Raw genomic sequence first — 72,089 nt, forward strand, 5'->3', positions numbered from 1 at the left:
TGGGGTCTGGGGTGAGTCTATGGGGAGTCCATAGGGACCACTGGGGGTCCTTGGTGGTCAGTGTGGGTCCATATGGGGAGTGGTAGGAGGGATCAGAGTCCAGATCTAGACTCTGCCTGAACCTCCTGCAAGCCTTTCATCCCCTCTCTCCCTCTCCAACCCAGGGCCTCAGTTTTCCCACAAGGAGCTTAAGCAAGAGGATCCTGTCCTTATTCTAGGATTCTAGTTTCCCATAGGAGACAGAACCATTAGCAGGTGGCTGTATTATGTTTAGATGTCTCAGACTTGTCCGGGACTGTAGGAGTGCGTGGGGGCAGTGGGAGTGTGTTCAGGGCTACGGGGCTCCATGGCTTTGGGAAGGGGCTCAGGGCAGACAGTGTCCAGGCAGACAGTTCAGGCTGCCTGCAGCTGAACTGACCATCTACCTCTTCATATCCTACCTGCCTGGCTTTTAACTGCTCAGGAAATTAAACACTGTCCATTTGAAAAATTAGAGATAAAACCAGAAGAGAGAAAATCAAAAGATCTGAGATGAGCCAATTCCTCCTCATGCGAGACTTGGCTCCAAGGGTCCTGGGAGTGAAGACAAAAGAGAAACTTGAGACCACCACTCCCCACGCTCTAGCACGTGTGCAGAGCACCCGGCAATCTTGTGGAAATGTGGATTGTGATTCGGGAGACCTGCGCAGGTGTGTGAGGGTGGAACCACACTTTGAGAAGTGACTTTGGACAATCTGGTGCTCAGAGCCTGCAAAAAGAAGCCAGAAAAGCCACAGGCAGAGATGAGCTTTGCACTGGAGATTAAGCAGCTCAAATCCATGCCCTGGACCACCAGGCACTCAGGCCCAAAGGACTGATTTTCACAAAAGTTTGGGGCTCAGACAGTGCAAAGCCAAATGGAAAGATGCCACCCAGGAGGGATCATAGTCCAGGTCTAGACTGCCTGAGCCTCCTGTAAGCTTTTCACCCTCTCTCTCCCTCTCCCACCCAGGGCCTCGGTTTTCCCACGAGGAGCTTAGGCAAGAGGCTCCTGTTACTATTCTAGGATTCTAGTTTCCCTTAAGAGATAGAACCATTAGCAGGTGACTCTATTATGTTTAGATGTCTCAGACTTGGTGTGAATTGGGACTCCTGTCCCAAATTACCTTCCTCGCCTCCAGCCAAGTTGCCCGAAATGCTATCATTAGTGCATCATTCCTTTGAGGACAAATAGGCTTATCACAAAATGTCACTGCACACAGGGAGGTGGCAAGCCCAGGCTTCTCCGAGTAGACCACCTTCTCTCACAGCCGGGTAGGGGATGAGTGAGGCTGCCTGGGGAGACAGGGCTGGCTTCAGAGGCACACAGTGACTTGTCCCCTAGGCTGTCTCCATGAGCAGAGCACACAGGAAGGCTCAGGTGAGCTCTGATGTGCAAAGATAAAGGTGTCCAGCTCCTTCGTGGCCCAGAGACAATGTTGCTTTTCTAGGCAAACCCAAGTCTGAGAGAAGCCAAGCCTTGGGAAGGTGGTCTCAGCTGCAGCATCCGGGAGTCCCATAGACTCTGGGCATGCGTTTTCCAAACAGTGTCCTCTTGTCCCTAGGCAGAGGTTGTTCTTTCTCGGCAGCTGTTCCAAGAGTGCTATCCTGGGGCTTCCTAACCACTCCAGACCCTCTGTCCAGCCACCAGGTGCAGAGAGGGTACTGGGAATAGGAGACACCCACCTTGTACTCATGAGGGGCCTTGACTGGGTCCCTGGACTAGGAGAGCTCCCTTCCTTCCTGGGCATCCCCAGAGGGCTGTTGGGTCGATGTTCAACATGGAGCAGAGAGCTCCAGAGATGCTCCCAGGAATTAGGTATCTCTGGAAGCCAGAGCCTGGAAAGCCCCCTCTAGAACGCACGGACCAGGTGTCCCTTTTTGTCTATTTAATTTATTTTATTTTATTTTTGACTTTTAAGTTCAGGGGTACATGTGCAGGTTTGCTACATAGGTGAACTTGTGTTGTGGGGGTTTGTTGTACGGATTATTTTGTCACCCAGATATTAAGCCTAGTACCCATTAGTTGTTTTTCCTGATTCTCTCTCTCCTCCCACACCCCACCCTTCAATAAGCTCCAGTGTGTGTTGTTCCCCTCTATGTGTCCACATGTTCTCATCATTTAGCTTCCGCTTATAAGTGAGAACATGCAGTGTTTGGTTTTCTGTTCCTGTGTTACTTTGCTACAGATAATGGCCTCCAGTTCTATCCATGTCCCTGCAAAGGACATGATCTCATTCTTTTTATGACTGCATAGCTTTCCATGGTGTATATGTACCACATTTTCTTTATCCAGTCTACCATGGATGGGTATTTAGGTTGATTCCATGTTGTGGCTATTGGACCAAAGGTTTCTAAGTGGGAAACCCGGGGCCTCAAAGGGCTGCTGGATGAACTAGAAGGGGGATTGTGAGCCCACAACAGTGACACGAAATATGTGCACCTATGCATTTCCATCCTCGTGACATTCTCAAAAAGGCTTTTGATGCTAAAACATCAAACAATAAATAAAACAGGAAAAAACACCCTTCATTTGCAGACTTGCCTAGGGTTCAAGGGGTAAGGCTCTTTGGAATATTTTTCTCCAAACCAGCTTCACTCCTAAGGCTCTTTTTTGACATGTAATGTCTCAGAAGAGAAAAGGCAAATCAATTTCTTCCTGGGAAACTCAGGCTTCCTGAGTGAGCAATCAAATCCCTACGCACTGAGCTAGCCCTCGCATTCTAGCTGCTGGGCCCTGTCCAAACCTTGGTGAAGAGGGCACCTGGGACTCCTTCCCATTGGGAAGGTCTGGTCCAGCTTTCTAGGTGGCCAGCCAGGCCACAGAATACCTTTCTTTGCCGCTGCTGCATCTATCCCGTGGTTCAACAGTTTCCTTGTGTTACAAGTCCTAGGGCGGCCCTCTGCCCCCCACGCACCGTGCCGGCATGGTCTGGATGCTTGCACACACCGTGCACATCATTTCTGCCCTGTGCTGAGCTGTGCAGAGAGCCGGAGGGGAACAATATATTACCACGTTCTTTGCCTAACAATTGGTAACACATGACACTTGTATTTGCCCCAAGATAATGTACAAATATGTTTTACAGGGTTTCCTAATGATAATTATGATATTTCATTCTTCTTGCCCTTCTAATAATGATAACAGTCTAGCATTATTTTTTTTTTAACTGTTCTCAGCGAGTGTGACATTCAGTTCAGAGAATCGAATGTCAGCAAGAAATCCATATGCACTCCCTGAAGCTGGGAGAAGCCCCTTCCATTTATTTTTAGGTTGCAGGAGAATGAAGTGATCTCACCTTATTCTTTTTTTTTCCCCCTTAGAAAGGTGTTTGGCATTCAGCGCCTCTCTGATGTTTATGAAGTCTGGTCTGAGGTGTAGGCATTCTAGGTCTTTTCGAAAGCTGTCCTAATGAGAAGGTGGGGGCTTGATCAACATTGGGTGGGGGCCATGGAGGGAGAGAGTTCCTCCCTTAGAAGAAAGGTTTCTTTCAAAGTGGGCTTTGTATATTGAATGAGGAATGGCTTGGGCCCCTTAGCAAAAGACCCAACTAATTAGTAGGTAAAGCAGCCACTTCAAGGCTCCTTGTAGACACTAGGTAGAAACACCTAATTTTTTTTCCCAGCTACTTCACTGTTCTTCAGGGTGCATTTGACATGCCAATGTGTTTTTTCATCCTTGTCCTCCACCATTAGGGAGCGTTATCTTCAGGGTTAAATACCCAACAAATAGCATATATATATATACACTATTATTATAATAATAGTGTGGGTATACATATACATATATATATATATATACATATACACACACTATTATTAACCAGTAGCAGTTCTAGGCATGCTGAAAACTACACTTGAGCTGTTCACCAGAAACTATGCATAAGAAATGAAGATTGATCAAAACCTAGAAAAAGAAAATAGAGAGTCAGCAATGATAAAATTAATATGATAGAGGCTTAAGATAGGATAGCATTTGTTGCCTCTCTCCTCTAAGTTCTTTGTTTCAAACTGATGCTTCATTGTTCAAATTATCTAAGCTATTTTGACTTATTGGGGTTTTTTTCCCTCTTTTTCTTTTCTTTTTTCTTTTTTTTTTTTTTTTTTTTTGTAGTGGCCAAACGACCAAAAGTGTCCTATTTTTGGCCAAGAAGTGGTGAGATTCTAGCACGCACTAAGCCCTTTATGGCTGGCTGGCTGACAGAGCAGGAAATGGTGGCGGCCATAGGTAGGACATTACACTGAAGCCAGGCCTGGGATCCGATTATTTAGGGAGGCAAGTATTTTTGTTGATGAGCGAAATGAAATCCTCTGACAGCAAAATCAATCTTCTGCAGAGACCCCAGAGCATTGATCCTGGTGCACATTGACAGGCTCAGGCTGTTTAGCCATTTGGAATGACCACAAAAAATGAGCAAGTTGTTAAGAGTTTTAGAGTTTTGGTATTTATTGGCAACCAGTGCACTCATATGATTAATCACACATTCGAAATGTGTGTGCCGTGGAAATTGACTGCAACGCAGCAGAAACAAAGTTTTCAGTTATCCTCGTATAATAAATTGAAGCTATATCCCTAAGCAGAATTGTCTTCAAGATTCCAATTTGCCTTGTTAAAAGTGTTGTTTATACAGTAGTTAGCAAAAACGCAAGTAATTACGTGCAGAATTCATTCTAAGCAATTCTTTATTTTCCCCCATTCTGTATTGGTTTTCCGTCTTCATTACCCAGTATTTTGGTCCATCTCAGCAGAAACCTGACTGGTGAGATGGCGGCCAGGACGGGGGCCTTGGTGGCTTTGGCCATGCGCAGAGTGCATCTGGTCACAGGCATCAGTGTGTGGGACTTGAACAGGCGGGGCTCCAAGACTCCAGCTCCAGGGCCGTGTTGACAGGGACAAGGCAGGAACGGCTTCGGTGCTATATTTCATTTCATAAAACAATATTTACTTCTGGAGAAGACGCCTCTTTATTTATTTATTTCGTTCGTTTTGAGCAGGAGCACGTTTTGGTATACACGTCGCGGTGGAGCAAGCCACATCTGTTTTGGTTGCGCAACCAGCAGGACTTCATTTCATAAATATCATCCGAGTCAAGAATACAGCTTTTGGAATGCAAATTATGTTTAAGTGAGTAAACATTGCAGCGACTGTGTACCCCCCTAAACCCCCCCAGCATAGGAGGGGATAGGGCAGCAGGCAGTGGGTGCAGGCTGTTTGCAGAGACCCCCAGTCAGGGTCCCTGTGGAGGGTGGGCAGCCTGGAAGGGCTCCCGCTGGGGAGGGGAGAGAATGAGCGCAGTGCCTAGAGGGGAAGCCCACTCCGCAAAGCCCTGCTTCCCAGAGGCTCCTGCTTGCTCTCCCCGGAACAGAGACCTCATCCATATCTATCAGGAGAGGCCTAATTATAGAGCTCGGAGATTTTAATGGCACAGGGAAATTTAAATGCGGTGGAAAATATGAATATTCCTAAGCCAGCAGTCAAAATACGAAATGATTGGCTTCCGAATCAATGAATTATAATTTCACAGTGTATTCTCCAAGGTGGAGTCTCTCTCCCTTCCCAGGAAGAGTTTTGTGCAGGCAGACGTGTTTTAATAAACTGTACTTCAGTATTTTGTTCAGCAGAACCTTACCTCCCTCCAACCCCGGATGCTGCAGCCTTCGTCAGTGCTCGGTCCCCCCAAACAGATTGCAGGGGACAACAGAAACAATCACAGCATCCTGGGGGCCACCAGGGGGCCAGTACCTGACAGGCACGCTTGAGTCGCAGCCCTGGCTTCCGGGGTGCCTGCAGGAAGCGTATCAGGGTGTCAAAAGTAGGGGACCAGGATATTTGTCTAAAACAATCTGGCTCCTGCTCATGCACCCAAACCCCCCATCTCAAAGCCACAATGCCTTTGTAACTGAAGCCTTTTCCAGCTGGAGCAGCCAGTGGGTCCCCCACGCGGGACACGCCCTTCTCAGCCTCAGGCACTGAGTGACTCCCTTCCTCCGGCTCCTATATCTTTACCTGTGGAGGAGTTAAGGATGTGCCCCAGCTGCTGTCCATGCAACCCTCAAACTGGAGAGTCATGCCATAAATCCTGTTTTATTTTATGGACAAATAAATGCTGAGGTAAAATATTCCAGGATCGTCGCTTGAACACTTGCCATAGCAGCGGTACTGTAATAACCACCGTGACATTAATTTACTGCATTGTGCCGTGGGAAGAAGGAAGAAGGAGGGAGAGGGGCATTAAAAGAGAAAAATGACTTTCCTTCGAATTTATTGGGATTGGCCTCCCTCATTTTCAGCCATCATTGGTTGATTAGGCCCTGATGACTGTGTGGACAATCGTGCCGGAATAGTTGGCGGAGAGACGCCCTAAAGGTACTCTGTTAATTGAGATGATGTTCATCTTGTACTTACTGAACATAACTGCAGACCGTGGAATTGGTGGTTAGTGTGGTGGAACCAAGCAGGGGGGCCGGGCTGTGGCCAGAGGCCGCGGGCTGGGGTGGGAGCACCTGCTGCTCCCCGCTCCCCACCAGACCACGGCATCCACCCAGAGCCCTGGTCACTCCATCTCTATTCTGAGCACTGCCGATGAACCTGTCAAGAGAGGATAAAGCAAGCTTCCCTTTTATCCCAGGAGCGCTCCTGAGCTGCTGCTGCACAGAGACCACCAGGAAGATCCCCCCATAATCGCCGGCTTTGAGGACTGACTGCAGTCTGAAGGGTGTCATTCCGAGACCCGCAAGCCGGAGCTGAGACCAGGCTCCTCTTCTTCCCAGGCCTCCGGGGCTTGCCAGCCTCGATGCTGTGGATAGTCATTCCTAACGGGAATACAGAAGGAACTTCCATCCGCATCAATGGCTAGGGCTTGTCCACAAGGAGATCCCAGCCGGGGCAGAGCGAAGCCCTCTCCACCCTGGGATGGAGACCCAGTTTCGTGTCCACAAGCTCCATTGGCAGCGGCCTTGGCCGCGTATCCCGAGCGAGGAGGGCAGCTCCACTTCGCGATCTTTCCTTAAACATTTTCAGAGGCCCACACTCGCTGTCTGTCCCCAGGGCTAGAGAATTGCCTGCTAAAGGTATTTAGGAAAGAAAATGGAATCTGACATGTTTGAGTGATTTAGTAAGGGCCACATACCTTCCGAGGTGCTTGACATCCATTATCCCACTTAATCTCCTCCTACCCTATTTATCGTCATTTAGGGTCAGGGAATCGAAGCTCAGAGAAATGAGCCGGCCCAGTGCCCCATGGCCTGCAGGAGCCTGGAACAGGGAAGTAAGTAGGCAGGGGAGGTCTCTGCTTCCTGAGAGACAGTGGCTGCAGAAGCTCTAGGATCAGACTCCCTGAGCTGGAATCTGGCTGTGCTTCTCTCTTGCTCTGTGATCTTGGACATTGCTTCCTGTCTCTCAGCCTCTATTTAATCGTTTCTAAAACAAAAATAAGTACACAAGACCATGATGTGGGCTCGGTATTTGTGAGTAATTTTGATTGCTGTAGTCGTTGTGGTTAAGGGACCATCAGCAGTTATCCTTCTTGGAATCCCGGTACCTAGGAGGGGGAAGGAGCACAAGATTGCTCCAGCCTCAGTCATGTGAAAAGGGAGTGCCTCCCACACTCTCCCCACAGCCCACCACGCCTGTCATGTCTAGACAACCAGACAGATGCTCGGGCCTGAAGGGTGACAAATCCACTCACAAGATACAGCTTGCTAAGTGGCAGTGGCCTTTTATTCTCTGACATCTTTCCAGACCCTTGAAGGGATTAGAACTGGATTAGTTTGAGATGAGCCTGGCTCTGCCGTTATCACCTGTTTATAGGATAATGACATTATCTAGTTTGGCCCTTAAGGGCCTCCATACGTAGGAGTTTTGTTCTCTTTGATCTGGAGGGTCGCAGACAACATATCTTTAAATCTAAACAAACTCACTGAAGCCCAAGATAAGTGTTCAAAATACCCAGTGGGAAGAAAGGAGCCTCTCTTTTCCCTTCTTGCCCAATGCAAACAGCAATTTTAAAATTGTGTGCACTCACACGATTTTAAAACCTAAAACTCATCCTGCCACTTTGGACCCTAGCTTCCTTGCGTCTCCTTTCACGTGTGCACAGAATTCTGAAGTTTGTAGAGCTTTTTCAACCCATCTCAACTTATATGGTGAGCACAGCCGTCTGTGAGCAGAGCAGGGTGAGCTCAATACACATGATACAGGCTGGGACACAAAACACAAGGCTCAGGGAAGACAAGGAGTTTGGCAACCCTCATGTCTTTTTAAAGAGAGGAGCTGTGGTTAAACCCAGCTCATCTGGAAAAACCCAGCACTCATTTCACTGCCTGAAGCCATCTATGACCCGACCTCTCTGCCCAGACAGCTTTCCTTAAAGAGGATCCTCATTACCCTTCACAGAAAACATCTGTTTAGACAGATGTTCCAGGAGGTCCTTGGCCCAAGTCCACTTTCTTGTCCCAAGGCTTCCCTAACGTCCATCATCCCTGTTTAAAAATTATTTTTATTGAAGTATAATTTACATGCAATATAGGCAATCTGCTTTAAGTGTACTGACCTTTTGTTAAGTTTTGGAAAATGTTTACCGTTGTGGAAATGATGCAGGACAGGAAAGACCCAAAACTAGGGCTTAGCCTGGGAAGTTTCTTGGTTTTGCCCAGGAAAGAATTCAAGGGGGAGCCGGTGGTATTAGACAGCAGCTTCTATTGAAAAGGCCATGCACAGCAGCAGAGGGACTGCTCCTTGCAAAGCAGGGCCACCCTACAGACTGTGTGCCTGGACATGCAGCTCAGAGGCACCTCTGCAGACATATTTATACCCACTTTTAATTATATGCAAATTAAGTGGCAGATTATGCAGAAATTTCTAGGAAAAGGGTGGCAACTTCCAGGTCACTGGGTCATTGCCATGGAAAGGGGCAGGGTGTTGCCATGGAGTGTGGCCATGGCAATGGCAAACTGACATGGCACAATGGTAGGCATGTCTCAAGGAAAGCTGCTTCCACTCCACCCCTGTTTCAGCTAGTTCTCAATTTGGTCCAGTGTTCAAGCCCAACCTTTGGAGTCGAGTCCCACCTCCTACCTCAGAACCACCACCATAATCAGGATTTAGAATGCATCACCCCAAAATGTTTCTTCATGTCCCTGGCCCCTTGCTTTCAATCTCCTACAGCTCCTAGTGAGTATTGATAGTTCAGTCACTATAGTTTTTCTTTTTCTAGAAATTTGCCTAAGTGGAATTATATAATATGTACCAGCTTCTTTCTTATATCTGGCTTCTTTTACTTGGCATGCTGTTTTTGAGAGTTAGGCATTTTGTTGTGTGTTTGATTAGTTTGATTTTTGTAGTGTGTTTGATTTGCTGTGTGTTTTTCTTTATATTGCAGAGTAGTATTCCACTGTATGTATATACCATAAAATGATTTATCGATGCTCCAGTTTTAGACATGCAGGTAGTTTCCAGCTTAAGACCATTCTGAATAACACTGCTATGGACATTTAGGTACAAGTTTTTGTGTTACTATGTTCTCATTTATCTTGGACAAATATCTAGGAGTGAGATTTTGGCCCATATGATAAATAGATATTTACATTATAAGAAACTTTCTATTTTTTAAAGTGGCTATATTCCTGCCAGTAATGTTTAACATTCCAATTGCTCCACATCCTCACCAACACTTGGTATTATCAGTCTTTCTAATTTTACCATTCTTGTGTATGTATAGTAGTGTCTTGTTGTGGTAGTATTTGCATTTCCTTAGAAACTAATGATGTTGAGCATTTGTTCATGTCCTTAATTGACATTCATAATATTTTCTTTGGTGAAAGGCCAGTTCAAATCTTTTGCCCATTTAGATTGATTATCTTCTTATATTTGAGTTGTGCCAGTTCCTTATATATTCTGGGTGTATCTCCTTTTTCAGATATTTCTAGCAAATATATTCTCATAGTTTGTGGCTTGTCTTTTCATTTTCTTAGATATGTCTTTCAAAGACTAAAAGTTCTAATTTTGATAAGTCATTTATTCATTTTTTCTTTTATGGTTTGTGTTTTTTGTGTCTTATGTAAGCAATTTTTACTTAGGCCAAGATCACAGGGTTTTCTTTTCTATTTTCCTCTAGAAGTGTTAATTTTTATGTATAATGTGAGCTAAGAAATGAGGTTTATATTTTCCATGTGCATATATTGTTATTTCAGCATGTTACACCTCTCAATGTATATAAGTCTTTTCTATTTTATCTCAGTAATAATTTGTAGTTTTCAGAATATGCCTCTCACATTGTTTATTTTATTCCTATTATTTTTCATACTATTATAAAAGGTATTTTAAAACTTTGCTTTATAAAAATTTGTTGTACATTTTTATTTTTATTCCTTTTTTAATTTTTAATTTGTGGGTACATAGTAGGTGTGTTTATTTATGGAGTACATGAGATATTTTGATATAGGCATGCAGTTCGTAATAATCACGTCACAGAAAATGGGGTATCCATTCCCTCAAGTATTTATCCTTTGTGTTACAAACAACCCACTTATACTCTTTTAGTTATTTTTAAATGTAGAATCAAATTATTATTTACTGTAGTCACACTGTTGTGCTATCAAATGCTAGGTCTTTTTCATTGTTTCTGACTACTTTTTTACACATTAATGATCCCCACTCTCCCATGTTGTATATTTTTATGTCTAGACCATATATTCTGTTACATTGCTAAATCGACTTATTAATTCTATCTTATTTTATAGATTTCTTGGATTTCCTCCATAGATTATCATATTATCTGTATGTCTTTTATTTGTTTTTCTTGACTTACTGTCCTATATGGGACCTCCACTTTAAATTTTAATCAAAGTGGTGAAAGCAGACTTCCTTGCCTTTTTCCCAGTTGTAGGGGAAGATTTAATCTTTCATCATTAAATAGGAACTTAGCTGTAGGTTTGTCACAGATACTCTTAATCTAGTTGAAGAAGTTCTCTATATTCTTAGTTTGCTAACAGTTTTTATTCATGAATTGCTGCTCAATTTTGTCCAATGCTTTTTCAGTATCTATGATTGCAATTAGTTCCTGCTATGCTATTTAAAATCTTGCAAGAAAAACCTCAGTGCTTATGGAAAAATTGGGGTGACAGGCACCACACTAAAAAACTTTATCAGTGACACACACAAGAAAAGAAAAGATGAGAACCTAATAAAAATGGTACCACTGTTTTCCACATATTACTACATAGCTGATTTCAGCTCAGTGCAGTTTTTTGCATTCATCTAGTTTTCCTTGATAGCAAAATTGTGCATAAGCAAACACAAAATTCAAATTGTTCTTAACATGTGAATTGCATTGAAACAAATTCACATTTCAAAACAAGTGTTACAGCAGAATTTATTGTAAAAGTTTGTGTTTTTTAGTTTATTAATAAGGTAAATTGCAATGATTAACTTTTGAATGTTAAACTAGTCTGCCATTCGTTGGATAAGCCCATTTAGTCATGATATATTATTATATTTGTATTTTTCTGGATTTAATTTGTTAAAATTTGTTAGGGGTTTTTGGATGAATATTTATAAGGCGTGTTAACGTGTAGTTCTGTTTTATAGTAATGTCTTCTTGTTATTTTCATATCAGATTAAGGCTGGCTGTGTAAAATGATTGAGGATATATTTCTTCTCCTATAGTTTCTGGAGCGTTTGCATAGAACTGGTATTCTTTATTCTATAAATAAACAGTAGAATTCATCATTCAAGTAAACTAGGCCTGAGATTTTCTTTGTCAAAAGTTTTCAAATGATGAATTCCATTTCTTTAATAGATAAAAGCCTATTCCGGTTATTTGCTCCTTCTTAAGTATGCTTCGATAATTTGTATCTCTCAAGAAATTTGACAATTTCTTACAAGTTATTGAATTTACTGACACAAAGTTATTTCTCAGATCTCCTTATTATCCTTTCAAAGTCTGTGGGATATGTAGTGATGTCTGTTCTTTAACTCCTAATATTGGTAATTGCTGTGTTCCTTTTTCCCCTTCTTTTTTATTATTTAGTCTTTTTAAATTTTCTTCATTTATTGATACTTTGAAGAACCAAATTTTGTTTTCATAGATTTACTCAATTATCTGTTTTCTATTTTATTAATGTCCAGTCTTTATAATGTTCTTTCTTTCTGCTCACTTTGGGTTTCAGTTGCTCTTCGTTTTCTAGTTTCTTCAAGTAAAAATTCAATCATTGAGTTTAGTTTTTTCTTCTTTTCTAATGTAAGCTTTTAAATATAACAAATTTCCTTAATTATCACTTTATCTACAACCCACACATTTTGATATTTTAAAATTCAGTTCATACTATTTCCAGGCCATAATGTTGTTTTATTTTTCCTGTGATTTATTTTTTCACTCATGGATTTTTAGAAGTATGTTTTTAAATTTCAAATGTTTGTGGTTTTTCCAGATACCTTTCTGTTATTGATTTCTAGGTTATTTCCAGTATGGTCAGAGAATATACTTCTTATTTTTCAATTTTTTAAAAATTTATTTAAACTTATTTTATGACCTAGAATATGAGCTACCTTAGTGAATGACCCATATAGACTTGAAAAAATGTGCATTCTACTCTTTTAGGATTTTCTCTAAATGTCCCTAAATGTCACTCAGTTTTGGTTGATTGACAGTGGTGTTCTGGGGAATGTTTAACTGAATATCTGGAAAGAAAAAGTCCTGATAGGTAGTATTTGATACCTTCTGTGAATATGCATTCTTATCAATGCTGATTTTAAGCTAACAATGTGCTGTCACCACATTGTGCTGTCACAAATGAAATTGCTTTCACTAGCCAGTGCAAGCTAGTTCTAGCACACCACAGTGATTGTGGTATTCAAATCTTCTGTATCTTTGTTGCTTTTTGTCTGTATATTCTTTCAGTTACTGAGAGATGAATGTTGCAATCTTGAACAATGATCACTGATTTTTCCATTTCTCTTTTCAGTTCTTTCAGTTTTTGTTTTAATGTAATTTAAAGCTTTATGAAGTGTACATGCATTTAGCATTTACGTGTGTTATAACTTCTTGATAAATTGATCCCTTTATCCTTATGAAATGTACTTCATTATCACTGGTAACTTTCTTTTCTTTGAAATATTTTTCTCTGATACTAATATAGCTACCCCCACCTTACCTTTGATTAGTGTTTATATATTGTAGAATTTTTCATTCTTTTACTTAAAATTTTTTGAATAATTTTGGATTTACAGAGGAATGCAAAGATAGTACTGAGATTCTCTGCATAACTGTCACTCATCTGTCCCTAATGTTAACATCTTAAACAACTATGGCAGATTTGTCAACATTAAGAAATTAACATTGGTGCATTATTAGGAACTAAAGCACATTTTTTACCTGGATTTCCCCAGGTTTGCTACTAGTTTCCTTTCATGTTCCAGGAGTCTATCCAAGAGTCCACATTTGTATTTCGTTATCGTGTCACCTTAGTCTCCTCTGGTCCACGAAGATTTCTCAGTATTTTTATTGTTTGTCATTGCCTTTATGCATCTAAAATGTACTAGCCAGGTATTTTGTAGACTGTTTCTCAATTCGGGTTTGTCTGACATATTCTCATGTTTATCCTAGGATTATAGAATGTGAAGTGTCCTCATTACATCTTTTAGGGGCGGAAATGATAAAAATGACACTATTACTGATGTTAACTTTGATCATTTGATTAAGTCTGCCAGGTCTCTTCACTGTAAAGTTACTATTTTTTTTTCCATACTGTATTCATTGAAAGTGAGTCACCAAGTTCCCAGAATTAAAGAATTAAGTTATACTTCCTAGAGGGGGGAGAGTATTTATATGTAAAGTTATAGAGTTATAGGTATGTGTGTGTATACACATACACATACACACACACACCTATAATTTTATATTTAGATATACATATATAAATATATATACTGTACATGTATATACACATAATGTTTATTGTATAAAATTATTCAAACATTTGTCCCTTTTCCCAACCCCTTGCTTATTTGTAATTTCTTTCTCTAACAGTGAGAAACTTGGCTTCCTTTATTTATAAATTACTAATTTTTATATGTAAAGTAGTTTTATAATTGCTAAATATATCCCTGTGAGAAACACATTTACCACCTAAGGTACTGTGTTTATATATAGTTTTTTTGTTGTTGTTTTTATTTAGGTCAGCCCCTTTTTTTCTTCATCCCAGTGGTGATATTTTGTCATATTTGTAATACAGTTAGATTCATTTGTCAAGGTCTACATTCCATCCTGGGATCTTTCAATATCCTGGTTGACTTCTTAAAGAATATCACATACTGTAAAGTTTTCTTTGTAGTGTACAGTTATGTTGATTTTGAGATAAAAAAGCAGTACCATCTATCTACCACCCAAGAACCATACAGAATAGCTTCATCCATTCTAAACATTTTCTCCTCTTTCTTGTTATAGTCAATGCCTCCCCACTCCCTAACCCCTGGCAATCCCTGATACGTTTTCTGTACCCATAATTTTGTCTTTTCTATAATATTATATAAATAGAATCAGAAAATAAGTAAACTTTGTGTCTGACTTCTTTCATTTAGCAAAATGCACTTAAGATTTATTCATTTTGTGTAAATCAATAGCCCATTTCTTTTTATTGCTGAGTAGGGTTATTCCATTGGATAGCTATACTGCAGTTTGTTTATTCACTTATCTGTTGAAGAACATGTCGGCATTCTTTTTCTTTTGTCCTCTCTGTGCCCTGTATTTAAAGTGCATTTCTTTTAGACAAGTCGTGTTTTTATATCCAAGCTGACTTTTTTAATCAAAATATTTAGACCATTTACATTTAGTGTAATTTTTAATATGATTAAGTTTATCATCTTGCTATTTGTTTTTTAATTTTCCCATTTGTTCTTTTTTTCTGTCTTCTTTTGGATTAGTTATTTTTTAACTACATTTTATTTCCACTACCATTTTGTATTTTAGTTTTCTAAAGTTTACAACATGTATTTTTTAACTTACCAATTTACTTTCAAATATCATGCCACTTAACATACTTTATAAGAATCTTAGAAGAGTATACTTGCATATCTTTCCTTACAGTTTGCAATTGTTCTTATATGTTTAATTACTTTTATTATTAACTTTTAATGTGAAGTTCCAAACTAAGAAAATGGCCTCTAACCATAAAGAACAGGATCAAATCCTGGCTTTCTTACTCACTCACTATGTAATCTTAGGCAAATCACTTTACATGTTTGTTCCTCAGTGTCATGGTAAAGTTGTCTGTAAAATAACAAGCTTGATATGAAGAAAAAGTAAAATAAGCCATGACATGCATGCCACACCATAGCTGGCACACATGAAGCAAAGGGACACAGTATCCCTTCTAGGCCAAACACCAGAAAAAGTTTGTCGGGAGTGGAGAGCTAAAAGTGAACAGTTTCCCATCTCTGAGCACACTCATTGCTTGCTACTCATAGTCTGGCCCTCTGTGACACCAGGAAACAACAGCAGATGCCAAAATGAACCACAGCAGCAAACTAAGGGTGCCCATCTGTGTCAACACCAACAGACATAACTGATTCTATTCCAAGAAGGAAATTAAACTAAAAATCAGTTGTACTTTATGTGAGCTCCCCAAATCACAAAGACTCAGTTACTAAGGAAACTTGCTTCTGCAAACTTCAAGTGTTGAACTTAAGTGGTGAGTGGTTTTGTCTGCAGACACCATGTAGGATGCCTGCTGGAGATTGGGGGCTTCAGAGCTACCTTATTTTCTTACTTCCTGGGCCAGCTGGCTGCCTCTTCTCCTGAGCTGCTAGCTTTCTTCTGGAGGGATGGATAGGCTAACGCACTTGTGAAGTAAGCTCTGGGTTCAGACACACCTGGGTGTAAATCATGGCCCATAATTCATTAATCATAACCCTGCGGAAGCCACTTAGCCCCACCAACCCTCAGTTTCCTAATCTATAAAATGGGAATAAAAATGAAACTTAATGAGATAATGCATTTTAGCTAAGAAGAGTAGTGGGATAATATTCTAAAATATTAGCCAATCTTCCCTGCTCTTCCTCTCTTTCATTTATCCCTCAGTTCATTTTGTTTCTATCTCTTAGGCCCTGGGCAGAATACAGCAGCAGAAAGCAGGCAAAGAAAGGAGTCTTTTCTCACTGTAGATTTCCAGAAGCCTAGGCCCTAGGGCAGGGGCAAGTCTCAGAGGACAGATTCAGGAGAGAGAGAGATGATGAAGGGCCAGGAGTGTGGGCTGTCAGATTGGAAACCAGTCTGAGTTAAATCTGGGAGGAATGAAGGAAGGGAAACAGAAGGGTGAGGGCTTTGTTTCCAGGCCAAGTGCAAAGAGGCAGCACAGCCCCAATCAGTTTTGTGGGATCCACCAAATGGCTGTAGAAGGAAAGGGAGAGAAGAAAGGGCCCAATTGCCTGGGCCAGCCTCTGAGTTACACTGGCTGGGTAGTATGTCCATGCACACAGGCTCCAGGTCAGAGGGAAGCCCAGGATGAGGCAGGACCCACACAGTGGCCCCTCCACACCCAGGAGTTCAGAATGCCAAGCTTGATGGAGCTTGTGGGCAGGACCAAAACCTCCTTGGAGGTGACCTGCATGGACAAACCTCCAAGGGCCAGAAGAAGGGTGCACAATTTAGCAAAGAGATGTCATCAGAGAAGGGAGGGTGGGATGTGAAAATTTCTCTCTGCTCTTCTCCCTCTACAACTGCATTTTGCTGAATTTGTGCAGGTTAAATAAGCTTATTTCACAATGTGACTTGACAGTAATAATAACACAATCATGACACACAACCAAGGTTTCAGTTTTTGGCAGGGATTTAAGCTGTCCAGAGCTTTGTTGTGATCATGGGTGCATTTAACATTCCCGACAATCTGCCAGGCACCAGGGCCTGGCTATGAGGGAAGGAACTCCTACAATTCAGAGTCCCTCTCCTTCACTCAGCATCCTCACCAGACCTCGTGGAAGGAAGAAATCCTCTTTAAAAGCAGTGATATTCATGCTTCAGCATTTACTGAGCACCTGCTGTATATTGGGACCAGGAAGAGACCCTGCCCTCATGAGGCTGTCAGTCCAGAGCAGTAGATGTACATTAATCAGTTAAAGGCGAAAGTACCCTCACAGTGACTAGTTTCTAATGAGCAAACAGAACTTGTGGAAGGCTGGCTTCCCCCCATGGCCTCTTATAAGTGTTTAAAATAAATCAATCAATCAGTTAATTAGTAGCTGTTCACTGAGTCCAGCCTGGTAGTCCAGGGCTCCCCTGGCCCAAGTGGTCTCTATGGAAGGTGCAGACACAGAGGCCCCATGCAGATGCCGTAACAGATGTGAGAGCATTTGGCAAACAAGAAACTTCCATCAGACATGACAATTTCTGCTATGATGCTTATTGTTATTACTGCAGTCATTGTTGCTATCACCGTCATTAATACAAGCAGTGCTTGTTTGAAGGAGACGGCCTGATTGGAAAACAGGACCAGGGTTGCACTCAGGATCAGGGTGTCTGCAGGGAGCAATGAGCTCAGGACGGAGCCGCAGCCTTCACTTGATTTCTCGCCGTTCCTGGGTCTCTTCTTACCACATCCACCATGTCTCTGGGCCCTTTACCGCTCACTAATTATATTTTCATTACATCCACTTACCCCTTTTACAGAACCAAGTGTGTTTTTTTTGTTAGTTTTTTGTGCTGAGACAGGATCTTACTCTGTCGCCCAGGCTGGAGTGCAGTGGCACCATCATAGCTCACTGCAGCCTCGAATTCCTGGGCTCAAGCGATCTTCCAGCCTCAGCCTCCCAAAGCACTGGGATTACAGGCCTGAGGTACCATGCTGGACCTGTGTCGTTAAAAGAAACATTCTACAATTATCACCAATGGGAAGCCGCTATTATTAGACATAGATAGGAAACAACAGTTCAATAAATACAATGATTAAACATTATTTGTAAATTGTAGCTAAATTTAGCCCCATGCCCCAGCTCTGAGGTAGGTATCACTTAACAGAAAGCCTCAGGATGGAATGAAAAATGTAGAGGGGTAATTTTCTCATCATGGAATCCACGTCATTTGCTACTTTGTGCCTCAGCTTTAAGTCTCTGGCCAGCCATTTTCTCCTGTTGTGTGCAAGTTGATCTAAAAATCCCCACCCAGGCCCCATCCCACATTCCTGCTTCCTGCCCTCAGGGCACCTTGCTTGGCTGCTGTTGAATCAGCCTTCTCTCCTTTCTGTTTTTTTTTAATTAAAATAGAATTTGTTTATTTTTATTGATATATAATAATTGTACATATTTATGAGGTACTTGTGATACTCTAATACAGGCATACAATGTGTAATGATCAAATCAGGGTAATTAGCATAACCATCACCTTGAATCTTTATCATTTCTTTGTGTTAGGAACATTGCTAATCTTTTCTCCTAGCTATTTTGAAATACACAATATATTCTTGTTAACAACAGTCACCCTACTGTGCTATCAAATGCTAGAACTTATTTCTTCTAACCGTATGTTTGTACCCATTTACCGACCTCTCTTCATTGCCCTGCCCACAGCCTCTGGTAACTATCATTCTACCCTCTACTGCCATGCAATCAACTTTTTAGCTCCCACATGTGAGTGAGAACATGTGATATTTGTCTTTCTGTACCTGGCTTATTTCACTCAACATAATGACCTCCAGTTCCATCCATGTTGCAGCAAAGGACAGAATTTCATTATTTTTACTGGCTGAATAGTATTCCTTTACCCATTCATTCATGAGCGGACACTTAGGTTGATTTCATGTTTTTGCAATTGTGAATAGTGCTGCAGTGAATATGGGGGTGTAGGTATCCCTTTGCCATACTCATATTCTTTCCTTTGGATAGATACCGAGTAGAATGATTTTATCTCCTTTAGTGCCTTACCCCTGTTCCATAGAGTCACCTCCCAAATAGGCCACCTCCACATAACCCTGGGCTCCAGCTCTGCTTTCAGGAAAATGTAGGATAAAGCATGGTATCTTTCTAGCCCCTAAAACTGCCTTGTGAACCCCAAAGACATGAGTCCTATAACACCATCTCCATTACCTGTTAACTGTGAAACCTGGAACAGGTCAGTTAGTGTTTCTGAGCCTGCTTGCTTGCATGAAATACTGGTAACTGTGCTTACCTTACAAATTAATAGGTGGACTAAATGAGCCGACAGCATACAGCAACAGTTTTAGGAAAAGGCAGTGGTTAGGCTGGGCATGGTGGTTCATGCCTGTAATCCCAGCACTTTGGGAGGCTGAGGCGGGTGTATCACGTGAGGTCAGGAGTTCGAGATCAACCTGACCAACATTGAGATCCCATCTCTACTAAAAATATGAAAATTAGCCGGTCGTGGTGGTGCATGCCTGAGGTTCCAGCTACTCAGGAGACTGAGGCATGAGAATTGCTTGAACTCAGGAGGCAGAGGTTGCAGTGAGCAGAGATCACACCACTGCACGCCAGCCTAAAGGCCTGAAGGACAGCGCAAGACTCTATCTCAGAAAAACAAAACAAAACAAAACAAAAAAACAGTGGCACACTCAAGGAGCCCACCCAGGTGCCTGGAGACTGGCTTTTGGCCTGCAGGTGGTGGTGAGGCAGTGCAAGTGTGACAGCTGCTGACAATGAGATACTACCTGTTTTTGCAGAACACACAGATCTATAGGCCAGTGTCAGCCATGGGCCGGTGCTCACCTGGCGTTTGTTGTGGTGCTGGCCCAGCTGTCCGCATTGTTGGGGATGTTAGAGTGGCCCCTTCTGGGTGGAAAGTGGAGGTCCGGGAGGTATCTAGGTAGCTGTCCTCTGTCTGATAAAGGATCCTTGGGGCTGTCTGTCTGGCCACTCCGGAAACCACCGGCCATTGCAGCTACTAGCTCAGCCCTGATGGGGAGCCCCGCAGATTGGGCTTGAGTCCTTCCACTTACTCTTCTCTTTCTCTGCCTCATCTATTACCACTCCCTGCTGGCCTCCTCTCCTACCTGCAGCCCCTCCTGTGCATCCAGCTGGAGGTCTGGCCACACCAACAGCTGACCTGGTTCCCTAGACTTTCCAGCCCATGTCTTGGACATGCAGTTCCCACCCTCTGCTTCTCTGCAAATTCATCGTCTTCCTTCTGAGACTCCTGTCCCTCAGATCTCCTGCAGAGACCTCATCTTGCCATCTGATGACTCTGGGATGCACCTCCCCCCTCAGCCTGTGGATTCCTAGAGGGCAGCACCTAGTCTCTGTTAACTGCCCCCTCAAGCCCAGATGCTGTGAACAGGAGTCAGCGTTGGCTGTGTACCTGGCTGCCTCTCTGCCCCCCGCCCTCGACTACCTCGTCCCACTCTGCCCTGGGGGTGGCTTCAGATGAGTGAAGCTCAGCTCTGGACACATTGGAACAGTTGCTGTTCCCCAACTGTGTCAGACCCATTGCTGCCCTTTGCACATTCATTAGCTCTAATAATTACTGCAGGTCCTCACACACTTGTCATTCAGGTCTCAGTTCACATGTCACCTCTTTAGAGAACTTCCCCAACTACCCATTGTAAGGTTCCACTCCCTCCGTCTGAAATGATCTGATGTGTTTTCTTAGTAATGCACGCTCTGCCTCCACTCTAGAGCATGAGGACTAAAATCCTGCTTATCCTGTTCCCCCTCTACCCCCAGGTTGCTGGCACAGGGCCTGGCCCATAGGAAGTATCTACATGTATTGAATGAATGAATGAATGAATGAATGAATGAATATATAAACCAATCAATGAAAAAACAAACCAATCCTACCAAAAGCCTCAAGACAGACACGGGTGGGAGGACTGGGTAGGCATTACCATCTCCAGTAACAGATGAGGCACTAGAGTCAAAGAGGGCTCCCCAGTGAGAGTGACAGCCTGGAGCCAGCAACACTGCTGTTTTTCCCCTGGGCTCCTTCTCTGACCCACCTCTACCCACCAGTGAACCCCCGCTGGACATCTGGAAAGGGCATCTTCTCCATCCCTGACATCACTTTGGTCAGAACTGCGCTGGCCTCACTTTCTGATTCATAATTCAGCACCAGCAGCTCACTGCTCCAGTCAGGGGTGAAGCCTCCCATTCATTCAAGATGTTTCAGAATGCCTGCTGCATTACCCCAGAGGCAGCACAGGGCTTGGTACAAAGGTGGATGCATCACAGGCCCTGCATCCCCGGTATTGATTTCTATATGTATATCCTGCCTATTAGACTGCCAGAATTTATCAGGCAGAGACCAGGTCATTATTTCAGAATTTCTTTCTATTTTCCCCTTTCCCTAAAATCTGAAGGTGGGGTGCTTCTGGAAAAACAATGCAGGATTATAGGTAGACTTTTCTATAAAATAAACATGATGGCATGAAAGTACTAAAGGAACCAAGATGACATCTTGGTTCTAAAATTATTTTTAGAAAATAATTCATTCAAGAATTGATAAATAGCCCTAGTGTGATAGAGTGTTTGGGGGTGTTTTTTGTTTGTTTGTTGGGGGGCAGTTATTATAAATTGTCTTTTATTTTAAAAAATAGTGTCATATACTATATTATAATTAGATAGCAATTTTTACAGTTTTATTGAAATATAAAGGATACACAAAAAACAGCACATTTAAAAAATTTTTTACTTTAAGTTCTGGGATACACGTGCTGAATGTGCAGGTTTGTTACATGGGTATACATGTGCCATGGTGGTTTGCTGCACCTATCAACCCGTCATCTAGGTTTTAAGCCCCGCATGCATTAGGAAATTGTCCTAATGCTCTCCCTCCTCTTTCCCTCAACCTCCTGACAGGCCCCTGTGTGTGATGTTTCCCTCTCTGTGTCCATGTTTAATGTGTACAATTTGATGAGTTTGAAATATGCAAACACCTGTGATACCATCCCCAAAATCAAGGTAGTAGGTACACTTAACATCTCCTGGAGTTGCCATGATGCTTTTTTCTTTATGGTAAGAACTCTTTGCTTGTTTGTTTGTTTTGAGACAGAATCTCGCTCTGTTGCCCAGGTTGGAGCACAGTGGCGTGATCTCAACTCACTGCAGCCTCTGTCTCCTAGACTCAAGCTATCCTCCCACTCCAGCTTCCTGATTAGCTGGGACTACAGGCATGAGCCCCCATGCCCAGCTAATTTTTTTTGTAGTTTTTGTAGAGACGGTGTCTCACCAAGTTGCCCAAGCTGGTCTCAAACTCCTGGGGTCAAATGATTCACCCGCCCTGGTCTCCCACAGTGCTGGGATTACAACATGAGCTACTGTGCCTGACCTGTGATAAGAATCCTTAACATGAATGAGATCCACCCTCTTAACAAATTTTGAGTGAACAACATTGTTAACCATAGGCACTATGTTCTACAGCAAATCTCTATAATGCTCATCTAGCATAACCAAAATTTTATACCCACTGATTTTTTTAAATATGGTGAATAGACAACTATTTTCTCTTTACTCCAAACCCAGAGCTTCTAAGTTGGGGTTCTTAACCTTGGGATTGAACCTGACCTGCAATCTATGCTGGGATCCACAAAAATGCTTTTTTGTTTGTTTGTTTGTTTTTGTTTTTTTGTTTTGTTTTGTTTTTGTTTTGAGACAGGGTCTCACTCTATGGCCCAGGCTGGAGTGCGGTGGCACGATCTCAGCTCACTGCAACCTCTGCCTCTCGGGTTCAAGTGATTCTCCTGCCTCAGCTTCCAGAATAGCTGGGATTCTAGGCACGCATCACCACTCCAGGCTAATTTTTGTATTTTTAGTAGAGACAGGGTTTCACCATGTTGGCCAGTCTGGTCTCGAATTCCTGACCTCAAGTGATCTGGCTGCCTTGGCCTCCCAAAGTGCTGGGATTACAAGTGAGAGCCACCGTGCCCTGTCCGAAAAATGCTCTTTCTATTGCTGCTTGGTGGGTAATAATACTGCTTTCCAAAGAGCTCTACAGTTTTCAACAAGTCCCCTCCTGGCTGTGGCATGAGAGGTGCTTCCTGAGGGAGAGAGAATGCATGTGATGAGCGGATCACACTACAGTGTGTGACTTGCTCACTGATTCCAGCATTCGGTTTGGGCTAAACTGTGTTCTTTCCATTATCTTGGTTTAAAAATATAGGGTTTTTTTTCATTTTTTTAAAAATCAGGATTTTATACATACCTGGAAAATTAGGAAGTGGGGCCACACTGGGCCTATAGTTCTCCAACCAGAGCTGAGCCATGCTCTCCCCAGCAGATGGGCTCCTAGATCCTGTCTGCTCTGGTCCTCACCTGGCCTGCTTTGCTCTTTAGGCCTCTTTGTCTGTGACCCTGGTTGATAAGAACCATGCTTCCCAACATTCCCCCCTAAATACCCTAGACCACAGATCACCCCTCCACAATCAAGCAACTCTGGGAATAGTCAAGGTTCCTGCATAAGCACATTATTTTGAAGGCTTAGGTTTCATCTTGTAAAAAATGTGTGTTCCATTTTATTATATAACAGGGCTATGTATATTTTAATTAAAATTTATATGTTTTTCTTCCCAATGTATGGACTAAAAGTGTCCCTCCAGGAAGATGTGCCAGGCTGTTCTGAGGCTCTGAGTGTTCCAAAGGTGTTAGCTCAGGGTGCCTTCTCTCCAGTTTGAAAAATACAGTCTCTCCCAGTATTGTTGCTCATCATGTCTTTAGTTCCTTTTTAAAATCTTCCAAGTTCTTAACTTTTGGGCACTTTTTATAATCAGAAATTAAATGCCCTTAATTTGGGGGAGTTGATCTGGCCCTCAGAGCTACAAGCCCCTGTGGGCTGGCCCCAGTGCTTGTGTGGGGAAGGGGCCAGGCCCCATGTCCACATGCGGCCTGGCTGGCTCGTGCGTGGAGCTCCTGAGCATCACACACTCAGCTTGCATAGCGCTGCCCTCGGAAACTTTTGCGGGTTATGGCTTATGAAGGGTTCCGGAGAGTTCAGACACAAATCGATAGCATGCATTACAAGAGAGCGTGAGCTAACAAAGGTGCTGGTAGGCCATGCATCTTAAAACAGCTTCTTGGGGACTTTAATTGTCGGGATGTTCAGGAGAAGAATATGACCTTACGGGGCATTTTCCAGAATAGAATAGTCTATATATTAAAAGGCAGCAAATGATTCATAACTGGTTAGCGGCGGGGCCTATGGGTCCATGTTTCCCATGTGAATTTTTTTTTCTGCATTGCAAACTCTTACATTAAATTGTGATAAATGAAGAGTGGGGGCTACTCATACAAATCAATGACTCTAGTGTGTGTGTCATTAGCCTGAGAGATGCAGGCAGCGGTCAGTCCCATAAATCATGTGATGATCTGCTGTCTGCAACACGATGCAAGCAAGCAGGCACATTAGGGAGGTTAAGGAATGAAATTAATCTGTGCATTTTCCTCTCCCCCTGCCTCCTTCCCCATCACCTGGTCATACGGAAAGAATTAAAATCACATGATCCGAACTAAACCAGCTCCAGAACAGTAAATTGGTTAAGTTTGACTTCACCTTCCAACTCCGAGTTAATTATGTATTAGGGGATTAATTTATTCACAGACACTGGGAAGGGAAATGGAGAATGGGAGAAACCTGCCAGGGCCTCTCATCCAGATGCCAAAGTTATTAATTGCTCTGGCTGTGCCACAGGCTACCTGGACAGACCCTGGGGTGGGGGGCTATGGGATCGGCCATGGATATGGCGGGGTCTGTCCTGCTCTGAGGATCAGCCAGCTTGGGTTGCAGAAGAGGCCCCAGTCTGTGCTCCACAGGGATGCTTGTGATGCTTGGTTGCTGGAGTATCTTGGAAGCCTACGCTAGAAGGAGCCTTTCCCCAGGGTGTGTAGCCAGATTACACTTCAGATGGTAACTGATACCTCTTCCAAGGCCACTCGCCTTGCCTGGAACTCCTCCAGTGAGAGGCAGCTCTCCATTTGCGAAACTACCCATTTTACACATGCAACTCTGATTTGCACAACTCAAGGGTCTTACTCCACCCCCTTGGGATCATATGGAATACCAGGACTACGTCTCCCACACATACATGATGCCCTCTGTTCACCCGAGGACAGGGAGCATGTTCTCCTCAAACGTCCTCCGGGGTGCCTCTCCAATGGCAGCCTTTGGAGGCCTCTTGCCTTTGTGGTCTTCCTGGGAGGTCAGTCTTGATCTCTCTTCTGTGGTGCGGTCCCAGCCAAGTGAGAACAGCTGCAGGTGCAGCAGTACCCAGGGGCTCCTGGAGATGAGACCTGGCGCAGATAGGGGAGCTCCTTTCTCAGTGCCGCTACCTGGTGGTGATTGGGCATCAGATCCAGCAGGAAACCCCAGGAAACTCCTGCATATTTAAGGGTCATGTTTGACCACACCAGAAACAGCCTCTCAAAAGAGTCCAAACGCTAGCATCATCTGCATGGAGCCATGCAAGAGAAATTGTTAGGTATATTTGTCCATTTGTTGTTAAGACAGAAGGATGCTGAATGGATTTGACACAGACCCTTTGCTTATAAAAACTCACAACAACCAACATGAATGGTAGCATTAATGCTCTGTGGGTGAACAGCACTTCACAATGTTCTAAATGCGTTCCCATGTGTATGGGATATTGTTTAATCTTCCCAGCAGTCCATGAGTTGGGTCCAGTGATTCCCATTTGACTCCCTAAGGAAACTGAGGCTCTGAGAGTTTAAAAGACTTGGCTGAGTTCACATGCCTGGGAAGTGGCTCAGCCACCATAAGATTCAGTTGCAGGAAGGATGGGACCATCTAGGGTCTTTCTTCCTATCAAATCTACACATGGAAAGTTCTTAGAGTCCAAGCACCCATGACCATCTCTAGAGGCTCTATGCAGCTCCCAGATCTGTGTGCTGTGCTCCAATAGGGTTACAAAAACAAGTTGAGCTAACATCTAAAAATTAAAAGCTTTCATAGGAAGAAGGGATTTTGGCTTCTCTTGAAAACTTGGAATCTGGCCATTGGGCTGACATTTCACTGTGGTGATACTGGGTTCATGATGAGTGATGGCTCCACTCAAAGGGGTCTGAGCTCTCACAGGCTCAAGAGACACGTTTTGGGCAGTACACACACTGAGACACTGACCCCCCAAATCCTCACTCTGCACAATGACCTAATGGCCCTCCTCTCACTCTCCCATAACCCAGTCTTACTGGTGCCCCCACCTTCTGGGGAACCCACACATCTCTGTCCTGCCCATACACTTTCTCTCTCTGTCCAAGCCCTTCTTGGCTTCAAGTCAAGCTCTGGTCATTTCACTAGCTCCTCTGCCAGCCTTCTCCTTCCTAAGCTCCAAAAGGATTTTTCAGCTGGTTGATGCAGGTGAGCACGCCAGAGCCAGATGCACCCTGGAGACATCTAAATCCAACCTTCTTGTCTGTAGTAATGAAATTAAGGTGAGACAGGTTGCCTGACCTTCTATGTCACCAACCCCATTCCCAGACCCTCTCCTGGCCCCAAGAAGCCACCCTGATCATGTTGCTATCTGAATGTTCACCTTGGTTGCTCTTTTGGGGAAAAAATACCAAAAACACAGAGAAAAGGGAAATATCGAAATCCGCAGCATTCAGAATTAACCAAAAATCAAAATTTGCCATATTTGTTGCAGAAGTTTAAAAAAAAATCAAGAAATTCTGAGTTCCATCCAGGAAGCTGGCTTCATTATACTCTCAAGATCTCCACACATCTCTTCCTGATCCCCTTCCATTCTCTTCTTCCAGAAGGAAGCATTATTGTGACTTTTCCTCCAAATCCTTCTAATCTATGTTTACACACACACACACACACACATGCACACACGTTTTTAAATTACATTTTTTTTTGGTTATATGCATGTGTTTAGATCTACATAAAACACTTCTGCTTTTTTCCATCACCATTGCATTTTTCAGGTTGTTATGGTTTGGCTGTGTCCCCCCACTCCAAATCTTATCTTGAATTGCAGTTCCTGTAATCCCCACATGTCATGGGTGAGACCTGGTGGGAGGTAATTGAATCATGGGGGCGGGTTTTTCCTGTCCTATTCTCATGATAGTAAGTCTCACGAGATCTGATGGTTTTATAAAGGGGAGTTCCCCTGCACACACTGTCTTGCCTGCCACCATGTAAGATGTGCCTTTGCTCCTCCTTCTTCCACCATGATTGTGAGGCCTCCCCAGCCACGTGGAACTGTTAGTCCATTAAACCTCTTTCCTTTATAAATTACCCAGCCTCAGGTACATCTTTATTGGCAGCATGAAAATGAACTAATACAGAGGTCGACTCCCACCCTCACCTGTAAATCCAGCCTGGCCAAATCCCATCCTCTGAGGGATGTAGGATTTTGTTTCCCAGATCCCCTTTATAATTACTTAATTAATATTTTTTAGACAGAGTCTCACTCTGTTGCCCAGGCTGGAGTGCAATGGCATGATCTCGGCTCACTGTAACCTCCGCCTCCCAGATTCAAGCGATTCTTCCACCTCAGCCTCCCGAAGAGCTGGGACTACAGGCATGCACAACCACGCCCAGCTAATTTTTGTATTTTTAGTAGAGGCAGGGTTCACCATATTGGCCAGGCTGGTCTCGAACTCCTGACCTCGTGATCCACTCACCTTGGCCTCCCAAAGTTCTGGGATTACAGGCATGAGCCACCGTGCCCGGCCCCCTGATCCCTTTTTGATGGGCATATGCATTGTGGATTTTTTACTATCACCAATGAAGCTGGAACAAAACTCTGCATCTTTTCTGGGGTTTGCTAATGAGGTCTGCCTAGAGTTTTATTTACTCTCTAAATGTGTCATGGGTCCCTCTCCCCAGTGGGACTGAGACCTTCTGGGGGACCCTAGGGACCACATGTGAAGATACCCAGCACAGCCCCCAGTTGGTCCCTCAGTATTTTCCCTGGCATGTGTAGTCGCATCTCTCCCTTAGCTCTCCACTGAGGCTGCACGTGCTGGTCACACAGCCCTCCAGCTGGCTATGTCCCCACATGTAAGCCCCAGGGAGCCCCAGCCCACGGCCTGTGCGTCTCAGGCCCATTAAACCTCTCACTTTGTATTTCCTAATTCCTTTAAGAAATCCCAAACCTGTCTCCTTGGATAGAAATAAAATAAATGTAATATCTATTGCTATCGCTTAAACACAAATTATAGTATTTTTTATTAAATACTCTCTTGTCAAATGCTTGACATTCCTCATAATAGATAAAAAAACAACTAAAACTAGTTATTTTCTGTTACCTTAGAGGCTTGCAAAGTAGTTTGTATTGTATTTACTTGTTATGTTCTGCTTGTCGCATTTCATTATAAGCACGTGAATTATTTTCCCTACTAAATTAAAAGGCAATATCCCCGCCCCCAGCTACCCTTGAGCTTGTATAAAAGGTGAAGATCTGGAGCTATGGGCTCTGGGAAGCCACCTGGTGATCAGGGTTACAGATCCTCTGCCAGCTCACAGTCCTCCTCTGGCATAGGCTGGCCCAGCCCCCGTGCTTGGTAATGGGGTCAGGGGAACCACCCCAATAAACTTTGTGGTGGGGAAAGGCTACATGTATCATTGCTCTAGCCTTACACTCTTTTCTTCCCACTGTTTCTTATCGTCATCATAGCATCCCTATAAGGCAGCAGGTTGGGACTACTGTACCCATTTTACAGATGAGGCAACAATCCTGAAAGGAACTTTTGAGTTATGGTCAGGCTTAGGGCTAGAGCCCTGCAGATTCCATCGCTTCCACCAGCACTGTTGCCACACACATGTGCCAACTGGAGGTTACCGTGCACTAGGCACTTGGGGAATCTTTTCACGTGCAATGCCTTCTTTGATCCTAACATTAGTTCCTTGAGGTAGAAGTATTGTTATCTCTCTTTTATAGTGTTTATGAAACTGCAGCTCATGGAGGACAAAGAAGTGCCTCTGGTTGTATAAGTTTCACATGCAAGAGCAGAGGTTGGAGCCAGGTCTGTCTGACTTTAGAGCCCAGTTCAGAAGCAGTGAGAAGAAACATCTTCAGCTCTTTGGGGTCACCATCTCTTTTAAGAATGGGACGAAATCTGTGCCCTGACCCCCTTCCCTCAGGGAGTGCCTATTTCTCACATCACTGGCATTTTACCTATCATTTTGTGAGCTGCTGGGACTAGCTGGGGCTCATGTCTGGACCCACACAAGTCCTGTGATCCAGGTCAGAAACTCCCTCATGAGAGCTTGGAATCAGATGCTTTTGTTGTGTACACAGCCTAAATCAATTGCAACCTCACCAAATGCTCTGTCTCCTGCCCTCCTTTCCTGCATAAGCTCTTTCTGGTAGCTTAGATTTTCCAGACTCAGAATTTGGAATGGGTTCCAGTGGAACTTGGGAGAGTGGAGTTTCTTACAGTGCTGGGGTTTGACCTATTTTTCTCTGAGCCCATGGGGACTTGGAGAGTAATGAGCCTGTGCACCCCTGTCAGATCCTCCTGCTCTTTCAGTGCTACCCTCCCTCCCGTCATGGCACTTCTTTGAAAGAGGAGTTGATACCTGAGTAGTAATTCATGGTGCAGATGCACCGCGTTTTCCTTACCCACTCATCCACTGAGGAGCAGTTAGGTTGGGTCCACATCTTTGCCATCGTGAATTGCGCTGCAATCAACATACACCTCCAGGTGTCTTATTTATAAAATGATTGCTTTTCCTTTCGGTAGACGCCCAGTATGGGATGGCTGGATCAAATGGTAACTCTACTTTTAGTTCTTTGAGAAATCTCCATACTGTTTTCCCATAGAAGCTGTACTAGTTTACATTCCCATCAGCAGTGTCTGAGCGATTCCTTTTCACCACATCCACCCACACATCTTTTTTTTTTTCCTTTTAAAACATGGCCATTCTGACTAGGGTAAAGTGTTATCTCATTATGGTTCTAACTTGCATTTCCCTGATGACTAGCAATGTTGAACATGTTTTCATCTTTGTTGCCATTTGTATGTCATCTTTTGAGAAATGTCTACTCATGTCGTTCACTCACTTCATAATGGAATTATTTGTTTTTCTCTTGCTGATTTGTTTGAACTCCTTGTTGATTCTAGATATTGATCCTTTGTTGGGTGTACAGTTCCTTCAGATCACCTGCAAGCCTGGCAGGTTCTCCAGCCAAGAGCCCAGACAGGCTTGGTACCTGGCAGAAAGTCATGAAAGCTCAGTTTTCACATCTGTAAAATGCAGAACCCTTTCCGGGTACTTCCATGTCAATGAGAGAACTCTGACTCCTTTATTTCTAAGGACCACATACCTTACTATTTCTCCTCTCCCTACACATTTAGACAGTGGGCCTCTGGTTTGAACTGTTCTTGCTGCTTAATCTTACAGAGAACATTCTCAGGATTCCCCCTATCTTGATGTGTCTCTCTGCATCAGCCACTCCATCACCTGAAAGCTTTGTAGTAACACAGCACCTCTCAGCTGAGGCTTGCTTCCCAGCATGCACTGATAACACTCGGCCACGCAGGGAGAGAGGAGCTGATAAGTCCACATGCACATCAGAAAATGATGCCTTTTAAATGCAACAGCCACCTTATTCTGGAGTTAAATCACAGCACTGAAAAATATCTACAGGTACCTATGGAGGAGGAAGATAAAAGAAAAAATACCTTTTCTTGGATGGAAAATAAGAAGCCAAGAAGAATAAGGTTTTCATGCATGGATTATGTCAAGGTCCCACGATTGCCACCAAGACCACCATGATGGAAGCATCTTCTTCATTGGCCAATGGACATCAGTGCAAGGATGGTCGTGCATGGAAAAGAGGAGGCAGAAGGGCGGGAGGGACCTGGTCAGCCTTCAGAGTGAGCAGACTCTAAACTGGACTTCTGCCTGGCCCATCAGATCATACTGCTCATGCAGTCTGTTTGGGTTTTGTTTCCTCTGGGGACCTCTTTCACTCCCACAAATATCCTACAACCCTTGAGTAGGAATTAAAACCTATCAGAGATCGAAATAGAATTGGTTATGGTAAAAGGGAGCTGAAACAGTCAGAAAGGGAGGAGAAGGGAAGAAAGATTAAGGCAGACAAGGGAACCTGTGGAGAGAGTGAGAGCTAGAGACAGAAGGAGAGAAGAGGCAGGGCCGTGGAAACAGACACACCATCTCTCCAAGTCCTTCTCAAAGACACTGGAAGAGTTCTGGAAACCGAACAGGTATGGTACACGGCAAGTAGTGGAATGGAGAGCTCAGCCCATTTTCTGGATTTTTAGGGCTCCAGATCACACATCCTGGAATTTCTCATGTTGTTCTCCTTATCTTTATTACCCATCCCCGACCTAGATTTTCAGCCTGCAAAGGCACTCTTGCTTTCATCAAAACCAGAATTCCCACTGTGTTTTTGTCAAGCACCTTTGCCTTCCTCCTGGGATTCTCATCTGCCTTTTGTTTCAATTCTGTATCTGTCTGCCCTGTCTTCTTCTTCTTCTTCTTCTTCCTCCTCTTCTTCTTCTTCTTCTTCTTCTTCTTCTTCTTCTTCTTCTTCTTCTTCTTCTTCTTCTTCTTCCTTCTTCTTCTTCTTCTTCTTCTTCTTCTTCTTCTTCTTCTTCTTCTTCTCCTCCTTCTCCTTCTCCTTCTCCTTCTCCTTCTCCTTCTCCTTCTCCTTCTCCTTCTCCTTCTCCTTCTCCTTCTCCTTCTCCTTCTCCTTCTTCTTCTTCTTCTTCTTCTTCTTCTTCTTTTTTTGTCTCACTCTGTCACATAGGCCAGAGTACAGTGGCATGATTTCAGCTCACTGCAACCTCCGCTTCCTGGGTTCAAACAATCCTCGTGCCTCAGCTTCCCAAGTAGCTGGGATTATAGGCATGCGCCACCATGCCCAGCTAATTTTTTTATTTTTGGTAGAGATGGGGTTTCACCATGTTGGTCAGGCTGGTCTCCAACTCCTGGCCTCAAGTGATCCACCTCCCTCGGCCTCCCATACTGCTGGAATTACAGGTGTGAGCCACTGCACCCGACCAACCCTGTCTTCTTCTTTAGGTCAGAATTATCTTGTTGCCTTCACAGACCACAGCTGGTCGGCTGCTTCTTCCACCACTCTCATGCAACTCAACTCAGTCCATCGTCTCCACCCCATACAAGGAACCCCAGTTGGCCAGCAAGGTCTCCCTGACAGGGGAAGGGTTTCTCTAAGCTCAGAGGGGTTGACAAAGTGGAAACTGCCCACTCTGGAGGTGGCTTCTTCTCCCCAAGGCCAGCACAGAATTCTCCTGGGCTGTGGCATTCTCTTGGAGAGCATCTTGATGCAGATGAAGGGTGCTATATAAATCAATGGATCATAAGTCTGTTGGACAGCACTTATATAGGTAAATGCATGTATGTTATTCACTCAGTGAACCTTCCTAAAAAAGATAATGTGCTCAATATCTCACCGTGCTGACATATTTCAACTCAATTGATAATGGGTCAGGATTGAGCAAGGCTTACAGAGTGAATTACCTTTTAGCCATCCCTTCCAGTTTAGGGTTGCAGTCACCAACAAAATCAATGTCGAAGGATTCTTGTTGTCTCAGGCAATACCAACAGTGACTCCTAATGAAATAAACCATTGAAACCTTTTAATCAGACCACCTGCCTAAAAGGAGGAAGCCATCCAGCGGAGGCTGGGGCTCTAGGGATCTATTTTCCCCTTACCGGTCAACGCATGAGTGATTCTTTAATTGTAGTAATGATGTGCTTACCCTGGACCCAGACACTTGGGCAGCAAGAGGCAGCAATTCTCTGGGGCAGAGGGTTGGCGTGACCTCAGCTGGGGCTGCACAGGTCCCCGAGCAGGGCTGCATCACCAGGGGCCATGCAAATGCCTCCAGGTTAGGGGCCTGTTTGACTCCCAGACATGTGATAAATCTAAATCTCTATTGAAAGAAAGCCCTGCAATAAATGAGCCCTGCTATACATCTGAATTCTAGGGTCACTGTTACAAAAATAGGAGCTGGCTGCAAATGTGACCATCAATGGGCTTCTGCCTCTACCCCTTGCTCTTCCCTCCTCCCTGACCTGCAAATTTCTGAAAAATTAGCTAACATCACCTTAAATATATTTAAACATTAGGAAGCCAAAGGGAGTCCAAAAACACCAGAATTGACCTAGAAGCTCTCTGCAAGGCTCTCTTTTGTGTCCACTGATTCACTCTGAGGCACATTTATGGTTTCCTTCTTCTTTATGGATCATTCCTGGATTTTCTTTGGAAATTCTTCTTTTCCTCATGCTCCTGTCTGAGTGTACTCTTCTCTTAGCTCCGTGGTGGACCTAGGATTCAGGTCTGTATTAGTCTGTTTTGCATTGCTATAAAAAAAATCTGAGGCTGGGTAGTTTACAAAGAAAAGAGGTTTATTCGGCTCATGGTTCTGCAGGCTGTACAAGCATGGCACCATGAATTTTTTATGGAGAGGCCTCTAGAAGCTTTTACTCATGGCAGAAGGTGGAGGGGGCAGGCATGTCACATGGCAAGAGGGAGCAAAAGACATGCCAGGTTCTTTTAAATAACCAGCTCCCACGTGAACTAATAGAGTGAGGACTCACTCATTACCATGGGGAGGGCACCAAGCCATTGATGAGGGATCCACGCCCATGACCCAAATATCTCCCATCAGGCCCCACCTCCAACACTGGGGATCACATTTCAGCATGAGATGAAGAGGGGACAAAACATTCTAATGATATCAAGGTCTAACTTAGTCAGTAGTTGATTCCCTAATGAATCTCATCCTGTCAACCAGAGTGTCAACTCAGGACTTCTAATGGGGTGACTAACAGAGAAAGGCCTGGTTCTCTCTTTCCAATCAGACATGGACCTGTGGAGTGTGTTTCTGGTTGGTCATTAGCTGGTGAAAAGCCCATCTGAAAATGTGACCCACACCAAGGAAGTTGAGATAAGAGGCTAAGGCAGTGATTCCAAGCCTCAGGATTCCTACCTGAAGTTCTGACCCCCAAGCAAGATCTTCTTGGATTATTTGGTTTGTGAGCCAAGAAGTTCCCTCTTCACTCTGGCCACTTAGGCTTCTTAGGCTTGGTTTTATCTCCCTCCTTGTCCTCTTCCTCCCTCCTCCTCCTTCTCTTTCTCCTTCATCTCTTCTTCTTCTTCTTCCTCCTCCCTCCTCCTTCTTCTCTTTCTCCTTCATCTCTTCTTCTTCTTCCTCCTCCTCCTTCTTCTTCCTCTTCTTCTCTTTCTTTTTCTCCTACTTTTCCTCTCTCTCTCACTCTCTCTCTTTCTCTCTCTCTCTGTTGTCACAGGCAATCAAAGAATCCTAATGGATTTCGCCCACCTACAAGGAAAAACCCATGAGCATTGGGAAATAAGGCTTCTTTACATCTGAGGAAGAAGCCCTTCCTGGGAATCCACTGAGGAAGGGCTCCTGTGCTCCTGTGACCACAGCACCAATCCATGAGGCTACTGGTTTTGAGTACTAATCAATAAATTTACAAAGAGCCTTTTTAAAAGCCCTAAGAAAGAATCGAGGGCACAGATGGGAAGGGAACTGCCTTTCTTGGAAAACAAATTAAAAGAAGAGCCACTATCTGTCTAGCTGGTCATACTCAGAGGCACATGATCCCTTGAAGTCCCATTTTTCTGATTGATGATGATGGCTACAGAGAGGAGCTCCTGCTATGGATAACTTTGTTGAATCCCCAGTGTGTCTAGAATGGCCAAGAATGAGTCTCTCAGCAGCCAACACCCCTTAACACTTCCCATGAAAGATCTTTCGGGTCCCTAGAAAAGATCCGTTCATACTCTGGATAGCTGGATCAGTGGAGATGACAAATAAGGTGATCAGGCATGCCAGTAAGTTGGAAGAAACCAAAGTCAAACCAACAGAGTATGAGTTCTCCTTTCCCTTGGGTCTATGTGGAAGCTTCCTAGATGTCTGAGCACCCAGACCCCAATAACTTCCTCTCACCCCCAGCCCTCTTTTGGGGCCAGTGCCATGGGACCAGTTAGTGCAATGGAGGTCCAGCATTCTGCAGGATCCTTGAGTAGGAAGCTGGTGGAGCACCCACCGCCCTTTGTCTACCACGGTGATGAATGGTTGTTGACACGGCTAAACAAAGGTATTATTAGTAGATTACATCTGAGAGGCTGGACTCATGCAGAAACAGGGCAGCAAGAGCCCTGGGCCCTGCTCAGCCCCCAATTAGTCCACAAAAGCCTAAACCACCAGGTCAGGGATAAAAGTGAATAAATGTTTCTAAATTCTTATCTTAAACACACTTAAGCTTAAAGCTATTTAACTGGAGCTTTAAAAGCATGTGAGCTTCCTGGAGCCCAGCTACCTGCCTCATTCTCTTGCTCTTATTTTTGCTTTTATCCTTTTAGTCTTGAAGAAGCCTAATTAGAAGCTTGAACAGGGCTCTCTCTCCCTGCCCTTAAATCAGTAATTGGCTTCAGTGCAGAGACTGTCAGGAAATTAACACATCACAACATGACAGCTGTTAATTTTTTCTCCTTATTTGTCATATGAATCACCGCTGATTTGCCGGAGTGCATAACAAATTAGTGGGCTGTAATCAGCGGCCTCTCTTCTGTGAGCTGCACCTTCCCTTTTTTTTTCCCTTTTTCCCCCCTCTCTCTTTTTCTCTCTCCCCCTACAGTCCATTACTTCACTGCCTCAGCAGAGATGACTGCTCCTAGGTGTGTCATTGTCAATAAATCAGAATAAGCAAATGCTAAAAGCGCAAGAAGCTCTTTAAACTTTGATGAAGGCTTTTAGTTACATTTTTAAACTTACACTCATAACTTGAATCTTTTTTTTTTTAAATTGTCACTCCCTGGTAGTGATAGACTGTCAGGTTTCCAGTCATTTCCTCATCCAACGTGCCAGGGAAGGTGGAACTCCAAGTGTCATTTGCACAAGTTCTGGCTGACGGAGGAGGTGGAAGAGGTGTTAAGGAAGGCAGGGGAAGGGAGAGATATCAGAGATTCCAACAGGGTCAGACCAAGGCACTTTCCCTTTTGAGTGAGAGATTTAGGGGAGGCCAGGTATGGTGGCTCATGCCAGTAATCCCAGCAATTTGGAGGCCGAGGTGGGTGGATCACTTGAGGTCAGGAATTCGAGACCAGCCTGGCCAACATAGTGAAACCCCATCTCTATAAAGAAATACAAAAATTAGCCGGGCATGGTGGCATGCACCTGTTGTAGTGCCAGCTACCCAGGGAGGCTGAGGTGGGAGAATCATTTGAACCTGGGGTCAAAGGTTGCAGTGAGTCAAGATTGCACCACTGCACTCCATTCTGGGCAACAGAGTGAGACCCTGTCTCAAAAAAAAAAAAAAGAGAGAGAGATTTAGGGGAGAGAGGAAAACAGGAGGAAGAATGGGAGGTGTACACACAGGGTGGGAGGAAGGGACATGGATTCTGGAATCTCATCCTCCTCAACCTTTCCAACTTGATTTATTGTCCACTATATCTGGGTCATTTGAGGAGTGTGGGCCTTTGTTTGAACGCCTTTGTAGGGACAGCCAGGACTACCAAACAGAGTCATGGGTTCTCAGACTTTATTTCTCATTCAACCTTGCAGAAGACATATTGGTGGGCCTTAAACTCAATACTTATCACCTCCTGAAAGGAGGGAGCATAGGAAGGATGGTAGCACTGGAAGGCTTCACCATGTGGGTTTCAGTCGTAGCCTCTAAGATTTGCCAAACAAATCTGTGTTCTCTGCATCCATACTGTGGATGCAGAAGGGGAAGGCACTTCTTCCTTCTTCCTTCTCAGCCTGGACCTATTGTACTGACAAGCCCATGTCTTCCTAACCTGGCGCCAGTAGGGAGTTGGTGGTGGCTTCATATTGGGGCACCGCCTCTCAGGGACCTATCAGCATGTTCTCTTGGCTATTACAGACTGATGTTGAACCTAGGGGTGAGAGTATTTCAGGGGTGAATTTCTTCTTTCCTTTCATTTACTACCCATCCATGCATCCATCCATGCATTCATCCATCCACCAATTCATCCCTTCATTCATGCACCAATTTATCCATCAACTCATATACCCATTCATCCACCCACCCACCTATCCATCCATCCACCTACCCATCCACCCATCCATCCACTCATTCATCCATCCATTTACCCATCCATCCATCCATCCATCCATCCATCCATCCATCTCCATCATCAGTGCACTTTGCATGCAGCAGCATGGCATGAGCCCAGTGCATGAACGGGAGGTCAGACGGAGAGTGTGGGAAATGCTATCTATCTCAAGATAAGCCCCTCTCAAGGTACTCCAGGATGTCCCCATGGACATAAGCCATATTAGCCATAAGCAGGTGGGTTATTCTATGTATCCATATTAGTCTTAAGTCACCCTTTTCCCAAGAGTTACTCTAATGACTTTCTTGCACTAAATTCTAATTTGCTACTTGAGAGTTGAGTTTGGTTCAGTTTATCGAGTACATTAGCAGGACTATTATGCACTAGATACTAGTTTAGGAGCAAAAAATCCAATAAATTAGGGTCTATGCCCTTGAAAATTATATAGGTTTTAGAAAAGCTGTCATAATTTTAAAACTATGTTTTATTCATTTGTTTTTCAATTCTCAACACCCAGGATGTGGAATGTATGCCCTGCAGGCTGGTCTCTTTCCTGAGAGCTGAGATGTCCTGTCCTAAGGTACACAAAATAGTCTTCGAAACATCAGCCATTTTAATAGATAGAGCCATGAGGTCTTGCTCATGTGAAAGCCACTGAAATGTTTTGGAAACATAATAATTGTCTTTTTTTTGCTTGTGATAATTTACGTATGTTCAATGTATTTAAATACAGTTTAATATGCTGCATCTTATAAAAATCACTGCTGAGAAAGTTTCTCTCTAATGTCATTTTTGTAAGCTCCAAGAAAGGGTTTTTGAGCAAAATACCAATTTTACAATTACTCCGTTGAATCCTAATTTAAGAAAAGAATCATTTATTCATTATGTGAGGTGGAATGAATTTTCCAGGAGAGACTAAGATTGACAGTAATGAAGTAGGAGCTTCACAGAAGAAGCGGTAGTGGGAGTTTTGAAATTCTGGGACCAGCGCCAGGCCCACCATAGGTATGGACACCTGGCTGGTCCTGAGGGCCCCCACAAGAGTGGGGCATATCAGGTTAGATGCCTCTGAAGACAATAAGGATGGATTCAATAAGTGTTTCCAACACTTGGCAGAATCCAGTGGACCAATGAATCCTGCCACCTGCTGGCTGGCCCTTGAGGGGAAGGGCGCTCCTCCTCTACTCAGTAGTATCTCTCCAGCACAAGCTGACTTCACTATCCTCCCATTCCTGCTGTCTTTGACCTGTAGTCATCTTCTATTCCTATGTTATACAGAGCTTACTTTTCTCTGAGCACATCCTTTGTACTCCTCTCCCTTCTAAATGGCTGTATGGAAGCCATGTTTCTTGATAAACAAACCTTCTTAAATACACCTTATATCTTCAACGTCCATGCTATAGTGAATGCTGTGGTCTTGGTAATACACTTTAGGAAGAAACTTTCCCTGCAGCCCTCGAGGGTGACATGTCAGGATCAGGAGTTTGTGTCTTCTTTGTATTCCAAGACTTTTGAGAACTATTTCTACTTCTGCCTCTGCACCTTTTAGATTAGCACCATCTGGCTCTGCTACCCTCTACTTCTTGTGATCCCCAGCATTTACCACTCTCCTGGGCACTTTTGCCATTCACCAGGAATCATGAGAACTGGGTCAACATCCTTCTCTACCACCAAATATTGTCATTATGAAGGGTGAACTCAGCTTTAACAAGGATGATCTGTAGCCCATCACTGTTGTGTTACAGATGACTGATCCACTTGCCCATCTCAGTGACCTCACCCTACTTTAGCCAGCCAGCCAGGTGCTGGACCATCTGCGCTCCTAGGTGCACCATACCTTCTCCCCAAAACTACAACTCTCTCAAATCTTAAATGCTAGAACCATCTCATTCTCAGGTCCAATGTCTTATCCTAGCTCTCTTAAAGATTTCCTCATTTTTGTACATTTGCTTCTATTTTTCTGAGACTTCTGGGTCTTGGATGCTGATATGGTTTGTATTCCCACCCAAATTTTGACCTGTCATCCCAAGATGTCAAGGGAGGGACCTGGAGGGAGGTAATTGGATCATGTGGGAGGTTTCTCCCATGCTGTTCTCATGATAGTGAGGGAGATCTCACAAGATCGGATGGTTTTACAGGGGGCTCTTCCCTCTTCACTTGCTTGCTCTCTCTCTTGCTGCTTTGTGAAGAAGGTGCCTTGTTTCCCCTTCAGCTTCTGCCGTGATTGTAAGCTTCCTGAAGCCTCCCCAGCCATATGGAACTGTGAGTCGATTAAGCCTCTTGTATTAGTCTGTTCTCACGCTGCTATAAGGACATACCTGAGACTGGGAAATTTATAAAGGAAAGAGGTTTAATTGACTCACAGTTCTGCAGGGCTTGGGGGGCCTCAGGAAACTTACAATAATGGCAGAAGGGGAAGCAAACATGTCCTTCCTCACATGGTGGCAGCAAGGAGAAGTGCAGAGTGAAGAGAGTGAAGATGGTTATAAAACCATCAGATCTCATGAGAACTCACCCACTATCACAAGAACAGCATGGAGGTAACTGCCCCCATGATTCAATTACCTCCCATTGGATCCCTCTCATGACACGTGGGGATTATGGGAACTACAGTTCAAGATGAGATTTGGGTAGAAACACAGCCAAACCCTATCACCTCTTCCCTTTATAAATTACTCAGTCTTAGGTATTTCTTTATAGCAGTGTGAAAACGAACTAATACAGATGCCTTCTGAGCATCTTCTGAGATTCTGAATAGAATCTTCTGAGCATTCTATTTTCCTTCTGAGCAGTGCCTTCTCCCTTTGTTTCTCCATCTCATCTCCATGGTCTTTTTTTTCAACCATTCTCATGCCACTGAGTCTCCTCTATGACACTCCTCCTTTGCTTGTTTATGCCTCACCCAGGCAAATTCTTATTCTTGAAGCAATCTCTTCATTCTCCGCCTCTATTTTCACTCTGAGTTGGCAAGGACCACTGGAGAAACATCACGCAAACTTTGCAAAGCTTGCAAACTGGAGGCACCACAAACACAAGTTCTTTAGGTGCTGATGAGTCTTCTGCACTGATGAGCACTCCTGCAAGGTTTCTCTCCAGGACAGTAAATCCTCTGAGTGGTTATTCCAAAACTCCTTAATGGTTTTCCAGTCCCTTACTGCCACCTCCCTCCCTCACCCTTCTCCTTCTCTCCCCTCTTGGTGGGAATTCTGTCCCCATGTTGGAAGTAGGTCTCCTACCCCCACCTCCCTCCCTCATCCTCCTCCTTCTCTCCCCTCTCACAGCAGAAAGCCCATACCCTAGTGTTGGAGATAGGGCATCTCAATTTCCCTCTGCTCCAGTCTTCCCATTCCTGCCCCCTGAGCACCATGGCTGGATGGATTTATTCCTTCATACACACACACACACACACACACACACACACATTACCCAGGCTGGAGTGCAGTGGCGCGATCTCAGCTCACTGCTAAGTCTACCTCCTGGGTTCAAGCCATTGTCCTGCCTCAGCCTCCCAAGTAGCTGGGATTACAGGAATGCACCACCACACCCAGTTGATTTTTGTGTTTTTAGTAGAAACGAAGTTTCACCATGTTGCCCAGGCTGGTCTTGAACTCCCATCCTCAGATGATCCACCCGTCTGGGCCTCCCAAAGTGCTGGGATTACAAGCGTGAACCACTATGCCCACATCTCGTCTAGATTTTATCATTTCCCACTCTTTATCTCTCTTTGCTTATTCCTTCCAACAATTAAGCATACTTAAACATCATCCACTTTTATGAAGAAAGATATCTCCTACAGCCCTAAGGACCTGTTTGTCCTCACAACCAGTAAGTTTCTAAAGAGTTATCATCTCTTGCTGGACCCACTTCTCATAGATCTATTCCCTCTTTAACATACTACTGTTTGACTTTGGAGCCCTCCATCTCTCACCAAGATTGCTTAAATGCTTGCAGACAGATAACACTTTTCACTTTTTAGCTAACGTGTTTTATTTTTCCGCAAACATGAGGGCATAACTACCTCTTGAAAATTTGACTTACGAGACACCACAGCCTCCCTGGGTTCTTTCTTTGCTGCCTTTCTGGCCATTCCTTTTTGGGCTCCTTCGGAGACTTCTCATGATCTCCTCTCTCTCTCTCTCTTTCTCTCTCTCTCTCTCTCTCCATACAATATGTCATTTCCTTGGGGTTTTATCGTATTTTTTCTCTTTACCCTACATACTCTGTAGGCAAGCTTGGCCTCTCCTTTGGGGCTTCAAATATGACTTTAAGCCTAAACTTTCTGGGCATCTACTCTTGGATATCTCATGAGTATCTCCAAAGCGAACCTGCCGTCTCTCTCCCCGTCATCAATGGACTTCGGTTCTTTTCTAGGGATGAATGACAAGAGGTCATCCTGGGTTTCTTCCTCTCCAATACAGTCACTGTCTAATCAATCACCGAATTATATTGATTTCCCCCATCTGTCCATTCTTGCCGTTCCCACTGCCATGACCCTGATCCACCACCACTACTTTCTCTTATTTGATTAATACAACAGCTTCCATCTTGCCAGCCTTCACTATACCCAACATATTCCACACTGCAGCCAGCATCCTTTTTCTCAATGCAATTGTATTTATTTATTTTGAAATAGAGTATTGCTCTGTTGCCCAGGCTAGAGTGCAGTAGTGCAATCATGGCTCACTGCAGGCTTGACCTCCTAGGCTCAAGCAATTCTCCCACCTCAGCCTTCTGAGTAGCTAGGACTACAGGTGTGCCCCACCATACCTGGATAATTTTTTAAATTTTTTGTAAAGACAGGGTCTTGCTATGTTGCCCAGGCTGGTCTTGAACTCCATGGCTCAAGCGAAATTTGACCTTGTTGCCTGCAGGCTGAGACACTGCTGCAGACTGCCCTCATCCTTGACGTGGTTTACAAGAACCTTTATGATGAGACGTCAGCCTAGGGTGGGTCCTCATTTGCCCACCCACATCACAAGTTCCAATCCAGAAACACTGAATTCATTCAGTTTCCTGAAGTTCTGATTTTTCTCTTCTCTCTAGGCCTTTGTCCATGGTATTTTCTCTACCTAGAACACCGCTGTCTACCCATTTACTCCTCAGGTTTAAGCTCCACTGTTGCTTCCTCTGTGTAGCCCTCCCTAATGTCTGTCCCCACCTCCCAATCTCCCAACCCAGAGATTGGGGCCTGGGTTTCTGTTACTAGCAACACAGCCGGATGTGGCAGCTCACATCACGTGGCCTTGATGACATGTCTGTGCCACATCAGGCCCCACTCTGAGAAGACAGTACTCTGTGTTGGGGTAGAAGCTCCGTTGTGTTCATTGCTGGAGCCCTGCCAAGCACCACGCCTTGCCCAAATAGTTTCTCTGGAGGTGTCAGTCGAGTTGGTCAGATGCCTTAGTCATCGGTATCCACAGGGACAGACCTGAAGGTGCCTTTTCATATCCTTGCCTGCAAGTCAGTCTGTGTCTTAGACTCTAAAGTTTGGAATTAAATTTATTATCTACATATCTTTTGGATTTTATCTAATTTTCTAAGACAGCTGGGTCAATGAAAGTATCTTTATATCCCCAAATAAAAACTTACAAGCACTTAGATTCCGCATGAATCAAGGTAGCTGGTGATTTCAATCTCCTAGCAGATGCTTGGCCCTGCAATAGGCCCAGCTGGGCTGTGCCCTAGGGCTACCGCCCCTCGCACATGTTGGAACCCACCCCTGGTATTCTGGAGAAGCCCTCTCAGCTAGAATTATTTTCAGTTCAGCAGTTCCTGAAACCCTAGAGCCTGTAGAGGGAAAAACAAATGATTTCCAGTCCAGGGCAAAGTGAGGCTGCATGGAAAAAGAGAGAAAGTCAGTTGTTGGACGGCATCAAAAGTCAGCCTGTTCTATTAGGCAAAAATAAACAGAGGCAGGCAGAAACCAAACAAGACAAAAATGTTCATTAGCTGCGCCAACCCAGGCCACCCACTTCGTTGAACTGACCACATCACTTCAAGATTCCCTACACACGGCCCCACCCTTCCCTGCTCTCCCCAGGGGTAGACAAGGCATCAGAGTGGAAAGGAAGAGACCAGCTTAAACCAGAATAACCTCCATCCCCCACTTCCAAAGCTGCCCAGAGATGGGCTTTGGCAGCAGATCCAACAAGACGTCAGTCGTGGGGGAGTTCCCTGCCTGGCTGCCTCGGTTTCTCCTTGATAGCACAGACTCATTGTTATCCGTTTATGGAAATGAGCCTAAAACAGGGGTCAGAACAGATCAGTATCTGTGGGGAAGGGCAGCATTCTTTGGAGAGGCGTATTCAGGATTCATTATCTCTTTATAATTAAAAACAAACTATGTTTTCCCATTAAACTTTACAGAAAGTTAAGTCCAATTAAAGCATCTGGCCTCCTTAGGGAGTGCGGAGATAGCGTCCTCATTAGCTCCTGCAGCAACTCTTGGGGTTGGGGGAGGAAGGGCATGGAGATTTTACTTTATTTGTTTGTTCACTGAGTTTTTTCCTCACTCCACCGTCATGTGAAGGTGGGGATCTGCACATTTTGCTCACCACTGTATTCTCGACTCCTAGAACAGAGCCTGGCACGTGTCGGACAACTGTGGAGGGAACTGATGAGTGAAAGAGAGAATAGAGAAATAAATGAATCAGCATAAGCCCCACAGGGACAAAGACTGTAACTGGAGCACCCTTTCATCCCCACTGCTGGACACAGGGTGGGGAACACTAAATGTGCGCTACGCATTGTTTATCGAAACAGGCTCTACATCAAAATAAAAAACAAAACAAAAAAACAGGAAGCTTTTCTGGATCAAGGCTAGCGTTTTACAGTTGAGATATGGAAGCCCAAGGAAGAAGGGAAATTTGAGATTTGCTTGTAGCCTCTGAGCTGGTCAGCTGGGAAGCTCTGGCCAAGGTGGGGTTGTTGAGCCCCAGGTAAAAGCCCCACCCAGCCCCTCTTCTTGCTGTCTGCAACAGGGCAGCCACACTCTGTGCTCACCAGGGAGTCTTATCTGGAGTTCAAGTCCCAAGACCTGACCTTCGGGGCCTCCCAATAAAAGGGCAGAGATCTTTCCTCATGAATACGCTGGGCCCTTGCGGCTCCCTCAACTCTCAGCAGCCGCCACAGATCCATTCTCCTCTCTGGCCCCAAGAGCACACCTGCTTGCAGGTTTCTGGATAGGGCTAAAATGAAACCAGGACAGGTGTCAGGTGAAGGGCCGAGGTCTAGGCCTAAGGGGTGCTGCTTTGCCCAGAAAGGCCCAGATGAGCCAGCCTTGATTTGCAGCACTTAGAAGAGCCCCTGTGGCTTTTGGCAACTCAGGACAATAGGTGAACTCCCAGGAAAGTCACTCTCCTTCCAGGCCCAGCCCAAATGCTACCTCCTCCAGAAGGCTTTGCTGCCTCCAGCACTGGTGTGATGTACCCCTGCTTGGTGGGAGTCCCCGCCTCTGGGTCTCCAGTCACTTCTCAGTGGCCTCCCTCTCAGCTTGTTCATCTGTCGTTGCATAGGACCGTGTGCGTCAACACCAGGACAATGTTTCTGGTCTTCTTTGAACCTTCTGTGTCCAGCACAGTGCCTGACCCCCAGCAGGTACTCAGGAAATACTTCTGACAAGTAGAAAAGGCCTCTCTGCATCTTTAGAACCAGAGAAGCCAAAAGAAACTGAAAAGATGCTCTATAAGAGGCTCAGGGGTTACAGGAGGAAAGGCTGTGAAGGAAAAGGATGCAACCCAGGCCAACAAGCTGAGATCTCTGGCCGTCCTGTCGCCTTTCTTGGCCTCAGGGCCACGAGGCTGCTGGATGCAGTGGGACTGACCCCTGCTGTCCACCCTAGGACAGTCAGATCACATGATCCATATTAGATAAAAAAAAAGCAAATATACACCTTTGTTTAAGATGCCACATGCCTGATCAAAGTAAAGGCTGTTTGCTCAACCACTTGTTAAACTCAGGAATAGCAGACTTGCTCATCTGAACCCAAGCTTGCAGACAGGACGGGAGAGCAGAACTCAGGCCCGAGGTCTTTCCCCGGAGAAAAGTCAGGGCTGGAATGCTTGCCAGGACAGCTTGGAAGGTGGAAGGCGGCGGCAGCACCTGTCCTCAGTGTGTGTGTGTGCTTTTTCTCACCTCTCTTCCCTTCCCCAGTCTCTCCTCTCTTTGGAGGTTATTTGTGGGGCACATAGGCTGGGTTTCCTGGGAAGTAGACTCTTGGGAAGGAGATTAGTGTGCAGGAGTTTGCTAATGAGTACTCCTGAGATCCCATCTATGGCAAGGAAGGAAACAGGCCTGAGCAGAGGATAAAGTCAGGCTGCCATGAAATCTCGGCCGAACGCTGCAGCCAGTCCTGCAGAGAGTCCTGAAGATGGGATGAGCCTTCAGAGCTGCCCAGCTCAAGGGAGAGAGTGCCGAGTGTGCCTCTACATACCCTGTCCCCATCAATCAACACTGGGCACCATTGCCTGGGACAGAGGTAGAGCTTGGGCAAGGCAGTGGTCTTCAGCCAAGGCAATCCTGAAAGGGGCTGGCTGCTGCGGGCTGTCTGTCAGGGGCTCTCCCAGCAGAGAGGAGAATGAGTTCTGAAACAAGGTCTATGCAGCCCCTCCCAGCGGCCACCACATGGGGGTTGACAGTGAAGGTGATCGGAGTGGCATCAGCCATGGTAGCCAGAGAGCTGTTCAGCTTGATGGGGAAAGGGAGTAAGGAATGAAGACCGCAACCCATGTGAATTCTTCTAATCATGCCTTCTCTAACCCCCAGCACATTAATCTTGCCTGGCTTAGGAGGGAGTCAAGTGTCAAATTTAAGGCTATTCTACTTTTTTTTCTTCTAATTCTATTTCCATAGGTTATTGGGGAACAGGTGGTATTTGGTTACCTGAGTAAGTTCTTTAATAGTGATCTGTGCACCCATCACCCAAGCAGTATACACTGCACTCAATTTGTAGTCTTTTATCCTTTACCCCCATCCCACCCTTTCTCCCTGAGTCCCCAAAGTCCACTGTGTCATTTTTATGCCTTTGCATCCTTATATCTTAGCTTCCACTTATGAGTGAGAACATACGATGTTGGTTTTCCATTCCTGAGTTACTTTACTTAGAATACTAGTCTCCAATCTCATCCAGGTTCCTGCGAATGCCATTAGTTCATTCCTTTTATGGCTGAGTAGTATTCCATTGTACATATATACCACAGTTTAGTTTCTTTATCCACAAGTTCATTGTTGGGCATTTGTGTTGGTTCTACATTTTGCAATTGAGAATTGTGCTGGTGTAAACAAACATGTGTGTGCAAGTATCTTTTTCATATAATGACTTCTTTTCCTCTGGGATTGCTGGATGAAATGGCAGTTCTACTTTTAGTTCTTTAAGAATCTCCACACTATTTTCCACAGCGGCTGTACTAGTTTACATTCCCACCAGCAGTGTAGAAGTGTTCCCTGTTCACCACATCCATGCCAACATCTATTATTTCTTGGTGTTTTGGTTATGGCCATTCTTGCAGGAGTAAGGTGATATCACATTGTGGTTTTGATTTACATTTCCTTGATCATTAGTGAGTTCAGTGAGGTTAGCATTTTTTTCTTTTTTATTTGGCCAGTATATATTCTACTTGAACGACCCGCATTCTATAAACTCAGACATCCAACCCGGAAGCCCTTCTTCTTCATTGATCAGAAGGGGAGGAGAGGCCTGGAGAGGGGAAAGGAATGGCTCCCGGCCATGCAGCATATGGAGCCAGGAGTAGAGCCACTGATGCTGTCTCCCAGTCTAGGGTTGAGCCAAGAGCACCTTTTTGGCCTATGCCTTACAGGTGACCATCTTTCTCTCCCATCAACACTGCACCGTAGACCCAACCTTGTGAAATTTTTGCACTTTCACAAAACCCAGTTCAAATCAATGAGGCTTTCATGAGTTCTTATTGACTGCTCAGTAGTGTCCTCAGGCTACAAGGAGGCAAGAAAGAGAGGAGTCAAGGTGCTGCCTTTGGTCCAGGAAACAATAACCATGGCCAGAAAGCAACCAGGAGTGGTGGCTCACGCCTGTAATCCCAGCACTTTGGGAAGCCTAGGAGGGTGGATCACTTGAGGTCAGGAGTTCGAGACCAGCCTGGCTAACATGATGAAACCCCATCTCTACTAAAAATACAAGAAATTAGTCAGGTGGGGTGGTGCGTGCCTGTAATCCCCGCTACTCGGGAGGCTGAGGCAGGAGGATTGCTTGAACCCAGGAGGTAGAGGTTGCAATGAGCTGAGATCCCACCACTGCACTCCAGCCTGGGCAACAGAGTGAGAGTTGGTCCAAAACAAAACAAAACAAAACAAACAAAAGGCATGGCTAGAGAGCAAAGGGAGAGCACAGCCAGGCAGGCCGGAAGCAAACACCCTGCGAGCATATTCCAACCCAAGGGGCAGGTGTACACTGCTCAGGGTGGGCCAGGAGAGAGGCTGTGGAGGAGGCTTGGGAATGACTTTCTGTCCTGGCAGTAGAGTAAGGATGTCAAGAAAGATGTATGGGAGGACAAAGGCATTGCCTAGGGTGGGTGGTCCAGGCAGGGCACCCCTGCACCTCTTAGCAGAACTTGAGGTGAGCCAGGAAGTCACATTGCAGAAGGACAGAATTGTGTCTGATGGTCACTGTGGCAGGCCCCCGTCCTACCTGGGAAAAGGCCACTCTCTTTGGAGTTCAGTCAATGAGTGGTCACACTGGAGAACAGCAATCCTTGATGCTCTGGTGGCATCCAGAGTTCTGCAGAGGACCTGCCATGGTCGGGGGTTGTGACTCATAAGGAGGCCACTCGCTGCAGGCAGGCCAAGGCTGCAGAAGGAGACATCAGGGAAACAGAGGGAAGACACAGCAGCGGGGACATCCACATGGTAAAGATCACAGCAGATACAGCCCTGCAGGAATTAAAGCCACCAGAGATTAGAGTCAACGGCAGCAAAGGAGAATTTTGGGGGCCTCACTGGGACATTGGGCCATCCCAGGCTTTTCCATGAAGGTGGGGACATCTGGTGTTTTTATGGTGAGGGCCACCCAAGCCAGGCAAGTGTCTTTCCCAGGCTGCTGCAGAGTGGGGCGGCATTGGGTGCTCATAGGCATGGGGTTGGCCAGCAGCAGCCCAGGGGTCATTGTACTTTGCAACATTGCACTTGCACTCCCAAAAAGCTGCATTCCTGGAGCTCCTTCCCAGTTGTTTTGGAAAAGGTCAGAGCAACAACTGCATTTCTAGTACCACATCAGCAATCAAACTCCATGCCTGGATTGGCCTTGTTGAGGGGATGATGTTTCTAAGTGGTTGAATGGTGGAATACGAGCCCATGAATGCAGGGGTGACAGGGACTATTGCTGGGTCCCTAGGCTCTCCTTCTACCAACACGTGCCCTATGTAATAGTCATTAGTGCCAGCAACAAGTATTCCTGAAGAAAGGCAAGCATTAATAGCTAGCTTTGTCAATGAAATGGGACAGATGTTACCTGTGTTTCTCCCAGGGTGGACACCTTTGGAAGAGTGCCTGATTTGCAATCTGCCCTGCTTCATGTTATGGAGACCAACAACATTCCAGGAAGCAGATTGTCTGTCAATCTGAGATTTCTGATGAAACCGCAAAGAACAGATTTCCAACACCATCCAACCCTGCCTCAAGATGGAGAAATTGTTCTAAGTTCATGAATTCTTAAAGTTGTTTGTTACTGCAGCACAACTTCTCCTATCCTGACTAATACAGCACATCTCTGCTTAAACTCTTCAATGGTTTTCCTGGAAACTATGGTATAATCCCAAATCCCCATCACAGCCTATAAGGCTTTATTTTTCTGCCTCTCTTCCAACTTCATCTTCCACTGGTCCTGCCTTGCTCACTCGGTTTCAGCCACAGTGAACTTTCTGTTTCTCAAATATGCCATGCTTATTCCGGTCCCAGAGTCCTGGCACTTGCTGTTATCTCTGCCTGGGATAATCTTCCTGACCCTCAGCTCTGACTGGATTCAGATCCTCTTAGATACCACTGCCTTGAGCAGGCATTTATTTCCCTTACCACTCTGTCTAAAGTAGCCCAGTCACTGTCTATCATAGTAACCTCTTTTAAATTTTCTTTTGAGCATTCATTACTCTCTGAAGTTACTTAGGATTGTAAGTAAAATGCTTCTCTTTTCCCCTGGAATGTGAGACAGGAATCTTGTCTCTTGACAGCACCTAGAATAAGGCCTGGTATGCAATGAGAGTTCAGTGAACATTTCATGAGTGAATGAATGGATGTGTTATCCGTGGAATTCATTGCCTCATGGACAACACACAAAGGAGAGACTAGATGAATGGTTCCATTTTTACAAACAGACAACTCAATGCGTCCCAGAAATCCAGCACTGCTGGCCCTACCTAGTTCCTGGCAGGGAACTCAGCTCTGATTTGGAGCACTGACCATTTCCTCCCAGATTCGGGCACGAGATTCACTGTGATAAATGGCCTGAGCTCCTCGTTGCATTTAATGGAAAACCCTGATCCAAGTGGAACTGCAGCCAGGTGGCCCGTGGGAGCCCTGGGATATGACTTCCAGGGAGACCACAAAACCTGGATAGGCGGACGCCGTTCCAGATACATTAACTCATAATCCCCAGGAAGCGCGCACTTCTGATGAAGGAAGAGGAGGCTTCCCCTCTCACAAACACTAATAGCCGTGCTTAATCCTCATCCCAGGAAAAGGTTCTTGCCCAAGCGTCTGGAGAAGCTTCATCAACGTCAGCACAAGGACCCGATGCAGGGACAGATAATGGTTCCAGAAGGCGTCTGCTCAGCGGCCTTCTTGGATTATGGATTGTGTGGGGCCATTGCTGGGGTGGTCCCTGAGCAGCAGGGAGACTGGTGCAGCCCCAAGCAGCTGCCTGGCTGAGCTCACCTGCTTGTTCTTGGTGTCCAGAGGCGGCTGTGGCTGTTCCTGGAATTTCTGATGTGTGCTTTTATGCTCAGTAGGGATGCGGGAGCCTCTGTCTGGGCTCCTAAAGTGAAAAGGGCAGGGCTGCAGTGATTTTGAATCAAGTTGGAAGTCCGAGATGCCCATAGAGCCAACCAGGCTGCCTCAGCCCTCCAAATGCATCTCGCCTGAGTTCCTCCTGCTGCCCTGCGACCCTGACACTCACCCCTTCCCCTTTGTCTCCTGCTCTTTTTCTTCTAGCCTTGGCTGAGAACATCCTCCAGGTCTTAAAACCCAGCCTCCTGATTTTTGTTTCTCTCCCCTAGGCTGCATGGTGCTGGGGGGATCCTGTGTCCTCCCAAATTTCCCATCTTCCCTCTCATGACTACTGCCAAACTCCACCCTCGGTCTTTTCCCCCCCAGTTTCTTCTTGCGAGCCAGAACAGAGGCTCTCAAACAGCAATTCACACACCTGTGTCATTTGTGTTAAACGAAATAAAAAGAAAGGCCAAGAAGTAAGTTTTTTTAAAAAAAAATTTTTTGAAACAGGTTTTTTTTTCTTTCTTTCTTTTTTGAGACAGGATTTTGCTCTGTCACCCAGGGTGGGATACAGTGGTGCAATCATAGTTCACTGAAACCTCAATCTCCTGGGCTCAAGCAACCCGCCCACCTCAGCCTCCTGAGTAGCTGAGACTATAGGCACATGCCACCGCACCCAGCTAATATTTTTGTTTGTTTGTTTTGTAGATATGGGGTTTTGCCATGTTGCCCAGGCCAGTCTTGAATGCCTGTCCTCAAGCAATCTGCCCACCTCAGTCTCCCGAAGTGCTGGGATTACAGGTGTGAGCCACCATGCCCAGCCTTCCAAGGAGTAAGTTTTTCATAAAAAGCTAAATGTATTTTCTTTAAAGGATTATCTGTTATTTGGGGAGGATTTTCATTCTGAGACAACATAGAGATGGCAGGTATTTATGCTCACATTTTTATCATGTGGACTGCACCTGGTATCCCAAAGCCTGAGCACATCCAGGACATGGGACATTTCTACCTGCCCGTCCTGTTGCTACCTGGAGTGTGTTAGGCGGAGACCTCATCATCCACCTTTCTGGGTCCTGTGTCTCACAGGGAGGTCTCTGGGCTCGTCTGTCCTCTAACCTCTTGACCCAGGGATCTCCTGCAGGAACCATCATGAGCTCACCCCTCATTCAGTGGATCACATTCATTAGTTCTTTTTCCTCTACTTCTTTGGGCTCCTCCTCCATCTCTCCATGCCACTGCCACTCCTGAAATTCAGAGACCTGTCATCTCCTGCTCACATTGCAGCACAGCCTCCAACTATTCCCGAGCCAGTGCGTTTTCAGCTCACCCTCATCCACCAAGCAAAGGCCAGTGTGCCCATCTAGTTTAAACACGGCTTTAGTCTAGAAGTCACACACTGGAGGCCTTGGGGCTGTGCCCAATAAGAAGACGTCGTAGCTACCCAGGGATGGTTTCTTCTTCTTCTCTTTTTCTTTTTGGTCAACATGTGTATATCTAAATATCAGAAGGCCCTGGCAAGGCTGGGTTTGCATTCTCGCATGTCAGTAATTACCTGGGCTAAGCTTCCCCTTTTAGGCAGCTGGCCCTCTCCAGTTTGCCCAGATCCTGCCACTGCATGTTGTCTCTCACATGGTCCACTCCATTCATGAAGGTCACCTACCCATCATCTGAAGGCCCTGGTGGCTGCAACCCCTAAGTGGTTTCCATCACCCTTCTTTCCAAGAAAAGTAAGCCCATAGACTCTGCACAGAACTGAAAGAAAACTATTAAGTTAGGAGGCTGCCGTTAAGTTCCTTCCATGGTTTGGTGAGCCAGCAATAGCTCTCTACCTTGACTTCTCTTTCTGTGAAATGGGGACGCAATCAATCTTCATGTCTGGAGTACAAAGAGATGCCATGAAGAAGCACATTTACTTTGAATGCTCTGATCTCGTTGGAGAGCAGGTAACATAAAAATCCAAGGTGTTATTATTAGATAGTAAGAAATTTTGTTCCATGCTAATTAAACTCACACCTTACCACTTCCACACGGGGAAGAGGCAGCATGACAGCCTGACATGTTAGGAGCGGGAAGAGTTCTGCATGCGAGCACAAGACAGGCTGCCTCCTCCTCGCAGCGCCTGGCCGTGATGTGTGTGTAAATCTGCCTTCCAGCTCCTTCCTCTCATCCAACCGGGACTCCGACATTTGCAGAGAGGCTGATGGAGCTCTCAGCTCTGCACAGAGCATTGACTGTTCTCCGCGCGTGTTAAGAAGTTGTCAGGCTGGGGTCAGGCAGGTGAAGATTTAGTGAAGCAGCCAACAAAGTTTCCCCACCATTGGGTTGCCACCACTTATGGAAACGCCTGCAGAACGCAAGCCAGAAAACAGATATTTCTCCTGCGATGGCTTTAGCACTCCTTTGGGGATGGGGACATTAAGTCTTCCTCCACCACCAGGAGGCTGCTGACAGAGCTGCCTCCTGAAGACTTGGTAGGGGGCCCCTTGAAGGAGAGTGGGCGCCAGCTCTATCGATCCGATTGCCCTATTGCAAGGGACAATTGCAGGAGAAAACACCGGGTTTTTTTTCTCCTCCTTATTTCAGGGCCAAAGAAAAGACTATCCATGGAAGGTAATGTAGCTGTCACCAAGGAGAGAGAAGTGGAAATTCACGGTTCTCTTGTGAGGCAAAGACATCTGTGTTATTGCACCCTAAGCCAATAGTTTTTAAAACAAAGTCATAAAACAAGCTACTGTATATAAAAGAGGTGGAAGCTATGCAGGGCTCTCCCCTACTCTGTGCAGGGATTTGAAAAGAGCAAACCTTAAAAGAAAAAAAGCAGAATGAGGATGACTGACTACAGGAAGCCTGAGGGATGTGGGTGGAGCTAAGAGGTGGTGGGGTGGCTTCCCTCCAACAGGAAGGATGCCTGCTTGCACTCAGGAGGGAGGGTTTGGGGGCACATGAAGAGTGAGGAGCTGGACAGAGGTGACACCCAAGCCTCCTTCAGCTCCAGCCCGGGAGAGGGTCAGGGCATGTGCAGTCCCAGAGCTCTGTCACTGTCATGCACACACTCACCTGTGCTGAGCACCCATGGGCATACCCAGCTTCCACAAACATCTACCCATCTGATTTCCAAAACCACCTGGGAGACAGGCCAGATGGAATTACCGTCCTTATTTTTTTTTTTTTTTTTTTTTCAGATGAAAGAACAGCAGCTTGGAGAGATCCTCCTAGTTGGCCAAAGCCATGGTGCAGGTCTTCTGACCTAAAATCCAGTGCCCTATTTTTTTTAAAAAATAAAACCTTCTTTCTTCTTCTCTGTCAAGATAGGTCCATCAGCCTGAGTCTAAAACCCACTTAACTCCAGTGGATGGTGACATGCACCAGGCTGTTCTTGCCAATCCTATAGAAAGCCATGTGTTTGGCCCTCATGGCCATTGTAGATCACCAGGACCTGCTAGAATCCTACTACAACCTGTTGGCAGACTGTTTCTTGGATGGCTGGACTGGAAAGACTTCACCAAATGGGACAATTATCTAAATGGTGAGTTGCTGTTCTGTTTATTTCTAAGGGATATAGTTTGGGCCCTAGAATTACAGAATTCAGAATGGGAGGGGGCCTTCATTCAACCTCCCATCAGCATTAGAATCTTCGCCCAAAGTTCTTGACTGGTGATTCTCTGGTCTTCCTGCACTACAGGGGGCATGGAGCCTGTCCTATGCATAGACCTGGTGAAGGGCACCGGCCACCGTTTTGTACCAGATATTCCCACCCTGTGTCCTGGCCACGCCCTTCATTGCACTGGGATGATGCCCACATGTACCAATCCCTATACTGGCCGGTGACCTCTGACCCTGCAGCAAAAGGTAAGCTGAACCACTGTCCTTCCAGGAATGGGAGCTAAGATCAGTGTCAGAGGGCAGGGGACTTCCAGGTTGTGGGTCAGTTTCAGGTAGACAGAGCCACATTGGCAAGCCAACAACCAATGAGAGCTGGGGTTTTGAGGAATGGAAACTGTGAGAAGGAAACAAGGCTAGTGGGATGCAGGGAAGGATGCAGTAGACCCATGCCATGTGGCCGGCCTATGCTAGCATTGATCATCCAGGTCACCACCGGGGTCTGACCCTAGCTCAAGTCAGTATGAACAGGGGCAGACCTGCGGTATATGGCTGCACAAGCTGTGCACTGCACAAATTATGACCTCTTCTGGTTGGCAACATTATGGGAGCCTTTGCCTGGCTTCCAGAACCCAGGCTAGGGGTCACACACTGGAGGGTTGGGTTTGAGCTCAGCTCTGCCTCTGACTGGGTGGCTTCAATGGAACCCTGCCTCTCTCAGGTCTCAGTGCTGGCTGCCTGTGAAATAGAATAGCAATGCCAGTCCCACCTGCCTCAACGTGCTCAGGAAATGAGAAGATTTTGATGAGAAGGGGCTTTTAACATAAAAGCCCCACGCAAATATAAAAGTTATCGTTCTTTAAAAAATGTTCTGTGATGTGAAGAGTGGACGTGGATTCAGCAGTGGAAACAGGAAATGGGTGGATGAGTCAGCTGGGCCCGGGTGGACACAGTTCATAGGGGAAACACTTGCTCTCCGGCATTGGGAAAAAGAGTGTGGATGGCTCTTAGCAGCCAGTGCCCTCCTCCTCCAAGTGCAGCAAGTGTGACCACAGCTCATAGGTACCCCTTCTCTGGATAACCGCCTCTGCCATGGAAGCTGCCATGCCTGGGAAGCTATGTTCCTGTCACCCCCTCCTAGGGCAGCCACAGTCACTTACCGGCTGAGATGAAAGGCCAGGCCCTTCCCGCCAGTTGCAGGCTGTGCTCCAGAACCCTCTCCCAGTGGAGCCAAGGTGAGGCTTTCCCTGAGACCATGTCCTGATGGGGTGTTTCTCAAGCCCTATCCTGCACCCTCTATCTCTTTTTTTATTTTTATTTTTTAGAGACAAAGTCTCGTTCTGTTGCTCAGGCTGGAATGCAGTAGCAGGATCATATCTCACTGCAGCCTTGAACTCCTGGGCTCAAGTGATCCTTCTGCTTCAGTTTCCCAAAGTCCTGGGACTACAGGTGCATACCACCTGTAGTGCCTGACTCTCCCTCCATCTCTTAATAGGCCTTGCACAAAGATACTCCTTCAGAGGTCATCTCATAAAAATCCCTGGGGCAGGCCCTACTTCACCAGAGCCCAACGTACAGCGGCAGCTGGCAGAGAAGTGAGTGCGGGAGCACTTGATTGAATCTTCATGTAGCCAGGCCCTCCACACGCCTGAGCCACTGTACTGGGGCATAGGGTAGGGGAGCCTGGAAGCAAACTCTGCATCCTAGATTCACATGTAAACATGTCCTTAAGAGGGGTCTCTGAATCCAAATGTCCATCAATGATAGACTGGATAAAGAAAATGTGGCACATATACACCATGGAATACTATGCAGGCTTAAAAAAGAATGAGTTCATGTCCTTTGCAGGGACATGGATGAAGCTGGAAACCATCATCCTCAGCAAACTGATACAGGAACAGAAAACTAAACACCGCATGTTCTCACTCATAAGTGGGAGCTGAACAATGAGAACACATGGACACAGGCATGGGGGACCTGCTGGGGGGAAAGGGGAGGGAGAGCATTAGGACAAATACCTAATGCATGCGGAGCTTAAAACCTAGATGACAGGTTGACAGGTGCAGCAAACCGTGGCACATGTATACCTATGTAACAAACCTGCACTTTCAGCACATGTATCCCAAAACTTAAAGTAAAATTAAAAAAAGAGGGAAGGAGGAAAGTACTGAGCAGAGGGAGAAGGTGAACCGGGATGCAGGCACACGTGAGGCCTTGGCCAGTCCCACAGGCAGCTCTGAACTGAATGTCTATGTCCTCTGCAAACTATATGTTGAAATCCTAACCCCCAGTGTGACGGTATCAGGAGCTGGGGCCTTTGGGAGGGAGTAGGTCATGAGGGTGGAGTCCTCGTGAGTGGGATTAGTGCCCTTATAAGAGGCCCCATGGCCAGGCACAATGGCTCATGCCTGTACTCCCAGTACTTTGGGAGGCTGAGGAAGGAAGATTACTTGAGCTGAAGAGTCTGAGACCAGCCCAGGCAACATAGCAAGGCCTTGTCTCCACTAAAAATAAAAATATCAGCTGGACATGGTGGTGAATGCCTGTAGTCCCAACTACTCAGGAGGCTGAGTTGGGAGAATCTCCTGAGCAGGGGAGATGGAGGCTGCAGTGAGCTATGATGGTGCCACTGCACTCCAACCTGGGTGACAGAGCAAGATCCTGTCTCAAAAGAATAAATACAATACAATAAGATACATAAATAAAAGAGGCGAGGGAGAGCTCCCTCATCCCTTCTGCCATGAGACGATTCGGAGAAGATGGTGGTCTACAAACCAGGAAAACTGTTCTCACTAGACACGGAATCTGTAAGAACCTTGGTGTTGGACTTCCCAGCCTTCAGAACTGTGAGAAATAAATTTCTGTTGTTTATCATCCACTCAGTTTAAACTATTTTTTTTTAACAGCAGCTAAAATGGACTAAGACCTTTGGAAGTGCCCCATCTTTGCATCCTGTCTCAACCAGTAATTGGGTGTAGGCTGCCCCCAGGGCATGGTATGACCTTGGGGAGCCAGCTTTCTCTAGCAGAGGTCAATTCTTAGAAGGAATTCGGCTGAAAGCTGTCAGGGACCAGCCTTCTCAGGAGCCAGATAATGCATCTCTTGTTCCTAAAGGGGTCATCTGCATGGTGTAGCTACTATGTCCTTCCATCATGGGGCAGGCAGAGCTTTCCCTCAGAGTCAACTTATCTCAAGCATAAAGGATTGGGTTTTTCCAATGGAATTTCCAAAGCATTGCTGGGTACCTAGTGCTGTACAAGTGAATCCCTCAGGTACGTGGCATCTGCCTGTGAAGAGACTGCTATGTGGGAGGAGAGGCAGGCAAGGCACGGCTTATACCTTGGCCACAGTGACTGCATGTCCGCCCAGGCCATTCCTCCCCATTCCGTCCCCAAGCTCCGTGGACCTACCTGCCTTTATAGGTTGTGAACCCAGAAAATCTGAGATAGGTCTCGGTTAATTTAGAAAGCTTATTTGGCCAAGGTTGAGGACGTGCCCGTGACAGAGCCTCAGGAAGTCCTGATGAAATGTTGCCCAAGGTGGTCAGGGCACAGCTTGGTTTTATACATTTTAGGGAGACATGTGGTTCGGTCTGGAAAGGTGGGACAACCTGAAACAAAGGCAGGAAGACTGGAAGCGGGGAGCGAGCTTCCAGGTCACAGGTGAGACACAAACCCTTACATTCTTTTGAGTTTCTGATTAGACTCTCCAAAGGAAGCAAATCAGATATGCATCTATCCCACAGAGCAGAGGGGTGACTTTGAATAGAATGAGAGGCAGGTTTGCCCCAAGCAGTTTCCAGATTGAGTTTTCCTTAGTGATTTTGGGGGCCCAGGATATTTTCCTTTTTCAAGGTGCTGAAGGGATCCCAAGAAGCGAGGGACTGATTTTTTTTTCTCAGCCCCATTGCAATGGAATTTTTTCATTGTTTTCCTCATGTTCTACCTGCAGGAGTGTCCCCTGCACCACTTCATGCAGGACATTCTGAAGAGTGTGAGAAGCAAAAAAAGAATCTTTGCAATGTATATTAGTAACATTTAATTAGCCTTGGATTACTTATTAAGTGACAATTATCCCTATTATGTCTGTCACAGATGAGCGACTACATACTGTCTATGGTTTATGGGCCTAAAGTTCTCCACGGAGTGTCACAAATTCCCATTATGTCCCCAGTGCTGGGCTTTGCATTTGGAATGTGAGCAGAGGTGAATCATCCCCTTTGCACAGCCAGATGTATCCCTGTTGACTTGGCAATGAGGCAGGGTCGGGCCAGCCTTCCTTCTGGTAAATGCAGAAAACTCATTAGCAGACACACTGTTGATGGGGTGCCCTGACTGGCGGAAGGGGATTGAGCCACTGAAACTGGACAGTTCTCCTCCCCAGGCATCATCCTAAATTCTAGTCTCGCAAATGTCACACTGGAGGGCCTCTGGAGATCATATCTTCAAACCTTTGAATTTGTCACTGGGAAATCAGAGTTGCAGAGAGCATGTACGGTGTGTCTCTGGACCACAGCTGCATCCCTGAACCTTCCCGCTATGCCAGAGGCATGCCCTAGACACAGAAGCCTGGACACCTCGCTACAGAAAGGTCCTTTTTAGCCAAATGTCCAAATGTCCCATAAGCCACGTTCCCTCTCTGTGACCTCTTTCCGGCAACTCCCTTTCCATAGAAGCTGGAGATCTCAGGAATATGTAGACAGCTAATGACCTCCCCCATCATCACCACCCCAAAAATCAATGTGATACATGGAGAGATGGGCGCCATATTCCTCAAGTTCTATGGTGCATGAAATCCTGCCTTTAGACTTTTTATGTGGAATATGTCATACTCTTTTTTTTATATTTTTTTATTATACTTTAAGTTCAGGGTACATGTGCACGACATGCAGATTTGTTAAATGCTCATCATCACTGGCCATCAGAGAAATGCAAATCAAAACCACAGTGAGATATCATCTCACACCAGTTAGAATGGCGATCATTAAAAAGTCAGGAAACAACAGGTGCTGGAGAGGATGTGGAGAAATAGGAACACTTGTACACTGTTGGTGGGACTGTAAACTAGTTTAACTATTGTGGAAGACAGTGTGGTGATTCCTCAGGGATCTAGAACTAGAAATACCATTTGACCCAGCCATCCCATTACTGGGTATATACCCAAAGGAATATAAATCATGTTGCTATAAAGACACATGCACATGTATGTTTATTGAGGCACTACTCACAATAGCAAAGACTTGGAACCAACCCAAATGTCCAACAATGATAGACTGGATTAAGAAAATGTGGCACATATACACCATGGAATACTATGCAGCCATAAAAATGATGAGTTCATGTCCTTTGTAGGGACATGGAATATGCCATACTCTTTAAAGAATGTATACTGTCTCCAACACAAGCCATCAACTCTTCAGCATAAACGAGCTTTCGAATTTCCTCTGTAAAGTGCATTTTAAAACACCAAGGTCTAAGAAAAGTCAGACATGGGGCCAGGTATTGTGGCTCATGCCTGTAATCCATCACTTTGGGAGGCAGAAGCGAGTGTATCGCTTGAGCTCAGGAGTCAGAGACCAGCCTAGGCAACATGGCGAAACCCCATCTCTACTAAAAATACAAAAATTAGCCGGGCAGTCGTCCATGCCTGTAGTCCAGCTACTTGGGGGGCCAAAGTGGGAAGATCGCTTGAGTCCCAGAGGCAGAGGTTGCAGCAGTGAGCCTGGATTATCTTTCTCGGATCTGTGAGCCAAGATCACACCACTACACTCCAGCCAGGGCAACAGAGCAAGACCCTGCCTTCAAAAAAAAAAAAAAAAGCCAGACTTGGAGAGGGGACCCAAAGGTAAATCAGGGACAGTCCCACCCTGGGGGAGAAACTGACCAAGATGGGGAGTTTCTTGCAGGCTTCCCAAGGAGTGAAGGAGGTGGGCAAAACAAGGATGGAGAATGAGCAGCCTTAGAGGTCACATGTCCCTGGCGGGAGGTGGGGGAGAAAAATATAAGCTGGAGAAGCAACCTGGTAGTGTCTTACCATCTGACCATTTTACACAACTGAAACTCAGAGCTTTTGTACAAGGGCAGCCAAAACAGATTTGCAAGTTAAATGTAAACAAAGCCACAAAACTATTACATTTAAATAGAAAGTATTACAAAACAGTGGAATTTAAATCAGCAATATTAATTCAGCACAACGGATTTGTCCTGTTCTGACGTAAAAGGCTGTTCACAGTATGTGAGTGGCAATCAGGGCCTCCCAGTGCACTGTGTCCTGTTTGGCCAGCCCGCCTTGGCATGGGCTATGGGCTGATGCCCTCACTTAACACAGTGAAACCTTCACACATCCAGCCACTGTGTGCCAGACGGCCTATCCTTGGACAGAACACATCACCTATTCATAGCAAGTCTCTCTCGGCAATTCTCATTAGTCTGCAACAACTGGGACTGCACTACTTTGCCAAACTGATCAAACCATAAAATCAAACACCAGCTCTGACATCACATGGTGGCATTCAGGCTGGGCTTCCATAATCCTTGTAAACATAACATTATACAATTCACAAATAGTAAGAGCTTATGATCTACCAGTTAAAAGCTGAGACATAGAGATCAGGCTGAAACTCTTTTTCATCACTGCCATGAACTTCATCCCATCTAAGTACAACCTTGTCCAAAGCAGAGGCAGATGTTGCAGGATTTTCGGGATGGAGTCTAAGGCCCAGAGGCCTGGGGTGGAGTCATCATTCTACCGCTTTGTGCTGTGTGATCTTGGGGAGTCATCATTCTGCCGCTTTGTGCTGTGTGATCTTGGACAAGTGACTTCACCTCTCTGTGCTTCAACTCCTCATTCTGTAAAATAAAACTCAGATAGTAACTGCCCCCATAAAATTGCTGTGAGCATCATAGGCATGTTAATGTATGTGAAATATTTAGAACAGTGCCTGGCACTATGTTAGCACATGTAATGTAAACAAGCGTTACTCTCAGGTTGATGTGGCTCTTTCTAGATCATTTGTACACATTTACTAATGTGCAAATATATTCAGTATGTTTTGATGTTTTAAAAAATATTTAAAGATGCAACCATACTTCCTGAATCATTCTGCAACTAGCCTTTGCTCTAAATAATCCATGAGCTTCAATATTTCCTCCCCAACACATCACTACACACGTGCCAAGCAGATCTGAAAGAGCATTTGAATGGGTGCGGCAGCCCACACCTGTAATATCAGCACTTTGGGAGGCTAAGCTGGGAGGACTGCTTAAGTCCAGGAGTTTGAGTCCAGCCTGGGTAACATAGTGAGACTCTGTTTCTACCAAAAGATACAAAAATTAGCTGGGCGTAGTGGCACGTGCCTGCAATCTCAGCACTTTGGGAGGCTGAGGCAGGGGGATTGCTTAAGACCAGGAGTTCAAGACTAGTGTGGCAACATAGCAAGACCCTTTCTCTATAAAAAAATAAAAAATAAAATTATCCGACCCTGATAGTGTGCACATGTGGTCCTATCTGCTAAGGAGGCGGAGGCAGTAGGATTGCTTGAGCCCAGGAGTTCAAGGCTTCAGTGAGCCATGATTACACCACTGCACTCCAGCCCGGGTGATAGAATGAGATCCTATCTGTAATCCGACCAACCAACCAAACCAACAAACAAAAGCAGACATATAGAGCTGAGACTAAGGGTGGTGCTGGCTCATCCTCCGCCTGCTCCACTGGTCCTCTCTGGCCTAGCCTTTCAGAGCACAGCACTGCAGTAGCTCTCTCTGCTGATTCTGCCGTGCTGGGGCCTCCAAGTGCCTTTTACTGCACATTAGGAATCTGGCACCATAAGCACTGAACTTTCCTAAACCGAAGTTCATTTTAAATGCACTAAGGCAAAGAACAATTCAGAGGAAACTTAGCCCATCTGTGTGTGTGCGTGTGTGTGCACGCATGTGTGCATGCATGTAAGTATGCAAAGAGTCCCCTGGGAATTGCTCTAGCTCATGTATTAGGGCACATGTGGACTGTGTATTGTGAGAGCAGAGCTACCTACAATGGCAGCCACTGTATTTTTCAATATTAAAAAACACTCCTGGTTACTGGCAAACAGCCACCTTCTCTGCTGTGGAAAGCCTCATGCCCTGGGCTCCTCACCTTACCTAATGACAAGATATGCACATAGGCAACATGTTGGGAGGATGGCAGGGGCTGAAGGGATTATGGCTAGAGCACCCGGCCAGCAGCCCAGCTCTCCTCCACAGAAAACAGAGCAGAAAGCATGGGGGCAGGCATTTAACTCTGCTCTTAGCCGCTGCTCATTAACGAGCTCTCTGGTGGAAGTCTTTGCAGCTACTCTCTGGCACTGGAGGTTTTGTCATCCCACCCACGACAACCTCTGTTAGTCAATAATAACAGCTTATTTAAAAATAGCAGCATCAACTGTTTGCACTGTTATTATCTGTGCCTGGCTTCTATCCCCAGAAGACTTGGGAAAGGTGTGCGACCTGCTTTTCCGGAGCTTCTCTTGCTGAACCTGTTTCCAGATCTGGGGAAAAGACAGGCACATCTTTAGGAAACACTCACAATGTAATTGCCAGGCAGTTATGAGCTGCGACAGTAAAATACAGCAGTTGGCGGCACGGTAGGTTCATTAGTCAATAAAGCATTGCCACGCGTTTTATTGAATTGTAACCCTATTTTGCCCTGATGCGGACCTTGTGGAGCCTCTACCTCCATATAAATCTGAGTGATTCATTTAGCATTCAAAGTCGAGTAAAAGGAGGATTTGGTCCAATTCCAATGCAACCCTGCTCCATTAGCTATCTCTATTATTATCTGCCTTTGCCTCCTCCGTCAGTGGGGACATTTTGATAAAAGCTTACATCGGAAATAAATCAGGGAGTGAATGGCAGGACATGAACAAAATAGCTTTCCTATAGGCCACTCTGTCCCTGGAATGCCCAGGAATGGCTCAGGGCTGGTAAGGAGACCGAGTGGACGATTCCCCTGGCATCCCTGCATCCAGCCATCCAACCCACTCAAGACGCCGCTGGTAAATGTATACTACGCTCCTATTTTTCTAATATCTGACTTGAAATACATTTACATGGTTTACTTCATGTTAGATAGCTGAAAAATATTTTATTATTTACATTGTTTATTTCGGGACAGAGATTTAGCTCTATCACTAAAATGTCCACCCCCAAAGTGAGCAGGATTCTAAAACTAGAAAATAATAACAGGGCACCAGTCAATGTTATTCATTCCATATCTGTGAGAAGTACCCCAAATAATTTGCTAATTTTAAAAAATCATATCTGTTTGCAAGCAATATTCTCATATGGTTGGGGGATCTGGGATAATCAGAGCAAGAAGGTGGACTTACAAATTGTAGGGAGTGGAAAATAGAAAAAAGATTTATAAAATAATATGAAAATATGGGTGCTGATGAGAAACACCATTTTTACTTTTAGAAAATGGTATTTTCAAAGTGTAAGAAATGCAAAATTGATTACTGAGATCGAGGATCAATGACCAGCTATTTTTTTAAAAAACTGGCCAAAAAAAAAAGGAGGAAAATACTAAAAATTAAGGCAAATTCAAAAGAGAATAAGACAGAAGACAGGAATTTCAATGACCCAACATCAAGTCCATACTCTGACCTGCCTGGCCCACTAGAAGGAAAATGAGCATATCTTTTTACCCATGCCTTGTCTGAGAACCCCAAAGTGTCCAGTTATTTCTGAGACTTGAAGACAGTGCCCCATAATCCCATGGTGGGGTGCTGCTTGGCTTTTTAATTATGTTAATTACATGTTTGCTTCCTTGGAGTTTGAGGCCAGTGGTCTCGTTCAGCATTGCACCTTATACAGAACCAGTAACAGCAGCATCGGGGGAGGAAGCATCAGTTAAGGGAACCACAGGTGTGCTATTTGTTTCCGATGGCCTTCCTCTTCTCCTGATAGCTGACAGTTCAGCAAAGGGAATTAGTAGCACTTGTGGGCAAAGAACCGAAGAGACTCTTTTTCCCTATTCGATGAGTGCCATATGAAAGGTTGTTTCCGTAGCAGCTCAGAGCCCTCCTTGCTGTCTCCTAAAGAGAAGCCTGCCAAGTCAGGGCTGTGGGTTTTAAGAGGTACAAACAAAGGTGGCATGATAGGGCAGACCAGAGGTGCGGGGACTCAATGCAGACTTCCCCATGGTTTCAGGGTGTCAATTTCCAAAATGTGGTCCCTGCTCTCCTTCCCGCCAGACTCTGAGAAGCAAACCTTGCTGGCAGGAAACCTAGCCAGGAGTGGCTCCGTTCCCTGGCCTGTTCTTTTTTTCTGCCACGTGCAACCCTGATGCCCATAACTAAAAATCACGTTCATAATTTAATTTGGGGGGATTGGTTGCCAAATGCTCATTAAACAATTGGATCTTTGAAAATGCTATCTTTAGATTTTTTTTAATTGACCTATTATTTTCTGGCTCTAGCTGCCAGATCCCCCACCGCAAACAAGGAGAAGCTTGCTACCTGGACTTTCTTTGATGAATAGTTTTAATTAAAAAATTCTGTACCATAAGTATTTTAATCTTACAAACATACCAAAGGTATGCAGTCATAAATTTACAAACACATTTAAATTAATCTATAAATATGCGGCAAAATTGACAAGGCATATTTAAGCCGAAGGATGCACCATAGATGTGCTAATAATGACAATTAAGAATCGTGTAAAATAAATGAAAATCAATACTCAGAACAGGTTGACAAAAAGGAAAAAAGAGAGGAACTAAAACAACGTGTAGTTTGACTATTAGGGGAAAAAATTAGTAGCTGCTTGTAGTTTTGAAATGTCTACTACCGTGAAGGAAGGGCTCCTGGTGGCATTTTTTTTTTCTCATTTTCGTGGATCATAAAAACGCCCCTGCTGGGGTGACAAGACGGACCTATTTGGGTTGGGTGGTCTGGAAGGAGGAGGGCTCTGCTTCAATTCTCTAGACAAAATATACACCTTGCCAGTTACAGATCTGAAAGGAAACCATCCAAGGTGAGCTATGTGCCTAGATGCTGACACATGGACACATTTTTTTTTGCACATGGTGATCTGTTTTCTGCTTTTTAAGCACTGGGACAAGTTGTGGGGGTGTCTGTGCTCCAGGAGGCAGGAGTATTTTGTGGCCAAGACAGGTAACTACCTGTGCTATAGGCATCACGGGTCATCCACTCACAGGAGCAAGAGGTGCTCAGGAGCACCTTTGTGTCTCCCGGCAGAAAGCACCAACTGCAAAGAGACGTGAGTGTGCCGCTCCCACTAATTCACAGAGTGCCTTGCTATACCGAACCAGGAAACACACGCTAACCTTCATGGCTACATTCATATTAAAAGACAACTTTGCGTCTTTCAATCATGTATTTCCCTCTAATTAAGGCATATTCACTTTTTCCCCCTAATTAGGTATTCTTTGTTGCATAATGTTTGCTCTAATCTTTCGGAATCTTTCTCAATATCCAGTCATTACAGGCTCCCCTCGAATTCAACCAAAGCATGTTATTTTTTCTGCTAATTACATCCTCATTTACAGATTGGTGCCTCCTCTGATTGGCTCTGCGCACCAGTTGCTATGACTTCATTAGTCGTGTCTCCTGACCCTGTTATTTCTTGTGACAGGACTTGCTCCTCGTGTCCTGTGGCTCCAGATCCCTGGGTCACTTCTCGCCAGGGTTGAAATAGTGTCAAACACACGAGGGTTTAGGGTGTGGGAATCAGTGCTGCAGTTACTAATTACTACACACAGTAACGGTACAAATTACTGCTGCTGGCTGGGCCTTTATTTCCTCCTCTTTTTTTTAAATTAATGTTTTAAAGGTGTCATTAACAGGTTAGTTTCATTTTAAAAATGTGCCTGATTAAAAAAAAAAAAAAAAGCAAAATGTGTCTCCCTGCCAGGGCTCTTTCACATACAGAACCCCAAAACCTTTAGTTTTGTAGGGGGCTGCCGCCTAGTGAGCACAGAACTTCAGCTTTGGCTCAGTTACCATCAATCTCAAAAATATTGAATTTTAAAATCTCGAAGGTGGTGCTAATAGAATTTTCTAACCCAAGGCATTCACACTTTAAAAAAAAAGAAAACAAGCGAAATTTTGAAAACTATACAAAATTTCAACACACGAGCATAAATTGTATTTATTAAATAACAAGATGAAGCTCTCTAGGTAACCACATATTAAAAAAAAGAATGTAGCTCATTAGATGAGTTATGTATATTAAGGGATAATTAAAATGAATGAATTACATTTGAGTACCAATGCTATCTTTTTAACAAGCAGAATTGGGTAACAGGACCTGAACATTTGGGGGGTGCCCAGGGCAGAGAGTGTGTGTGCTCCTCACTTTCGGATTCTAGGCCGTCGGAATATCCCAGTTTCCTGGAATCAAAGGTCCAGGAAGAATCAAGCCTGCAGAGTTTAAATGCAAGTTAGTTAATATGAAAAATGCTGTATCTAGTTGTTTGCAAAATTACTTTTGTTGATTAAAAGGCTCTTCAGAACTTCCGGCTGGTGAAAGGGTTTTAAATTGTCTAATGCTGATTGTGATTGCTATGCAGAAAAAAGGCAGTGCAAAGCAAACCATTATATCACTGAATCTTTGTTAAGCAGGCCTTGAAAGTGTCTGACAGCATAATTAATCTTGTGATATTAACAAAGAAACCAACTCAATAGTATTGAAGATGCTTATTAAAAATACTAAATACCTTTTTCCACTTAAAAAACCTTTTGAAACAGTGTGGGAAGTGGCATTACCTTTTTGTTTTTGCAGCATTTTCAACTAAAATTGATACTAGGGTCTACAGTGCAGCAGCAAAATTGTGAAGTGGACAACAATAAGAATTAGTTTAAAAAACCATAATTCCCAGCCAAGAACACCGGCTGGGCTCATCATCCTGGCAGCCGCAGGCTCCGACAACACCCTTTGCAGAAAACCCACTTTCCAAAGTTTAGGCAGAATGAATGATTGGTAACAAAAATCTGCAAAATATGAGCCTTCTACACATTGTTATTTTCACTTGGGGATCTCAAGTGAAAAGACCAAGTGTATACAACCATTTATGTTTCCAAACAGTTTGAGAGGCATGGGATGTATGTGGATTATTCGGGGTTCTTTTTTGTGAAGGCAGGGTTTGCAGGCCAGCTATTTAGGGCTTCCTGGACCCCCTGGGGAACTGAACCATGTCCATATCTTGGGAAAATAACTGGGGCCCTGACAAACCTCAGCACTGTATCTCACTTATTCTGGCAATGTGTGAGTATGACAATGGTGTCCTGTAAGCTGGGTGAGACACTGGGGGTATGGGCACGGGCCTTGGTGAGCAGGGGTAGAGGAGAGGATTCCCCTTTGATATGGTTTGGCTCTGTGTCCCCATCCAAATCTCATCTTGAATTGTACTCTCATAGTTCCCACGTGTTGTGGGAGGGACCTGGTGGGAGATAGTTTGAATCATGGGGGTGGTTTCCCCCATACTGTTCCCCTGGTGGTGAGTGAGTATCACGAGATCTGATGGTTTTGTTGGGGGGTTCTGCTTTTGTATCGTCCTCATTTCCTCTTGCCACCACCACATAAAAAGTGCTTTTCACTTCCTGCCATGATTCTGGGGCCTCCCCAGCCATGTGGAACTGTGGATCCATTTGAATCTCTTTTTCTTCCCAGTCTCGGTTATGTCTTTATCAGCAGCGTGAAAACTGACAAATACCTATTGGCAGAATTTTTACCTTGGATGGTGACTAAAGAGAGCACTAATATGTGACACATTTGCAATTGGCAATTGCTGTGCAACCAAACTAGTAACCACACAATGCAATCACCTGAATGCCTAGAGCAACAGCATTTATCCAGATTACATGTCTGTGGGATGACCTGAAGATCGGCAGGTCTTGGCTGGGCAGTTCCACTGATTTTGGTTGGGCTGGCTCGTTCCTGCATCTGCAAGTCAGCTAGACTAGCCTGGTGGACCAGGCTGGGGCAGTTCAGCGCCATGCCATGAGTCTCTCATGCTCACTGTCCCCAGCATGGCCTTCTCATAGTCATGGCAGAAGCACAAGAAAGCAAGTGGAAACCCAGGAGGCTGCCTAAGGCTGAGGGTCCTAACTGGGAGTAAATGTCACATTGAGTGGCCAGGACAGAGTTAATGGAACAGAAACACTTTGGGAGGAAGTCACGAATAGGACTGAAAGGCATATGTTAACACATTTGGATTTATCCTGCTTCCATCCTGCACTTTTCTTAAAGAAAGTTTTAACACCTAATTGTAACTCAAGTCTTCTGCAAAGTAAAAATACGAGGTAATTTATTTACTTTGGTATTAAGGAGAAAAAAATTTGAATGCAGTATGGGTTTTCCACGATGTCAGTAGTTAAAAGAGAGCCAGTGAGAAGAGAATGGGTTGGACAATGTTTTAAGCCATCATCATTTTCAGATGACTTGATCATTGACCAAGCAAGCACACAAACAGAAAAATCCAAACTCAACAGAAAAATTCTTGTAATGAACAATAAAGTTATTTTATTTGTCAATTATCTCTCAATAAATAAGGGAAAATTAAATTCAGCAGAAATGTTGGATAGAACATCAAACTACAAAATTCAGTGGTATTTCTTTTTATCAACCATAACCAATTAGGAAATATAATTCTAAAATATAATACCACTTACAATAGCAACAACATATAAAGGATACAGAAATAATACTTCAATAATCCTGACAGATAACAATATAAGCAGATCAACTCTCCTATACTAAATCTATATCTTTAATTCAATCTAAATGAATATTCCAGTTGGGATTTGAAAAAAATAGATGTTTACTAGAAAATGTACATTGATTTTAAGATCGCTCTAAAATTTGGTAAACATACAAAATAGCTAATTAAACAATAAAGAAAATCAAAGAGGGAAAAATTGCTGTATCAAATATAAAGTCATATTACAAAGTCAACACAATATAAACAGTGTGGTATTGTCAAAGAAAAAAATAAACTAATAAAAAAATAATGGTGCTGATCTAGGGCAAGCTAGACTAGACCACTCTACAGAGAAATATAAAACAAGATCTCTACTTAATGTCACGGTTAAGTGACCTCAAAATTGATTAAATGTGAAAATGTGAAGTATAAATTTGAAAGGTAAAAATATATAATTATTAGAAAAGAATACAGTGTCTTTATGACTTTTTAAACAGAACTTCAAAAATAAAAACAGTAGACCAAAAAACTTTAAAAGATTTGATCACATGAAAATTAAGGCTTTGGTTCAATGAAGGACAAGATAAAGTTAATAAGCCAATGACAGAATGGGAGATGATTTTGCAGTATTTTCAACTGAAAAGGGATTAATACCTAGACAGTAACCCCAAAAGGAAAATACCAAATAAGATGTTCAGACAATTTATTTATTTATTTTAATTATTGTTATATATATTTTTTGAGATAGAATCTCGCTTTGTTGCCCAGGCTGGAGTGCAGTGGCATGATCTCAGCTCACTGCAACCTCTGCCTCCCAGGTTCAAGCAATTCTCCTTTCTCAGCCTCCCAAGTAGCTGGCACTACAGGCATGAGCCACCATTTCCAGCTAATTTTTGTATTTTTAGTAGAGATGGGGTTTCACCATATTGGTAAGGCTGGTCTTGAACTCCTGACCTCAGGTGATACCCCCCTTCTCGGCCTCTCAAAGTGTTGGCATTACAGGCATGAGCCACCATGCCCATTCTGTTCAGACAATTTATAAAATTATACTTATTAACTACAAAAGTTAATAAATATAAAAAGAGAGACCAAAAATCATTAATAGTCAGAGAAATGCAAGTTGAAACAAAATGATACGACTTTATACCTAAAACATTTGTTAAAAAAAAAAACTGGACTACTAGAAAATCCCAAGTGTTCACAGGGATGAGGGAAGGTAGGACATTTCTGTGGGGCTTGTGGAGTGCTGGCTGTATCCCATATCCACCCTGGAGGGCAGCCGTGACTGCTTTCAGTGCACACACTATCTGCAACTCAGGTTGGTTGCAGAGTATGCAGTGCATGCAGGAAATTTCCCAGGGAACATGTTCAGAATTAACATTCAAGAGAGTGAAATCGGTAGAAGTTGAACTGAAATGCATTCACCACAGAGGCCTCAGCTATTCCATTATCTTTTTTTTTTTTTTTTTTTTTTTAGGCAAAGTCTCACTCTGTCACCCAGGCTGGAGTGCAGTGGCACGATCTCAGCTCACTGCAACCTCCACCTTCCAGGTTCAAGCGATTCTCCTGCCTCAGCCTCCCAAGCAGCTGGGACTACAGGCGCACGCCTGCACACCCAGCTAATTTTTGTATTTTTAGTAGAGACGGGCTTTCATCATATTGGCCAGGCTGGTCTTGAACTCCTGACCTCATGATCCACCCACCTCGGCCTTCCAAAGTGCTGGGATTACAGGCATGAGCCACTGCGCCCAGCCCAGCTATTCTGTTATCTTACAGGGAGATCTGGAGCTGGGATGGCCCTTCAGAGCTGTCTACCATTCCCCACCAGATACAAAGAGGCAAGTCCCAAGACCTAGGGCCAGGACCTCTCTGAGTCCCCTGGAGAAAGACTCAGTTGAGAGCCATTGGCAGCAGCTGAGGCTCCCTTGGTCTTGAACTGGATGGCTTGGTGGCCCAAAATTGTAACCACCATACTCTATGATCCAGGAATTCTACCACTTGAAACGTCTCTTCAGGAAGCTCTCACAGAGGACCCCAAGAGGCACAGTATGGATGCTGGTCACAATATTAATTGTTGGGGGCAGGAATTGGAAGTCTGTATGGGGAAGGTAAGTAAAATGTGAAAATGTGTAGTGATTCAAAGTAATGGATTATATGTTCACATAGCAATAGGGAACTTATCATTTATATCAGTTAAAATACATGCACACTAACAATATATGCCGGTCAAGAACACATACAAGGCTGGATGTGATGGCTCATTCCTGTAATCCTAGCACTTTGGGAGGCTGAGCTGGGAGGATCCCTTGAGCCCAGGAGTTGGAGACCAGCCTGGGCAATAGAGTAAGAACCTGTCTCTGCAAATAATAATAATAATAGCCAGGTGTGGTGGTGTGTGCCTGTAGTTCCAGCTACTCAGGAGGCAGAGGCAGGAGGACTCCTTGAGCTCGGGAGGTTGAGGCTGGGCGGCAAAACAAGACCTATCTCAAAGGAAATAACACATACTAAAGAATAGATAAGCATTAAACACACTGCAATGATTGTCTACAGAGGGAAGGGAATTGGGTTAAAAGAGAATAAATAAATAGACAAGTCAAAACCAAGGAATCTGGCTGGGCATGATGGCTCACACCTGTAATCCCAGCACTTTGGAAGGCTGAGGTGAGCAGATCACCTGAGGTCAGCAGTTCAAGACCACCCTGGCCAACATGGTGAAACCCTGTCCCTACTTAAAAAAAAAAAAAAAAAGTTAGCGGCATGTGGTGGCTTACGTTGTATTCCCACACTTTGGGAAGCTGAGGTGGGTGGATCACCTGACGTCAGGAGTTTGAGACCAGCCTGGTCAACATGGTGAAACTCAGTCCCTACTGAAAATACAAAAAGTTGACTGGGTGTGGTGGCACATGCCTGGAGTCCCAGCTACTTGAGAGGCTGAGGTGGGAGGATTGTTTGAATCTGGGAGGCGAAGGTTGCAGTGAGCCAACATCGTGCCACTGCATTCCAGCCTGGGCAACAGAGTGAAACCCTGTCTCAAATAAATAAATAAATAAATAAATAAACAAACAAACAAACAAACAAACAAAACCATGGGATCTTGCATAGATCAATGATGACAATGTGTTCTAAACTGAGGATTACAATGAACTCAAACCTCTGCACCTGAGTCCCAGGGGAAAAAATCATAGTAGTGTCAGAAATTTCTATCCATTATTTAGGTTAACCTCAGATTATTCCACATACCTTTTTTTTCCCACACCTAATCTGCAGTAGGTCTCCTAGAGCTGTGGTCCAGCTGATATATCTATTTTTTAGGAAATCAGGGATGATTTTCCAGATGTTTTGGATAGATGTTTTCATATTTGAATCTAATTAAGGGTTTGCAAAAAACAACAACAACAAAAAACTTGTAGAAAAAGGTTTACATTCTTTCTTCACTCTTTGGATTTGGTTTGAAGAGAACGAATCCAAGCATGGGGTTTGAAAAGATGTTGCCGATGGAAGTTGAGCATGGAGGAAATCAGGAGTTAGCAGAAGGGGGAAGAGAGCACTGCATTGCTCCAGCCGGGTGGAGGGTGTTCCTGGAGGAAACACAAGTGAAAAGTGAAGTTTTACAATGAGGAGGAGAAACAAAGTTAAAGAGATCCTCAAGTATTTTTAAACTGTGAAACTGCCAAAGAGAATTTGAGGCAGAATGTACACAGTCCACATGGGGAAATGTTTTTTATAGAAAAATCCAGTTTCTAGGATATTCTTATCACAGGGCTGGGAGGCAGAGAACAGATTCAGAACAATGGCTTTGTCGAACTCTTAAAGCCAAGAGAGTCCAG

General features: G+C 44.7%; 1 long non-coding RNA gene across 1 annotated transcript; it reads left to right on the top strand.

Moving 5' to 3' along the window:
- Positions 1–7,955: 7,955 nt before the first annotated feature.
- LOC130541003 (uncharacterized) lies at positions 7,956–44,396 on the top strand. Its single transcript, XR_008955042.2, has 3 exons — positions 7,956–9,190; positions 37,529–37,591; positions 43,587–44,396. It is a non-coding gene; the product is annotated as an uncharacterized LOC130541003 (long non-coding RNA).
- Positions 44,397–72,089: the final 27,693 nt, after the last annotated feature.

Source organism: Pan paniscus, chromosome 20 (assembly GCF_029289425.2).
Source record: "Pan paniscus chromosome 20, NHGRI_mPanPan1-v2.0_pri, whole genome shotgun sequence".
Classification (NCBI taxonomy): Eukaryota; Metazoa; Chordata; class Mammalia; order Primates; family Hominidae; genus Pan; species Pan paniscus.